This window comes from Malus domestica, chromosome 16 (genome assembly GCF_042453785.1).
Source record: "Malus domestica chromosome 16, GDT2T_hap1".
In the NCBI taxonomy this organism is placed as follows: Eukaryota; Viridiplantae; Streptophyta; class Magnoliopsida; order Rosales; family Rosaceae; genus Malus; species Malus domestica.
Window position 1 is genome coordinate 1,469,104 of NC_091676.1, and position 72,089 is coordinate 1,541,192.

At 38.3% G+C, this 72,089-nt stretch overlaps 6 protein-coding genes, 1 long non-coding RNA gene and 2 pseudogenes across 7 annotated transcripts in view; 8 read left to right on the forward strand and 1 right to left on the reverse strand.

Moving 5' to 3' along the window:
• Positions 1-1,208: 1,208 nt before the first annotated feature.
• LOC139192744 (uncharacterized) lies at positions 1,209-8,220 on the forward strand. The gene is made up of 10 exons (XM_070815394.1): positions 1,209-1,295; positions 1,847-1,913; positions 2,738-2,807; positions 3,129-4,567; positions 4,754-4,815; positions 4,909-5,146; positions 5,378-5,628; positions 5,926-7,261; positions 7,391-7,452; positions 8,179-8,220. Exons 4-10 carry the CDS (start codon positions 3,133-3,135, stop codon positions 8,218-8,220), a joined length of 3,426 nt encoding a protein of 1,141 aa, XP_070671495.1. The 5' UTR covers positions 1,209-1,295; positions 1,847-1,913; positions 2,738-2,807; positions 3,129-3,132.
• Positions 8,221-9,063: 843 nt separating this feature from the next.
• LOC139192670 (uncharacterized) lies at positions 9,064-10,276 on the forward strand. Its single transcript, XR_011576921.1, has 2 exons — positions 9,064-9,224; positions 10,049-10,276. It is a non-coding gene; the product is annotated as an uncharacterized lncRNA (long non-coding RNA).
• A 1,199-nt stretch (positions 10,277-11,475) lies between these two features.
• LOC139192745 (pectinesterase 2-like) lies at positions 11,476-12,334 on the forward strand (annotated as a pseudogene).
• Positions 12,335-14,055: 1,721 nt separating this feature from the next.
• Positions 14,056-18,958, forward strand: LOC139192746 (pectinesterase 2-like; annotated as a pseudogene).
• Positions 18,959-26,226: 7,268 nt separating this feature from the next.
• On the forward strand, positions 26,227-28,838 carry LOC103430691 (pectinesterase-like). Its single transcript, XM_029096453.2, has 2 exons — positions 26,227-27,297; positions 27,876-28,838. Exons 1-2 carry the CDS (start codon positions 26,376-26,378, stop codon positions 28,565-28,567), a joined length of 1,614 nt encoding a protein of 537 aa, XP_028952286.1. The 5' UTR covers positions 26,227-26,375; the 3' UTR covers positions 28,568-28,838.
• Positions 28,839-51,918: 23,080 nt separating this feature from the next.
• LOC114822222 (pectinesterase-like) lies at positions 51,919-54,342 on the forward strand. Its single transcript, XM_029096521.2, has 2 exons — positions 51,919-52,853; positions 53,439-54,342. Exons 1-2 carry the CDS (start codon positions 51,932-51,934, stop codon positions 54,128-54,130), a joined length of 1,614 nt encoding a protein of 537 aa, XP_028952354.2. The 5' UTR covers positions 51,919-51,931; the 3' UTR covers positions 54,131-54,342.
• A 2,806-nt stretch (positions 54,343-57,148) lies between these two features.
• On the forward strand, positions 57,149-57,630 carry LOC139192747 (uncharacterized). Its single transcript, XM_070815395.1, has 2 exons — positions 57,149-57,235; positions 57,379-57,630. The coding sequence occupies exons 1-2, from the start codon at positions 57,149-57,151 to the stop codon at positions 57,628-57,630; spliced, it is 339 nt and encodes a 112-aa protein (XP_070671496.1).
• Positions 57,631-65,465: 7,835 nt separating this feature from the next.
• LOC103452244 (pectinesterase) lies at positions 65,466-68,999 on the forward strand. Its single transcript, XM_008391760.4, has 2 exons — positions 65,466-66,727; positions 68,057-68,999. Exons 1-2 carry the CDS (start codon positions 65,806-65,808, stop codon positions 68,728-68,730), a joined length of 1,596 nt encoding a protein of 531 aa, XP_008389982.2. The 5' UTR covers positions 65,466-65,805; the 3' UTR covers positions 68,731-68,999.
• Positions 69,000-70,242: 1,243 nt separating this feature from the next.
• The window catches only part of LOC103430692 (phosphoglucomutase, cytoplasmic), a 5,877-nt gene continuing 4,030 nt past the window's right edge, over positions 70,243-72,089 (reverse strand). Inside the window, exons 12-18 of the mRNA XM_029095379.2 lie at positions 72,077-72,089; positions 71,913-71,994; positions 71,634-71,809; positions 71,473-71,549; positions 70,787-70,919; positions 70,558-70,674; positions 70,243-70,468 (exon numbers count right to left, since the gene is read on the reverse strand). The exon at positions 72,077-72,089 is cut by the window's right edge and continues 51 nt beyond it. Coding sequence (XP_028951212.1) covers positions 70,397-70,468; positions 70,558-70,674; positions 70,787-70,919; positions 71,473-71,549; positions 71,634-71,809; positions 71,913-71,994; positions 72,077-72,089 — 670 coding nt within the window. The 3' untranslated portion in view covers positions 70,243-70,396. The remainder of the gene's footprint in view (positions 70,469-70,557; positions 70,675-70,786; positions 70,920-71,472; positions 71,550-71,633; positions 71,810-71,912; positions 71,995-72,076) is intronic.

Below are 72,089 nucleotides of genomic sequence, written 5' to 3' on the forward strand. Positions count from 1 at the left end.
TTTATTTATGTGAAATCCCCCAGTTTCTGAGATACTCAAGGGAGATATGCAGTTGATATGGGATAACTTCTTGAGCTGTGAACATGAAATTGCATCTTGAGCTGTTATAATATTTCTAGCAATTCTGTTTGTATCTGGCATTGTCGATAGTAAATGAATTTTTGCGATTTTCATAAGAATAAACCATTAGGTAAGTTATTTTTGTAAAATTGACTAATAAATACATTATTTTCTAGAATTAAACAATAGTTTTTTTTTATAAAAGTTAAACATTTGTAAGTTATCTTCATAAAACTAACCAGTAGGTAAAAAAAATTCGTACGGAGTTTTTTTATAATAAAATTGTATTAGTTTCGTAAATTTCCATATTAGTTTTTTGGGGTTTTTAGATATAAACCCTTACAACTCTTATTTCCTAGATAAAAACCCACATAGTTATAAATATCCAAATAAAACCCAAATTTAAAAATGACTGCCAAGTATAGAAGTAATTGACCTATAATTACAAAATATTTACAATTTGTACCACAATATTAAAATAAAAATAAATAAATGTTATTACTCACCTTAATTACAATGAAAATATAATTATTGCACATATTATTATCCCAAACACACACATATATACGTTCCAATGTATATATTACTACCATAAGCTCAATATATATATATATATATAAATGTACACATATATATAGTTTATGTCACAGCCCGTCCCAGAATTACTAAATACCGAGGACGTGAAATTACAAAAACGCCCTTAAACGGGATTAAGGTGCGTAAATTTGGTATTTGTTTTACACTAAGATCTTAAACTAGGGTTTAGATTTACATTTGTTTGGTCTAATAATTTTGTATTGGACTTAGGTGGGATCCCCACCTCCTGAAATCCTTCCCCAAAACCCGTAGGTTGTCTCTCTCCCTCTTTCTTCCTCATCTCTCCCTCAGAAACACTCTCTCTCTCTTACTCTCGAACTCTCTCAAGCTCTCGGACAAACACCAAGAACAACCACAAACGTGCACCAACGTCCAATCTAAGATCATCTTCGTGATCTTGGGAACTTCACGAGCACGGGGGTATAAGTTTCAGGTAAGTTTCATTTCTGAAATCCTAGTTTCAAAACACCCCGTGAATTGACACTGTTCACGAACTTAAAATTGGTTGTGTTTTAGGCTAAAGCAAGATCACCACGAGTCTTAGGAAGTCTTAAGGAGGCTCGGAGTGCCTCGTTTGAACAAAATGGACGTCGGGATCGTCGGGTTCGAGTTTGGCCGAAATTGAGGAATTTTGGAAGGTATGATCTAGTTGTTTTTAGGCCCTAAAACCCTTCCAACGTGATAGTACATGTTAAATGCTTCATTTTGGTATAAAATGCGAAGAAATTGGTTGAAAAACGAAGGAGAATAGTGGATTTGAAATTTTTCCAGAAACCGGCGAACAGTCGCCGGCGACCGGCGACTCGCCGGAGAAGACAGGGAATCTTCCGTCAAGTTTGACGGAATATTCCGACGCCGTTAGTTAACTTTAACGGAAACCGTTAGTTTTTAACGGAATATACTAGGATTTGACGGAATATTCTCTAACGCCGTTCACTGTAGTCGTCAGTGTGCATGCCACGTGGCCGCGCGTGGGCCGCGCGTAGGTCCGTGCCACGTCAGGCGCGTGGGGGCGCGTGAGGACTCCAAAAATTATTTTAAAAATATGGGGATGATCCTGAGGTTGTGTAGGTCACTTTGGTATATTCATATACCCAATTTGAGCATCGTATGAAGAATTAATTACCTAGTTTGGTTTAGGTGCGTTAAATGTGCGTTAAATGATTGTTTTAAGTTATTTCACTTCTAGGTGGAACTTTTAACGAGGACGAGCACATCCAGGGGCGTCAAGGGGGTTACGACCCGGCGACATACCAGTGAGTGGGCATTTGTTTTTATATATACCTATATACTCGATTTCCCCAGAAATCAAATTTAAATGAAAAGTATATTGAAATGAAATGAAATATGATGTGATTGCCATGCATAGAATATTATGGATATTATGAACTGTCGTATGATGCATATATGTATGATGGTGCTGTGGAAGCACAGGTAAGTATTTAATTAATATTATGATGATGATGATGATATATTGAGCTCATATCCTGCACCATGGTTTAGTGCTTATAGTATTCACCGCATCGCACGCTCGCCTTGGATCCAAGTAGATGCTGGTCGTACAGTCCACGCGGAGTGGGTACGACGGGCCAGTCGTAGAGTGTTAGTGAGATTATGACTGGTGGGTGACCTTAGGTTATTGTATACAGATGATTGATGAGAGAAGCACTAGAGCGAATATTACCATGAGTCGTTCAGACTACATTAGGTGGTTCCGACTTATGTGCAGAAGGCCGGACAGGTCACACGGAGTGACTCCGGCAGAGAGTGAGATTGATAGATGTTGAGCTCTAGGTTCAATCGTTCAGGGCTATTAGAGGGCCTCCGATTGATTATTTCTTTTACCTGATTATATTATGTTAATGCATTCATACTAAACTGTTGAAATTGGCATGGTACATTCTTTATTGAATCTGTTATAAGATTGATGATTGAGACAGTTGAGATATATATGCTATATACTATTTTTCTGGGAAAGTATACAGGTTTTCCAAAAAGGGGTTATAATTGTGGATTTATGAAATGATTTGGAAAAGCTTGATTTTCGCCCACTCACGTTTTCTGTTTTTCGCCCCTCCAGGTTCTAGTTGATAGTTGAGGCGTTGGTGGCCTACGAGGACTGCTTCGGCGTTCTGACAGACTAAATAAATGTAGGATTCACCCGAGGGTGTTGTAAAATAGTTATGTTCCTACTTGACTGCACCTAGATGCTTATGCTCTGTTTATGTGTGTTTAGTACACTCTTATGCACATAGAATGTTAGGTTGTAAATAACTGAAATTAGTGGTTTTCGTTGACTCGTATTTTATTATTAAATCGTTTCCGCTTGCGTTATGGTTACGTCACACTTACGTGACGGCCAGCACGTCCTAGTCTTCGGGTTAGGGTGTGTCAGTTTGGTATCAGAGCATAGGTTGCAGTCCTGTATAACTAATGAGTTCTTCTATTGATTTTGTTATGTTTTCTGTCAGAATTATGCCGCCTCGTAGAGATCCTCGCCGTGCTGCTGAGCCTAATTTCCCCGATATAACTCAGTTAGGGGCAGCAATGGCTCAAGCTTTTCAGGCTAATATCCGTCCTCCTCAGAGAACGCCCGTAGAGACGATGTATAATCTGAAATTGGAAACTTTTGAGGGAAATGAAGGTTATGAAGGGGCAGAAAAGTGGTTGGATCGAATTGAGCAGACCTTTCAAGTGATGCAAAGTCAGGGAAACCTGCCAGCTAATAGATGGGTGGAGACTACCACCTGGTTTTTGGGCCGTGAGCCAGCTGCGTGGTGGATAAATCAGTCGAGGCACATGGCACCTGAAAGGACAGCCGAATGGGAGGTATTTAAGGAAAATTTTATGAAGAGATTTGTTCCTCCGGAATATATAGATCGCAAGAAACAGGAATTCACCAGTCTGAAGCAGAGAAATATGTCTGCACATGAGTACTACAGGAAGTTTACTGATTTATCCCGTTATGATTCTGATTTAGCGGGTAATCAAGCAGAAATGCTTCGTCGTTTCAAGCTAGGATCTAAGAAGAAGTACAGAACGTTTGCCAATGCACTTCCCTGTGCCGATTATCATGAGTATTTTGAGATTCTGGTCCGGATGGAAGACTCTGATAATCTTCCGGACAGTGAGGATGAAGAGGATAAGGGTAATGGTCAGAAGAAAAATGAGAAAGGTAAAGGTGTTTCCATTCCAGGACCTCGTCAGATGCAGAATTTCAAGAAAAGTGGAATGAGTTCGAGTTCTTCCAGTGGTGGATTTAGTGCCACAGGTCCGAGGAGAGGAGGTGGTAGGTTTGGTAATGGACCTAGATTTTCTGGTCAGAGAGGCTTTAGTGGTGCTGGTAATTCGGGTCCTCCGTTATGTCGCCGTTGTAATTTCCGACATCATGGGGAATGTAGGAGAAGCAGTGGTGCATGCTTTACATGTGGTCAGACAGGACATAGAGCTATGTATTGTCCCCAGAATCAGCAGAGGCCCCAGCAGCCTGTTATGCCAACATCAGCACCGACTCAACAGAACTTTAATTCAGGCAGTTATGGCCAGGGTGGTCGTGGTGGTGCTTATCACTATCAGGGTGATGCTGCTCCTTATGCTCCGGGACAGTATCACTATTCCCAGGATCCTTATTTTCAGAGTGGATATTCTCAGGATCAAGGAGGTTATACTTCATATCCGTCTATGCCAGCTAGCGGATCTCAGTGGTATCATGGGGGTCAGCCCCAACAGAGCGGAGTTGCTGCTAGTAGTGCAGGGTCGTTTAGGCCGCCTGCCCAGACAGGTCAAGGACGTATTCCTCAGGGACGAGGTAACCAGAGTGGCAGAGGTCGTGGAGGACGACAGCCAGCTCAGGGACGTGTTAACCACATCTCGCTGCAAGATGCTCAGAACCATCCAGACTTGATTATGGGTACGTTGAATGTTCTTGGTCATTTTGCTAGAGTCTTGATTGATTGTGGTGCTACACACTCTGTGATTTCTCATACATTTGCTCAAATAACGCAACCTCATCCTTCACCTCTAGGGTTTGATTTAGAGTTTGCTATGCCTAGAGGGGATAAATGTTATGTTGATAGTTTTTACTCTGGGTGTCCAGTGATGGTAGATAATGTCATTATGCCTGCTAATCTTGTCCCGTTAGACATCGTGGATTTTGATGTGATTTTAGGGGCGGATTGGTTGCATTATAATCGCGCCCATATAGATTGTTACGGGAAATCAGTTACTTTTCTTCGTCCTGGACTACCCGAGGTTACATTTGTGGGTGAAAGAAGTGGGGTGAGGCATGGTGTTATTTCAGCCATAAGGGCAAAGAAATTGTTATCCAAGGGTTGTCAGGGATACTTGGCACATGTGGTGTTAAATGATGTTGATTCCGGTAGTGTGGAGGAAGTCGGAGTAGTCAGACACTATCCTGATGTATTTCCAGATGATTTACCTGGGTTGCCTCCAGATAGAGATGTGGAATTTTCGATTGATTTGCTTCCAGGTACGAACCCTATCTCTTTGACTCCTTATAGAATGGCACCAGCGGAATTAAGAGAGTTGAAAATTCAATTGCAAGAGTTAATTGATAAAGGTTTCATTCAGCCTAGTTCTTCACCTTGGGGAGCTCCAGTGTTGTTTGTAAGAAAGAAAGATGGAACTTTGAGATTGTGCATTGATTACAGGCAATTGAATCGGGTGACGATTAAAAACCGTTATCCCTTGCCTCGTATAGATGATTTGTTTGATCAGCTCAAGGGTGCCTGTGTGTTTTCTAAGATCGATTTGAGGTCTGGGTATTATCAATTAAAGATTAAAGATGAGGATGTTCATAAAACAGCTTTCAGGACTCGTTATGGGCATTATGAGTTTTTGGTGATGCCATTTGGATTAACGAACGCTCCTGCAGCTTTCATGAGATTGATGAATGAAGTATTCCAGGAATATCTTGACAAGTTTGTTATTGTTTTTATTGATGATATCCTGGTATATTCTAAGTCGAAATCAGACCATATTCGACATCTTAACTTGGTGTTAAGGAAATTGAGGGAACACCGGTTATATGCCAAATTTAGTAAATGTCAATTTTGGCTGGATCAAGTGGCATTTTTGGGACATGTGGTATCAGCTCAAGGAATTCAAGTGGATCCTCAAAAGATAGCAGCAGTGGAAAATTGGGAACAACCTCGAACGGTTACTGAGGTGCGGAGTTTTCTTGGTTTGGCAGGTTATTATAGACGGTTTGTTCAAGACTTTTCTATGATTGCCTTGCCATTAACGAAGTTAACCAGGAAGGATGTTAAGTTTGAATGGGATGAAAGTTGTGAGCAAAGTTTCCAGCAGTTGAAGTATTGCCTTACTCATGCACCTGTGTTAGTACTTCCTGATGATAACGGTAACTTCGAGATCTATAGTGATGCTTCTTTGAATGGTTTGGGTTGTGTTTTGATGCAGCATAGTAGAGTGATTGCCTATGCTTCTAGGCAGTTGAAGACTCATGAAAGAAACTATCCGACTCACGATCTTGAGTTGGCAGCTATTGTGTTTGCTTTGAAGATTTGGAGACATTATCTCTATGGCGAGAAATGTAAGATCTTTACCGATCATAAAAGCCTTCAGTACCTTTTCACTCAGCATGATCTTAATCTTCGTCAGAGAAGATGGTTGGAATTGTTAAGTGATTATGATTGCACGATTGAGTACCATCCGGGTCGTGCAAATGTGGTAGCTGATGCTCTGAGTAGAAAACCTCAAGGGCGACTTAATGCTTTGTATGCCAGTCGTGTTTCTCTTCTGGCAGAGTTGAGATCTACTGGAGTAGAGTTAGAATTGGAAGAGCAAAGTGAAGCTTTTCTTGCCAGTTTTCAAGTCAAGCCAGTTTTAATTGATCGGGTGCTTGCAGCTCAATCGTGGGATGAAGAAATTCAAGAATTGATCAATTTAAGAAATGAAGGGAAGAAGAAAGATCTCAAGATCCGAGGATCAGATGGTATGCTTATGCAAGAGAACAGGATGTATGTGCCTAATAATGAGGAACTGAAGAAAGAAATCTTGGATGAAGCACATTGTTCGGCTTATGCTATGCACCCAGGAGGAACTAAAATGTATCATACCACTCGACCATTCTATTATTGGCCGGGTATGAAGAGGGAGATTGCGGAGTATGTGAGTAGGTGTATTGTCTGCCAGCAGGTTAAGGCTGAAAGAAAGAGGCCGTTTGGAAGATTGCAACCACTTCCCGTTCCCCAGTGGAAATGGGAGAATATAACGATGGATTTTGTGTATAAGCTGCCACGTACACAAAATGGTTTTGATGGCATTTGGGTGGTTGTAGATCGACTTACCAAATCAGCACATTTTATTCCAGTAAGGGAGAAATACTCTTTAAATAAGTTGGCTCAGTTATTCCTATCGAAGATTGTAAAGTATCATGGTGTCCCAGTGAATATTATTTCTGATCGAGATCCAAGATTTACTTCTAAGTTTTGGATAGCTTTTCAAGAAGCTTTGGGTACTAGATTGCTTTACAGTACAACTTATCATCCACAGACAGATGGTCAGTCAGAGAGAACTATTCAGACACTCGAGGATATGTTGAGATCCTCTGTGATGCAATTTGGTGATTCTTGGCATGATCGTTTGGATTTGATGGAGTTTGCCTACAATAATAGTTTTCATTCGAGTATTGGAATGTCTCCATTTGAAGCACTTTATGGTAAAGCTTGTCGTACGCCATTATGTTGGTCAGAGGTTGGTGAAAGAATACTTGAGGGCCCAGAGATTGTGGATGAGACTACTCAGAATATTCAGGTAATTAAGTCTAACCTGAAAGTGGCCCAGGATAGACAAAAGAGCCTAGCGGATCGACATACCACGGACAGAATGTATAATGTGGGCGACTATGTTTTTCTGAAATTATCGCCTTGGAGAGGTGTGGTTCGCTTTGGAAAGAAAGGAAAGCTAAGTCCCAGGTACATTGGACCTTATGAGATCACTGAGAGGATTGGTGAAGTTGCTTACAGGTTGGAGCTACCTCCAGAGTTGTCTAAGGTACATAATGTGTTCCATGTCTCGATGCTTCGGCATTATGTTTCAGATCCTTCACATGTGATTCCTCCTCAACCATTGGAAATTAATCCGGATTTGACATATGATGAGGAACCAGTGACTATACTGGATTGGAAAGATAAGACTTTGAGGAATAAGACCGTGAGCTTGGTAAAAGTATTGTGGAGGAACCATTCAGCGGAAGAAGCTACATGGGAAACAGAAGAACGAATGAGAGTTATGTATCCGAGGTTATTCTATGAGTTTTGATGTTCTGGTTGGTGACTGGAATTTCGGGGACGAAATTCTATAAGGAGGGGAGATTGTCACAACCCGTCCCAGAATTACTAAATACCGAGGACGTGAAATTACAAAAACGCCCTTAAACGGGATTAAGGTGCGTAAATTTGGTATTTGTTTTACACTAAGATCTTAAACTAGGGTTTAGATTTACATTTGTTTGGTCTAATAATTTTGTATTGGACTTAGGTGGGATCCCCACCTCCTGAAATCCTTCCCCAAAACCCGTAGGTTGTCTCTCTCCCTCTTTCTTCCTCATCTCTCCCTCAGAAACACTCTCTCTCTCTTACTCTCGAACTCTCTCAAGCTCTCGGACAAACACCAAGAACAACCACAAACGTGCACCAACGTCCAATCTAAGATCATCTTCGTGATCTTGGGAACTTCACGAGCACGGGGGTATAAGTTTCAGGTAAGTTTCATTTCTGAAATCCTAGTTTCAAAACACCCCGTGAATTGACACTGTTCACGAACTTAAAATTGGTTGTGTTTTAGGCTAAAGCAAGATCACCACGAGTCTTAGGAAGTCTTAAGGAGGCTCGGAGTGCCTCGTTTGAACAAAATGGACGTCGGGATCGTCGGGTTCGAGTTTGGCCGAAATTGAGGAATTTTGGAAGGTATGATCTAGTTGTTTTTAGGCCCTAAAACCCTTCCAACGTGATAGTACATGTTAAATGCTTCATTTTGGTATAAAATGCGAAGAAATTGGTTGAAAAACGAAGGAGAATAGTGGATTTGAAATTTTTCCAGAAACCGGCGAACAGTCGCCGGCGACCGGCGACTCGCCGGAGAAGACAGGGAATCTTCCGTCAAGTTTGACGGAATATTCCGACGCCGTTAGTTAACTTTAACGGAAACCGTTAGTTTTTAACGGAATATACTAGGATTTGACGGAATATTCTCTAACGCCGTTCACTGTAGTCGTCAGTGTGCATGCCACGTGGCCGCGCGTGGGCCGCGCGTAGGTCCGTGCCACGTCAGGCGCGTGGGGGCGCGTGAGGACTCCAAAAATTATTTTAAAAATATGGGGATGATCCTGAGGTTGTGTAGGTCACTTTGGTATATTCATATACCCAATTTGAGCATCGTATGAAGAATTAATTACCTAGTTTGGTTTAGGTGCGTTAAATGTGCGTTAAATGATTGTTTTAAGTTATTTCACTTCTAGGTGGAACTTTTAACGAGGACGAGCACATCCAGGGGCGTCAAGGGGGTTACGACCCGGCGACATACCAGTGAGTGGGCATTTGTTTTTATATATACCTATATACTCGATTTCCCCAGAAATCAAATTTAAATGAAAAGTATATTGAAATGAAATGAAATATGATGTGATTGCCATGCATAGAATATTATGGATATTATGAACTGTCGTATGATGCATATATGTATGATGGTGCTGTGGAAGCACAGGTAAGTATTTAATTAATATTATGATGATGATGATGATATATTGAGCTCATATCCTGCACCATGGTTTAGTGCTTATAGTATTCACCGCATCGCACGCTCGCCTTGGATCCAAGTAGATGCTGGTCGTACAGTCCACGCGGAGTGGGTACGACGGGCCAGTCGTAGAGTGTTAGTGAGATTATGACTGGTGGGTGACCTTAGGTTATTGTATACAGATGATTGATGAGAGAAGCACTAGAGCGAATATTACCATGAGTCGTTCAGACTACATTAGGTGGTTCCGACTTATGTGCAGAAGGCCGGACAGGTCACGCGGAGTGACTCCGGCAGAGAGTGAGATTGATATATGTTGAGCTCTAGGTTCAATCGTTCAGGGCTATTAGAGGGCCTCCGATTGATTATTTCTTTTACCTGATTATATTATGTTAATGCATTCATACTAAACTGTTGAAATTGGCATGGTACATTCTTTATTGAATCTGTTATAAGATTGATGATTGAGACAGTTGAGATATATATGCTATATACTATTTTTCTGGGAAAGTATACAGGTTTTCCAAAAAGGGGTTATAATTGTGGATTTATGAAATGATTTGGAAAAGCTTGATTTTCGCCCACTCACGTTTTCTGTTTTTCGCCCCTCCAGGTTCTAGTTGATAGTTGAGGCGTTGGTGGCCTACGAGGACTGCTTCGGCGTTCTGACAGACTAAATAAATGTAGGATTCACCCGAGGGTGTTGTAAAATAGTTATGTTCCTACTTGACTGCACCTAGATGCTTATGCTCTGTTTATGTGTGTTTAGTACACTCTTATGCACATAGAATGTTAGGTTGTAAATAACTGAAATTAGTGGTTTTCGTTGACTCGTATTTTATTATTAAATCGTTTCCGCTTGCGTTATGGTTACGTCACACTTACGTGACGGCCAGCACGTCCTAGTCTTCGGGTTAGGGTGTGTCAGTTTACCTATGTATATAATATTACTATACGTTCACATACACACACACACACATATACATATACATGCACAGTACTACATATATGATCAAACATATTAAACTAATTAATCTACCTATATTTAAATTTATGATGAGCAAATAACATATATTTTGTAGGTAAATTAATATTGAATCAAATAACATTCTTTTATTTCGTAGGTAATTTATTTTCCATGTATTATTACATATATTTGGCACATTTTATTATTATAAGATATATGTCCAAATAATAGATAAATTAATCTTCAATAAAAAAATAATTTCTTTATTTTGTAAGTAAATTAATTTTGAATCAAATAACATTTCTTCATTATGTAGGTATTTTATTTTGTATGTATCATTATATATATTGGCCACATTTTATTATATGAACAAATAATAGGTAAACTAGTATTGAATAAAATAATAACATTTTGTATGTAGGTATATTATTTTGCATATATTTGGGTTTGCTTTATCATGTAGGTAAATTACTTTGAATAAATTTTATGTATGTCAAGCATGTTTTTGTTGTTGTTATATGTGTCTATATACATACATATATATATGTGTGTGTGTGTGAAATAATTTACCTACATTTATGTGTAAAATATAATTTTATTGACTTAACTAAGCATGTATTAATACATTTATTAGGCATGTTTTATTGTTATTATATATTATGCAATGAATTTATTATTTTTGTAAAATCATTCATTTTCCCTTACAATTTGTATGGAATTAATTGTTCAAATAGGGGTGTTTTGGGCATCAAAATTTTTTAAATGTGTAAAGTCAAATATAATTAAGGAATTTGTTGATGTGGAATCTAGTCAATGGGTTTTATTCCAATAAAAAACTTATGTCGGGTTTTATATGGAGAAACTTAAGTTTCAAGGACTAAAGTCATATTTTCAGTAGTTTTTATATTGCATACTGCAACTAACACATTGGATCCTAATAATCTCTGAATTTTGTTTGGATAAAATGATATGATTGGTATCTGATAGGTTAGCGGGGATACAAGTTTTCATTTACCTAACCCTAAATTTCAACACGTGACATTTTATATTCTGCAATTTTTTTTCTTCCTAATATGCCTAGTCACTCGTAAAATAATTACTTTTTCATTCGTAAAAAAAAAAACAGGGGTTGGAGGGGACCGGTTTATGGCTCAAGATATGACTTTTGAAAACACAGCCAGACCCCACTAAGCCGTCGAGATGCGTTGTGGGGCCAATCAATAAGTTTTTTACCGATGTAGTTTCGAAGGTTATCAAGACACCTTATATGTGAATGCCAAATCACAGTTCTATCGTGATTGTGATATATACGGCACAATAGATTTTATTTTTTGAAACGCTATAGTCGTGTTCCAAAACTGCAACATATACGTGAGAAGACCAATGAAAGTTCAAGTAAATGTGGTGACGGCGCAATCCTGGAAGCAGCCTGATGAGCCAACTGGTATTGTTATCCACAATTGCCGTGTCACGGCCGTTGAAGATTTAAGACCTGTGCAACGCTCATTCCGAACATATGTGGGCTAGTCGTGGCGGGTGTACTCGAGGACAGTGATCCTAAAGAGTACTCTGGAAGAATTGGTGGATCCTGCTGGTTGGATGCTGTGGAATGGAAGTGTTGGCTTGTCCAAACTTTACTACGGGGAGTACATGAACTCTGGAGTTGGTGCCGATACTAGTAGGAGGGTCACGTGGCCTGGTTATTACATAATAACGAGTGCAGCAGATGTGGAAAAGGTTAATGTTAGGAACTTCATAAGCGGATATTCATGGATTTCGAGAGTTAGAGTACCTTATTTAAGCTCTAAAATCTATAATCCCCTAATAAAAATGTTATTTATCATATATTATATATATATATTTCTTATGTGTAAATTTCTCCATACTTCTATATATGCATATTACATACATATGTATGTTTGGATACTATAATTACTTATCGATACATTTATACCAACACATTTGTATCAATACATTCATACTGAAAGTTATGTACTTATACATTTGTACTGAAACTTACATACCGATACTTCTATATCTATGAGTAAAATAAGGTACCGAAAGTTTTGTATAAATTATTTTTGTTTTGTTGTTGAATTTTTTTAATAATAAGAATTTGTTTTTTATTAAATTTTTATATATTAATATGATTGGAGCACAAAAAATACATTTATTAATGTACCGATACTTTCGTACCTATGAATAAAATAAGGTACCGAAAGTTATGTATAAATTATTTTTGTTTTGTTGAAGCTCTAAAAACAATCTTATTGAAACTCTAAAATATATAATCCCCTAATAAAAAAGTTATTGATCATATATTATAATATATATTTTTATTGTGTGTAAATTTCTCCATACTTCTATATATGCATATTACATACATATGTATGTTTAGATACTATAATTACTTATTGATACATTTGTACCAACACATTTGTATCGATACATTCGTACTGAAAGTTATGTACTTATACATTTGTACCGAACTTACATACTGATACTTCTATTGTAACATTCCACATCGCCTAGGGGAGTGATCCTTAAATGTATATTCTCATCCCTACCTAGTATGAGGCCTTTTGGGAGCTTACTGGCTTCGGGTTTCGTAAGAACTCCGAAGTTAAGCGAGAAGAAGGCTATAGCACTCCCAGGATGGGTGACCCACTGAGAAGTTGCTCGTGAGTTCCCAAAAACAAAACCGTGAGGGAATTGTAAGCCCAAAGCGGACAATATCGTGCTATAGTGGTGGAGCGGGCCCGGGAAGTGGTCCGCCCTAGGCCGAGATGTGACAAATGGTATTAGAGCCAATCCCTGGCGGAAAGTGTGCCGACGAGGACGTCGGGCCCAGGGGAGTGATCCTTAAATGTATATTCTCATCCCTACCTAGCACGAGGCTTTTTGGGAGCTCACTGGCTTCGGGTTCCGTAAGAACTCCAAAGTTAAGCGAGAAGGAGGCTAGAGCACTCCCAGGATGGGTGACCCACTGGGAAGTTGCTCGTGAGTTCCCAAAAACAAAACTGTGAGAGAATGGTAAGCCCAAAACAGACAATATCGTGCTACGGTGGTGGAGCGGGCTCGGGAAATGGTCCGCCCCGGGCCGGGATGTGACATCTATACCTATAAGTAAAATAAGGTATCTAAAGTTATGTATTGATACATTCGTACCAAAACTTATGTACCGATACTTTCGTACTTATGAATAAAATAAGGTACCAAAAGTTATGTATAAATTATTTTTGTTTTGTTGTTGAATTTTTTTAATACTAAGAAATTTTTTTAATAAATTTTTTTATCTATTAATATGATTGGAGCACAAAAAATACATTTATTATGGATGGGTAAAGAATTTCGAATGGTAACAAAAATAACAAATGTGTGATAATTGCTTATATGGTAAGTTTTAAAAATAAGGACTTATATTAGAATTTGAAAACTATTCAGGTTAAAATCTAAAAATAATCTTGTTGAAGCCCTCAAATCTAAAATCTCCTATAACTAATTATATCAATCAATTAATTTATAAATCATTAAAGATCAGAGCCCAATACTACCGAACATACACCACTCACATAAGCCCTGCAAAAGGTAAGTTCTGGTCTAAAAAACAGTCCTCATTGGCCTTCTGAAAATCATAGCTCGAAGATCAAGCCATGGAGTTCAATGCCTATTTTCTCGTCTTCTTTGCTCTTCGATTTATGATGCGGTATACTTCCTGTGGAATCACTGCACCGTGCAACCAAACTCCCAACCCTCAACCCCAATTGTGCCACCATATGTCAACCCATCATAAAAAAAAGGTTTCCATTTCATGACCCCGCTGTTAATCGGAAACTTCTACAGTCGAGACCAAAAGTCGATGTAGAAGTAGAACAAGATGGGTCCAGAGATTATAAGTCAATTTCGAGGCTCTGGTTGCGGTGTCTGATCTACGTCATAAGATGACTGGAAGATTTATTATCCATGTCAAAGCCGGAGTTTACAAAGAGTACATCGAGTTAAGACGACAATGTACTATTAACTACATTGCTAAATATGGAGAATTGGTACAGAGGAGGGAAAGAATTGATAGAGAGAAACAAAAGAGATTGTATTGATTGATTAGAGAAAATGTATACAAATGAACTTAATGAAATGATAGCTATACAATCCTAAAAATAACCATATAACCTAATTACAATAATACCCCTATAACTATATTTCTGTTATATCAGTTATTACTCCCCCCTCAAACTAAACTTGGAGTATCCAAGTGAAGTTTGAACTAGCCAGGTATTTGAGACTGATCTGCAATTACTGGTCTCCAACTGTCTGCCTAGTTCCGTGGCTGCTCCCAGTGCCTGTAACATCACCAAAATCATCTAAAGTCTCGCTCTTAAGATGTAAAATGTCATCCTTGCGCACTGCAACCATCCTGGACAACAAAGCAGTGAACTTGCTTAGTAGAGTCCAAATTAGCATTAAATCCATTAGAATTGTCGTTTCTTTAAGCAGAACCCAATACAAGCTCCCCAATAGGTAGATCAACGAGCGTAGCAATACAATCAAATTTGGTCTTGGTCTGAACGTACCCAACAAGTTGTCGACTGTGAACTGAGAAGTCATAGTAACACACTCACTGTATATGCAAATTATCCCTCCTAAATCTTGACAGAAACTGGCACCAAATCAACTATGGAGAATGACACTCCAAGAAACTAAATCTACCAAGGAGAATGACACTCCAAGAAACTAAATTTACCAAGGAGAATGACACTCCAAGATCTTCCGAACACCAAAATTAACCAAATCAACTAAGGAGAATGACACTCCAGGAAACTAAATCTACCAAGGAGAATGACACTCCTGAAATCTTCCGAACACCAAAATTAACCAAGGAGAATGACACTCCATATCAACTGAATGACTCCACATATCAACAATTTGCATAGGCAAGAAACATATATGGCTTTGTATCTCAACAATATTCCAAACACTTCAACACTTTTCAACAACTACAGAGACTGGAAATGACCTGATTTCACGATTGTTTGATGTGGTTGCTGAAAGGTTGGGCAGCGATGAGTGCACACCACAATCGACAACATCTGGGCTATTCATGTATTCTGTTAACCTTGCATCGAGCGAGGGCGTATTGGTTCATGGAGTCAAAGTTAACCAGCAAAGAGGAAAGAATCTCTAGCACCGACAAACACCACCATCTCGAATCTTCAAGAATTACAGTATCAAACCAAAAAAAAAAAAAACAACTCCTTCTTCAATTACCAAACCCCCCATATCACAGATATAGAATTGCAAAAATTCACAGCTCCACCAGATCATCAAAGTAATAGAATAGAGAACAGAACATGGATCAAATAACACCAGAGAAGCACAGAGAGCTGATATGCAAACTACACCAAGAATGTAGAGCAGATATCACCTGAGAAGATCCCATATCACAAGGCAGACACAACAGAGAATCAAGAAACTGACAACATCCCAAATCTGCAAGAGCTTTCCACACCAGAGAAGGGAACACGAAACAATGACAAATATAGAACTTAGAAAGCTAATCTACGAACACTACTAAGAAGAAAGAAATAAACCAATAATCTTGAAATCACTCTTTGACATTTCGTCAAACAAATAATGTGCAAGAATGCACTTGCCAATTGAGGATGACATTTGAAGAATCGGTGATGTCGAATTTGAGGAGGACATAACTTCACATGAAAATTCTAAGCTGGGCAATATGTCAAACACCTGGACTGCAGCGAACAAGAAGCATACGATTTTGGGAAACACCAAGAAGTCGAGAATCCGACCCATACAACTTTAGCTCCGACTAAATCCTTGTTGTCACCGACCAAAACCCACCTGACTGGTACACCGTTCTTCAAATATCCCGACCCAGATCCGCAAACCCAACTGTCATCCGGACCCAGTTGAAATCGACGAGGTCAGTAACGATGTTTTTCAGGGTGGTGATCATATAGTCGCCTGGAACACGTTGGTGGCACCAAGGATCTCCAAAAGAACGCTCATTCTCAGTCGATTCCCATCCACAAAAACTGAGTAAGAAATTGATTCTGCTTCTTTCTCCGATTCAGGGATCAGAGAGAAGAATGAAACACCAAAGAACTTAGACGAAAAATTCAAGAAAATCTGAAGAGAAAATAAAACTCGAAAACAAAATCGAAAAAAAAAAAAATACGGAACCACTAGAATCAATGGCTTAAGCCTGGTGGCTCTGATACCATATTAACTACATTGCTAAAGATGGAGAATTGGTACAGAGGAGGGAAAAAATTGATAGAGAGAAACAAAAGAGATTGTATTGATTGATTAGAGAAAATGTATACAAATGAACTTAATGAAATGATAGCTATACAATTCCTTATATAACCATATAACCTAATTACAATAATACCCCTCTAACTATATTTATGTTATATCAGTTGTTGTACAACATCACGTTCATTGGTGATGGCATTGATAAAACCATTGTGACTGGGAATAGAAATAAGGACGATGGTTGGGACACTTTTCGAACGGCAACATTCGGTACGATTATTTATATCTTTCTAGAGTAACCAATAATATTATTTGTTTAAAAAAAGTAACCAATAATATCAAAGCAAACAAATTGTGTTCATTAATTTGGTAGGCTTAATGCGTGAAGGATGATTTATAGGCTAGCAAGTTTTGAACTCAGTAACAATGTCTTTGCTATAATTTGTTTTGTTGGCCGAAGACATTTAATTTGTTTGAGTTATTTTTATTTATGTGAAATTCCCCAGTTCCTGAGATACTCAAGGGAGATATGCAGTTGATATGGGATAACTTCTTGAGCTGTGAACATGAAATTGCATCTTGTAAATTAGTGTCTATGTGAATAGTGCATCTGTCTAATCCTAATTTTTATGTTCAACTTTCGGCATCGTTTGATGAATAAATCGGTAACTGTTCTAATATTTCTAGCAATTCTGTTTGTATCTGGCATTGTCGATGGTAAATAAATTTTTGCGATTTTCAAACGAATAAACCATTAGGTAAGTTATTTTTGTAAAATTAACTAATAAGTACATTATTTTCTATAATTAAACAGTAGTTTTTTTATTTTATTTTATTTTATAAAAGTTAAACATTTGTAAGTTATCTTCATAAAACTAACCAGTAGGTAAAAAAAAATTCGTATATTTAAACAGTAGGTAGTTTTTTTTTATTTTTTATTTTTTATAGTAATATTGTATCGTAGGTAAATTAGTTTCGTAAATTTTCATATTAGTTTTTATATTAATGTACATATACTGCATACTGCAACTAAAACATTGGATCTTAATAATCTCTGACACTAGTAGAAAAACATGTTTGCGCGACGAAACCTTGCGCGACGTAGAGTATTTCGTCACGCAAAGTATGTTTGCGCGACGACAAAACACAGGACGTCGCGCAAGTGGTCTTTGCGCGACGGTACTTTGCGTGACGTAGTAATGCGTCGCGCAAAACTGTTTTGCGCGACGAATGTACAACTACGTCGCGCAAAGTACCGTCGCACAAAGACCACTTGCGCGACGTCCTGTGCGTCGCGCAAGAGTTTGGCGCCAAACCAAGCTTGTTTTACCGCTTTTTTCGAACTTTGCGCGACGTAGTGAACCTGCTTCGCGCATAGTCAACACGAAAATATACCTTTTTGTCTTTCTTTCCAGTGTTCTAACACTAGTCAAAAAGCTAACTGCCTTCCCCTCTTCCTCACCTACAGACCTCCATAGCTGCTGATCACACTCAGGTGATTTAAAAACCTCATGAGTTTTGTTTGGATAAAATGATATGATTGGTATCTGATAGGTTAGCGGGGATACAAGTTTTCATTCACCTAACCCTAAAGTTCAACGCGTGACATTTTATATTCTGCAATTTTTTTCTTCCTAATATGTCTAGTCACTCGTAAAATAATTACTTTTTCATTCGTAAAAAAAAACAGGGGTTGGAGGGGACGGGTTTATGGCTCAAGATATGACTTTTGAAAACACAGCCGGACCCGAGAAACACCAAGCCGTCGCGATGCGTTGTAGCACCAATCAATTGGTTTGTTACCGATGTAGTTTCAAAGGTTATCAAGACACCTTATATGTGAATGCCAAATCACAGTTCTATCGTGACTGTGATATATACGGCACGATATATTTTATTTTTGGCAACGCTATAGTCGTGTTCCAAAACTGCAACATATACGTGAGAAGACCAATGAAAGATCAAGTAAACGTGGCGATAGCGCAATCTAGGAAGCAGCCTGATGAGTCAACTGGTATTGTTATCCACAATTGCCATGTCACGACCGCTGAAGATTTAAGACCTGTGCAACGCTCATTCCGAACATATTTGGGCCAGCCGTGGTGGGTGTACGTACTCGAGGATAGTGATCCTAAAGAGTAGTCTGGAAGAATTGGTGGATCCTGCTGGTTGGAGCCGTGGAATAGAAGTGTTGGCTTTTCTAAACTTGACTACGGGGAGTACATGAACTCCGGAGTTCGTGCCGATACTAGTAGGAGATGCAGAAAAGTTTACCGTTAGGAACGTCATAAGCGGAGATTCATGGATTTCGAGAGTTAGAGTACCTTATTGAAGCTTTAAAATCTATAAACCCTAATAAAAATGTTATTTATCATATATTATAATATATTTTTTTCTTGTGTGTAAATTTCTCCATACTTCTATATATGCATATTACATACATATATGTATGTTTAGATACTATAATTACTTATCGATACATTTGTACCAACACATTTGTATCAATACATTCGTACTGAAAGTTATGTAATTATACATTTGTACCAAAACTTACGTACCGATACTTCTATACCTATGAGTAAAATAAGGTACCGAAAGTTTTGTATAAATTATTTTTGTTTTGTTGTTGAATTTTTTTTAATAATAAGAATTTGTTTTTTATTAAATTTTTATATATTAATATGATTGGAGCACAAAAAAATACATTTATTAATGTACCGATACTTTCGTACCTATGAATAAAATAAGGTACCGAAAGTTATGTATAAATTATTTTTGTTTTGTTGAAGCTCTAAAATCTATAATCCCCTAATAAAAATGTTATTGATCATATATTATAATATGTATTTTTATTGTGTGTAAATTTCTCCGTACTTCTATATATGCGTATTACATACATATGTATGTTTAGATACTATAATTACTTATCGATACATTTGTACCAACACATTTGTATCGATACATTCATACTGAAAGTTATGTACTTATACATTTGTACCGAAACTTACGTACCGATACTTCTATACATATGAGTAAAATAAGGTACCGAAAGTTTTGTATCAATTATTTTTGTTTTGTTGTTGAATTTTTTTAATAATAAGAATTTGTTTTTTATTAAATTTTTATCTATTAATATGATTGGAGCACAAAAAAATACATTTATTAATGTACCGATACTTTCGTACCTATGAATAAAATAAGGTACCGAAAGTTAAGCAACACAACATGTTAGATATCTCTTGCTTCCCTACCCAGATGATCCATCAACATCGACGGGAATGAAGAATCTTGGCCCAACATAATGGGCTTTCTAAGAGGTTAACAAGAATCCAAAGAATAAATGGGCCCTATTAAAATTATAAAGAATGTGCCCCTCCAGAATGGGCTTTCTAAGAGGTCCACAATACTCCAAAGAACAAATGGGCATTTTTAAAATAGTGAAGAATCTTACCCCACCAGAATGGGCTTTCTTAGAGGTTCACAATAATGCATAGATAAGTGGGCCCTAATATAGGTGAACTAATCGTGGATCAAATAACATGTATCATCATTTGTACAAATTAATTACCAATATATAATTTTCTTTTAACGATTAGCACGTTATTTTTGTAGGTGGATTATTTTGAATGTATTATAATTTTATTCGCAAATAAGTGACCTATATTTTTATGAAAAATAAGGTAAACTAACTTTGAATCAACTTTCGAATCAAATAACATTTCTTATTTTGTAGGTAAATTATTTTACATTTATTTTACATATATTAGACATTTTTATTATTATTATATATACAAATATGTGTGTGTAAAACAATTAACCTACATTTATTTGAAAAACATATATTTCCGTACATTAATTAAACATGTATTATTACATATATTAGGGATTTGAACCTACATTATCATGTAAGGGCTCAACATCTTTCCACTACTATGGTAAGGGTCACATGCTAAGTTTTTATTTATTTATTATTATTTTTTTTTTAATTTTATGATTAGCACATTATTTTTGGGCTAAATCGCCAAAATGGTCCCTGAGATTTGCATAACTTATAACTTTGTTCCCTGAGATTCCAAATCGATAAAAGTGGTCCCGGAGATTGTCCACCATCCATCATTTTGGTCATTCCATTAAAAACTTCGTTAAGTGTCTTGGAGCTCCTGGCTGGAAGTTTGGGCAATTTTCAAAACTTCGTAACTCAATCGTTTTTTAACCAAATTTGACACATAATATATCAAAATGAAGATAGGAAAGTGTAGAATAAGATTATACCTATTTCGAAGTCCAATGGTTACCGGAGATGGCCAGAAAATAGCCTCAAAGTTGACTGGTCCGAGTGAAAACTGGAAAACTCGCCAGAAATTGGGTAACCTTTAAACGTTCATAATTTCTTCAATACTCAACGAAATCAAGTGATTCAAAAACAAAAATCATAATTCGAGATGAGATGAAGAGAATGGTACCTTTTTCAATGGCCAAATCACCGTGGTTTGGCCAGAAAACGGCTTGAAAGTGGCTGTTTTGGTCTCCAGTTAGTCACTTTCGAGTCATTTTCTGGCCAAACCACGATGATCTAGTAGTCGAAAAATGTACCATTCTCTTTTTCTTGTCGAGAAGTATGATTTTCGTTTTTGAATCACTTGATTTCGTTGAGTATTGAAGAAGTTATGAACGTTTAAAGTTTACCCAGTTTCCGGCGAGTTTTCTAGTTTTCGTTTGGACCAGTCAACTTTGAGGCTATTTTCCAACCATCTCCAACAACCATTGGGCTTAGAAATAGGTATAATCTTATTCTACACTTTCCTATCTTCATTTTGATATATTATGGGTCGAATTTGTTTAAGAAACGATTGAGTTACAAAGCTTTGAAAATTGCCCAAACTTCTGACCAATAGCTCCGGGAACACTTAACGAAGTTTTTAACGGAATGACCAAAATGATGGATGGTGGACAATCTTAGGGACCACTTTTATCGATTTGGAATCTCAAGGACCAAAGTGATGAGTTATGCAAATCTTAGGGACCATTTTGACGATTTACCCTTATTTTTGTAGGTAGATTATTTTTGCATATATTATAATTTTATTTGCAAATAATTGGCATATATTTTTATAAAATTTTAATTATAATAATAAATTGATTAAGACAATTTAAATATTGTAAAGAGAGTAAGGACCACCATAGGGTAGAGGGCGGAACCCTTGATGGAGGGCATAAACTAATGCTCTACTGTACCACTAAAAACATGTAATGGTACCATTTAGTTGTTTAAAACAGTGTGTCTCTTTTTATATTTTATTCAGATTTTCTTTTTTTTATAGTACTTAAATAGATAATTATATAATGGATGGTTAAAGTGTATGATTGGGGTACACTAATAACAATGTCGTATATAAAATGTGAAGAACAAATGAATCAATATTATATTACTTGAAAATTGTAAGTCTTCTAGAACCAATAATATTATATATGCTTCTTAAAACAAAAGTGTGAATAACAATTGATATTAATCGTACGCAAGTTTGTTTGTGTTTAAATTAGGAGTTTTGCTCGACCATGTCCGCAAAATTTTATATTTTATACCATTTTTTTTGTCTGTTGATTTATTTTCAAAAGCACGCTTTCAGAGGCGAAAGGCCATGGGGGAGATACCGTCTGTGATTCATGGATCTCCGATCGAGAAACCGTATCCAAGCTCCATGACTAGTTTGCGTTCAGGCAGAACCGTTGTGGTCGGCTCTTTGAAAGGCTGAAGGACGAAGTACATAATGAGGAGATCTTTCAGGAGTTGGTGTATGTTTTATGGCGAATATGGAAGTACAGAAATGAGTGTGTGTTCAAAGGGTCTTTTATTACTCCTCATCATGCTCTTCTACTGGTGCGGAATCAAATTTGTGAGTTTAGGTTAGCCCAGCCAACCATTGTGGTGGTGGAATCAAGGGAGGTCCTTCCAGTGATGGGGTCTTCTGTTGGGCAACAGGTTCGCTGGCCCCGGCCTGAGTTTGGGGTGCTTAAGGTTAATTGTGCGGGGGGAGGTTTTTTCCTTCATGCAGCGATGGCGGAGGCAGCTAGTGTGCGTGCGGCGCCACAACTGTGTAAGGAGAGGGGATGGTCGAAGGGGTCGAGGCCGAGATTGATGATCTTTCTTTGGTGCAGATGCTCAACTGCATGAAATCTGAAGATGCTACTCTGGAGTGCTATCTTCATGATATTAGGTTGTTAGCTGATCAAATTGGCGTAGTTAAGTTTCTTTTTGTTCGTCGTTCAGGGAATATGGCAGCTCACAAGGTTGCTGCATTTACTGCTCTGCACGGAGGCTTTTTTTCTGGGATGCTTTTGGTCCATATTTCTTGTTTAATACCCTTGCAGAGGATGTAAGCGTTACTATTCATCTTTAATAAATTCTGCTCTTTTGACAAAAAAATAAAAATAAATAAATAATCACTTCGTGAATGACAAATAATTATGGCATGCTAATAAAAGTTACCTATTGGATGGCTTAGTCTTCATTCGCTTAGGGCACGCGTTAAAAAGGTTGACGTTGTGATTGAGAAATTTTTAGCTTTCTCCTAAGCGCGCTCAAGTGAAATTTGTTTGATTTTTCAAGACCTTCATTTAATTATTCCCTCTACCTCACCATGAAACTCAAACAACCATCCATCTAAAACTCCTCTCCTCTCAGATCGTCCCTTTCTCAGCAGCCCTCAGTCTCCTTCGATCTGCTGCTCTCTCAGTTCAAGCCCTTAGGATGCGATGGCTGGCCATAGAGTTTGCCTTCAAGCCCTTCCTCAACAAGGCCTGCGCAGCTGCGTCACCAAGGACAACTCGACCCGGCTCGCGATCCTGACGAAGACCCGAGAACATGAAGATTGATGGTGGTCTCGCAACCAGGAAAGATATTGAACAAGTTATTGGGTGCCTGGGGAATTTTAGAAAGGGTGGATCGACAGCAGATAAAGATGGGGAGAGAGGGAGAGAGATAGAAAAGGACGTAACTTTGTTTTTGGTTTACTTTATGTTGGTACTTCTATATTTTTTTAGAATTATGGAGTTCACATGCACCATGTCATCAAACTAACAAAAGTTGTTGACGAAATTTGGAAGGAAGGACCAATGAAAGAATAGAAGTTTTACTTAAAAAAATATTATTTACTAAGAATATGTAGCATATAAAATAGACTATTTAAATAAGGATATTTTTAGTACTCACATTAGTTTTCATATCGATACATGGGAATTCGTAAAAAGTTTATATGATCAATGTCACTTCCACTCAATAGTTTTAGTAAACAACTTCAACATGAATCTGATTCTTATTCCACCTCATTCAAACTCTTCCTCAAATATATTACTCTTAATATAATTACGGATAAGTAAACTAGTCATAGATTTTTTGCTTCCACTACTCTTTAGACAGCTTGAATGAATTTTATTTACTTTTACAATTTTAAATATTTGCCATTTCTACAATAACAGAATAGAAGTTTATATGATCAATGTCATTTATATTCACCAATTTTAAATATTTTCTTTTGCTTTTGTTTTTGTCATGCTGAGATTCAGTGCCAAATAGAAATTTAGATATGCTCACATATTTGCAATAATGTCTCTTACAAATGCTCTAGGAATCTCTCAACAGAAGTGATTGAGAAATATGAAAATAAGTAGAGGTTTAAATCACATGTTATTGGATGCGTTTTAATATTTTAGTGGATAAAGTGTTGAATTTTTATCTATGATTTCTTTTATCAATAATTAATCGTATTCCTATAAAGGTTAATAGAAAAATTATCAGCAAAAAGAAAAAAAAACGTTGACTTTACTTAACCACACTCAAGTTTTTCCCCTAGTACATGAACCCTAACCCCTATATATATGCGCCACAAGAAGCAGAATTCTCATTCATTCATGGGCAAGCGAATAACGACCCAGTACCAGCTCTCCTTCCCCGTCTTCGAGAAATTTTTAGTTGTGACAAGAATATACTACGTGTTTTTATATAAGTGATGAAATTTTTTAATTTTTAAGTTATTAACCTTTTAACACACATAACCCACCATTTATATAGGAACACGTTGTGTACCACCTTGTATGACAGTCACACTAAAAAATCTCTCCTCATCTTCCTCCTTTTCTTTCTCTTCCACCCAATCCCAACCGTTGGATCCCCATCCCAACGCAATTGACTTCATCCGTACAAGTTGTGGCACCAAACTCCTTTAATTGGTCAGTCCAGATTCGGCGTACAGAAAAAAAACCCTTAATACTTCACAATAAAAACTCAATGAAGTTCTTTTCTACTATATAATTAATTATAAACCCCCTCACCCAAGGAAAAGAAAAAAACCTTGATCTCCTTGATATGGTGAAAAACATCGTTGTTGAGAGTATATTAATAAAATCAAATACATATATATAATTTGAATAGAATGGTAAATAACTAAGTTACAAGCACACCAAAAAATCTTTATAGTGTACACCAAGCCTTTTGAGTTGAGGTCAATGACAAGCTGCGTGTACCAAAATTTTAGCAAAGGGTTTTACAAAGTAGAAACTACGTGGTATATCAAAAGGTGGTCTAGAGTCTACTTCATGAGAATTTTTTCAGTGCTGAAAACACTGCTCGATACACCAAGTGTCATAATACAAATGGTTGAAATTTTTTCTTTTCAAGTATCTAGCCACTTTTATTATAATATTTGTTGTACCGAACCGTATTTTTGGCACACTAAAAAATCTCTCTTACTTCACCTATGGGGTACACCTAATAAACTTCTAAAAGATGAGAATCCATCCAATCGAAATCAAGGGCCAAAGCTTGACAGAGTCTCTTGGTGCATTTGCGAGTGGTCCTCTTTGAAAATTGGACAAGGGTTTTGACACTCTTCCTAACTAAGTATCCGACACAACGTTTACATCTCCATTATTTGGCCCTCCTTTGTACGTGTTCAACTTTCGAATATACTGACACAAATTACTAAAGTTGTTTTGGATTGATTAGTGATTTAACGGCACAAGAGTACTACAAAGTACGTACGAGTGAGGGAATGTCCAAAAGATCAATCTGATCACTAAAAACTCATGAGAGAGTTTGAACACGAAATACTGTTAGTTGTAAAAAACAGCTTTATCCACCAAATCAATTCACTATTACAATTTCTATGGCCAAAGTGGTGAAACATTCGTCTTCCATCCCTGTCTTTATAGGAACCGGATCCTCTCCGGATCCATCAAAACTGAGCCACTTAATCAATTAATCCGGGCCTTGAAATTTGATCAAACGGCTACAAACAAGAGATCCTTTAAAAGTTATAATAATTGTGGCCGTTGTATCAAATGTCAATGGTCCGGATTAATTGATTAGGTGGCTCAATTTTAATGGATCGGAGGGGATCCGGTTCCTTCTTTATATGCAGCTGATCATACAAGGACAAACTACAAAGAATCATGACTCCAAGTCAATTGTCTGCATTTATGTTTTAGTCTTCCACCATCTTATGTTGTGGCCTACAAAGGTCGCTCCCAACTGGCATGTATAGAGACAACCAACATGCATAAAGTCTACAGAACCCCATTATCCCCGAAAGAAAAACCTTAACTTCAAGTACACCACTCACGTAAGCCCTACAAAGGCAAGTTGTGGTCTATAAAAAAGTCCCCATTGGCCCTCTGAAGATCACAGATCAAAGTTCAAACCATGGAGTTCAATGCATATTTTCTTGTGTTCTTTTCTCTTCTATTCATGCTGCAGTTTAGTTCTTGTAGAATCACTGCACCATGCAGTCAAACCCCATACCCTCAAATGTGTCGCCATTACATTAATACTAACCTCTTATCAACCCTAGATCGTCACCAAAGGTTTGCATTTCGTGACTTGGTACTTAAAGTGTCCATGGACCAAGCCATTGAAGCTCATCAACTTGTCTTGTCCTTGAACTTGAACTCATTGGACGCTGACCATAATCGAGCCAAGGGGGCCTGGAATGACTGCTTGGAGCTCTACGAGGACACCGTTGACAAGCTCAACCGTTCGATCGGCTCCACCAATGCCCTTGATGTCAATACATGGTTGAGTGCATCGCTTACTAATCAACAGACATGCCAAAATGGTTTCAAAAACCTCAACATTCCTAGCTCTCATTTGCAGTCTTTCCCAAACTACGTCACGCTCTCAACCAACTTGTCCAAGATGCTTAGCAACTCACTATCAATACACAAGGTCTCAACTTCTTCATCAGCTCTACATTTTAGCAAACAAGTTCGTGGAAGACGACGGCGTTTGCTTTCGGATGCTGGGTTCCCAGAATGGGTTTCAGCCGCTGATCGAATGTTACTCCAATCGATAAGTAGCGGACCAAACGCTGATATGGTAGTAGCACAAGACGGGTCCGGGAATTACAAGTCAATTTCTGAAGCTGTGGATGCTGCGTACAAGCTACAGGGTGGGGCGACTAAAAGGTTTGTCATACACGTGAAGGCAGGAGTTTACAGAGAAAATATCGAGATTAAGAGGACAATGAAGAACATCATGTTCATTGGAGATGGTATTGATGCAACGATTGTCACAGGGAATGAAAATGTCCAAGATGGTTCAACTACATATCGCTCTGCCACATTTGGTATGTTTGAGTTGAAGCAATAATAAACTTTGAATCAGTTTAAGGGATATTTGGACTCAACAAACCCCATCATCTTGAGTTAATTTTGAAACTTTAGGTGGCGTCACACTTAGATACTAATTGATTCAACACCAATTTAATTAACTACTGCATGATCAATTTCAAAGTCCTAGAGAGACCAACTATTTAGACTCAATTTTTCTTTAACTACATGATGTGGTTATTGATGATGAAATTATTATTTAAGTGTTTTTTAAAGTGCTTAGTAACACGTCAGATTGTTTGTAAATTAGTCTATCATATTATTCTTCACTTAAACCATGTTTTGTAAATCATATAACATGATTATTGATATTTAAATTATTAAGTGTTGATTAACGTATTTAATTTCTATCATTACTCTTACTCAAATTATAAAGCTATTTACCAGATCCTGCTTTTCCTTTTTTTCCTTTTCTCGACAAGATTTAAATACTGATAACCTAGCTAATTACATGCCACGTGAATAGTTACAAGTTTTTCTCCTAGTATACATCTAATGGTTCACAAAATTAATAAACTGTTAACTTAAAATTCAGGGGCTAGCGGCGATGGCTTTATTGCTCAAGACATGACATTCGAAAACACAGCCGGACCACAGAAATACCAAGCCGTGGCACTCCGCTCCGGCTCCGACCATTCAGTCTTCTACCGTTGCAGCTTCAAGGGTTACCAAGACACGTTATACGTGTATTCCCAACGCCAATTCTACCGCGACTGCGACATATACGGCACAATCGACTTCATCTTCGGCGACGCCACGGTTGTGCTCCAAAATTGCAACATCTACGCGAGGAAACCAATGAACAACCAAGTAAACACCGTGACAGCGCAGTCTAGGACCGACCCGAATGAAAACACAGGCATTGTTATTCATAATTCACGAATCACGGCTGCACAAGATTTGAGACCTGTACAAGGTTCGTTTAAGACGTACTTGGGTAGGCCGTGGAAAAAGTACTCTAGGACGGTAATTATGAACAGTAATCTTGATGGGTTGATCAATCCTGATGGTTGGTTTCCGTGGAGTGGAAGCTTTGCTCTCTCCACACTTTATTACGGGGAGTACATGAACTCCGGCTCTGGAGCTGGTACTGGAGGGAGGGTCAACTGGCCCGGTTATCGTGTTATAACGAGTGCGGTGGAGGCCGGGAAGTTTACGGTTGGGAACTTTTTGGCCGGGGATTCGTGGATTCCGGGGACCGGAGTTCCATATACAGCTGGTCTATGATAATGCATGCATGTGGTTGTGGAGAGAAGTTGTTTGACTTGTTAAGGAGGGACTTGTCACACTTGTGTATTGTTGTGTGCGGATAGTGACCTAAAGTGAAAATCGTCACATAGCTTGTTTTTAGCTTCCTTTTGGTAATTATATCCCGTTTATCCCTCCTGTAATGCAGTAAATATTTTCAAACTATTACTTAATGTTATTACGTGGTGTTATTAATAGATAACTCGTTTAAAAGTGCTTATAAAATAAGTAAAAGTACTTTTGATGCAAATATTTTTGGAACTAATCCTTGATAAATATGTAGGTGAATCCTGAAAAGGCAATTCAAGTGCTTTTAAAACTCAAAAATATTTTTTCTAAAACGTTTTCAATCATTTTAAAAACAGTTACAAACATACCATGATACGTTATCACATAATGGTATTAACAATATTGGGTCAACAATGCCCTTCCTTTCATCAAAAGATTTGGGAGGCCAGCATCCAGTTGAGCGCTGGGCATACTGACGCCCGAGCTTGTCAAGAAAACTTTGAGTTCGTGAACGATGGGCCTATCAAGACCGAAGTGTCTAATCGAGTGAAAATTTTTATTAAGCTTGCGGGCATTGCGCTTGAGCTCCTTGTTAAAGTTGAAAAAGGGACAGTGCTCTGATCATAATGCACTTACGGTCGTTGGAAAGGTTGAAATTGTCAATTAGTGAGAGAATTAATAAAAATAAATTGAGGTCTAAATACTTCAAATGGATACTTTGGATGCGATCCCTAACTTTAACATTTTTTTATTAAAACCTTCATAATATTCAAAGTTTGATCAAAGTCCCTTGACTTTGTACACCTCATTATATTACTATTAATATTTATATTTTCATAGTTTTGATATTAATTGTTTGATATTTTATAAGATTTATAATCCTATAAATTTAAAACCCCTCATTATAATACTATTAAAAACGGTTACAACAAAAAAATTCAAACATTTTGATTTAATAAATAGATAAAAACTATGTAAAAATAAGAAATAAGAAATGGCAAAAGAATGTATCCATAGTGTTAAAAAAATTGGTACATTTTACAAAAAAAAAAGGTACATTTCACATATAACAAAGTGGTACATTAATAAAGAATAATGGATACATTATAAAACTAAAAAGAAAATGCTACAAATGAATTTTTAGGGTACAGATAAAAGATTAAAAAATTATGAGTACAAATGATATTTTTTTTAAATATAGGTGCTAAAAGAAATTAATACATGGGTACAAAATAAAACTAAAAACAAAATACTACAAATTTAAAAAAAAATGTTGCAAATTAAAAGTGGGTACAAACTAAAAATATAAATGTATGATACAAAGTTTAGGCATAAAACATAAATATACCATATGCAATTTTTCTATCATTGGTTAAATATATAATGTCACGTGACGGTATACACATGGGTACAAACACAAATAAAACTTTAAAAAATTGGGCACAAAAAGAAACTAATATATGGGTACAAATTAAAAATGAAAAGAAAATTGGTACAAATTAAAAAATATTTGCAAATTAAAAAAAGGTACAAACTAAAAATAAAAATATATGATAAAAAATTTAGCCATAAATATAAATATACTGATTGTAACATTTTTAACACTAAATGAATATATTTAAAAATAAAAATATTTTATTATTCAAATAATTAATGATGTTATTAATACCCAAGGATCTTGATCAAAAATTGAAAATGAATAGGATTTTAATCAATGGAGTAACAAAAAGAAGGATGTGAATCTAATTTTCCCTACTTCAAATCTTAACGTCGGTTTGTATTTTTTTTCCTTGATTGTGTCGTCTTATAAAAAGATTATATAGTAGCAAGGAAGACAATTTAATCCTATATATAGGTTAATCCTGTATACAGGTTATAGTTTAAATCCTAGTTTATCATCAGTTTGTATTTTCTTGCTTGATCGTGATATCTTACGTAAAATAAAATAAAAATAAAAAGAAAAAAAGAAAACATATGTGTATTCTTATAATGAAAAATAAGATTACCTATAATTAATACATTAAAATGAAACTAAAGCATACGTATATTCTTAGAATGAAAAATAAGCATATGTATATCCTTCTATTTCAGAACAGTTTTGTTTGTACCATACTTGACCAATCCCGAAACTACTGAGCACCGGTCAACGTTATACCGTCAAGGACCCAGAAGAGTTTCCCTCCAACCAGGAGGCCAATCATAGCGCGACACGTGTTGACATCAGAAGCCAATCATAGCACGACACGTGTCAACATCAGAAGCCAATCATAACACGGCACGTGTCAATGTCAGAATGAAACTAGAAATTTTCTTCTATAAATAGAGATCATTCTCTCACAATATTTCCTAATGTCATTTGTACTAAATCATTCACTAGTACTCATTAAAGGAAAGCTTAAACCTATATGTACTTGTGTAAACCCTTCACAATTAATGAGAACTCCTCAACTCCGTGGACGTAGCCAATCTGGGTGAACCACGTACATCTTGTGTTTGCTTCCCTATCCCTATCCATTTACATACTTATCCACACTAGTGACCGGAGCAATCTAGCGAAGGTCATAAACTTAACACTTTTTGTTGTACCAAAGTCCTCACTGATTTTGTGCATTAACATTTGGCGCCGCCTGTGGGAACGACACTTATTCCCACTCTTTTCAGCTTTGCTAAGTTGGTTTCCACCATTCGTACACTCTCTTTTGACCAGGCATCCCTCTCCAACATGGGGAGCGAAGGAAGCCACAGCACACAGAATGACACCTCTCTTACTCCTAATGTGAAGCAACGAAAAAATGAAGGAAATAGGGTTGCTCTTCAAGCTAAAGTCGATGAGCTAGAAGCTCAGAACAACAAGATAACAATGAAGAATGAGGTCCTCCAGGAGCAATATGAGAAGCTCTTTGAGACGTTCCACGAAACTAGGCGTACTCAAACACGCGAGCTCGTTGCCCCTGTGGACATCAACCATCATCTGGGTGCCCCCCAACACGAAGGGTCACCTCCCTTCAACATGGGTATCCCTGATGAAGAATGAGCTAATCATCAAAACATTGATAAACATGAGACTTCTCTCAACCCAGATGCTTCGACCCGAAGTAGAAGAAGTGGAGGAAGACACCTCTTTGCAGAAGGGTTGGAAGGATCGAAAGCCATTTATTGTGACTGCCGAGACTTTCTAAAGTAACGTCGAGAGAATCCCCTCCATATATGCTCGAAGATCAATGACCCAAGGGTTTCTGAAAGACTCGGTCCCCTCCTACGACCCAGGCCAGCTGCTAATCTAGGGAAGGAACGACAGGTCCCAGAGGAACATGAAGGTACGGAGGACTCTGAGGTATTCCGACAGACTTACCCTAGAAGTCAGTACAGTGAGTCCAAGAAAAAACCACACGCCCTTACTCAAACTTTCCTACTTCCAAGAGGCGATGGAGACTTACCAAAGAAAATTCCAGTGGTACATGACTCCACTCAGGACCTCATTTTCCTACAGCTCATTGAGGAAGTAAACAAGTTGAAGGCCGAACGTCAGGCCGAGATACCTGACTGGAACCAACCCAAGCCTGGCCCTTTCACAAGAATGATTCTCGACACCCCCTTCAAGCGAAGACAAAACAAAAGCTTGGTTTACAACTCTATACTGGAAGGGATGACCCAATTGAACACCTTAACCTCTTTGAGTTCACCATGGCATATTGGATGCACACCGACGAAGAACAATGTCTTCTCTTCCCATCCACCCTCTTTGGCGGAGCTCTAAATTGGTATTGTCGTTTTCCACCTGAGACAGTAGACTCATTTAAAGAATTGATGAAACTGTTTGTCTCTCAACACATCTTCCAGACCAATCACTTACATTCTGCAGATGACTTGTACATTATTCGCCAGAAGCGGGACAAGTTATTACGAGAGTATGCCGGTCGCTTTAGCCATGAGTATTCTCGCTGCGCTGAGGCAGATGACAAGACTGCCCTCAAGGCTTTCACGGCAGGCCTACGTGATTGTTTCTTCAAGTACATGATCAATGCCAACACTTGGAAGACTTACTCTGAGGTGATGGCACAGGTTTACAACCACGTCTTCACTGAAGCAAGGACATACCAAGGGAACCCCTATCAACAAATGGGAAATGGAAGTCAAGTTCTACCAAGTGAGGAGATATTGGCAATTCAGACACCCATTGCATCATCTCCTGCCTCATTTAGCTACTCGTTAAGTCACCAAACGTATCTGTCTCTTGGTAAGAGGAATTATTTTTACTCTCAGCAAGCTTATTACAACAAGAGGGATAAAAGTTCGTATCAAGACAACCAGGGGTGAACGTACCGTCAACTATTATGACTATGGGGCCAAGCCTCACTCTTTCAAAGTGGAGGACTAGGTACTGAAGGAAATACTATTATAAGAAGGCATACACATTAAAAATGTTTTAACTCTCAACCGCTTCAGATCTTTTGTCACACAAGTCATTCGGCAAATATTTAAAGAAGAGGGAATTTAGACAACTTCTTCTGAGTCTTTTGCGTTCCTAGCACTGGAACACTTGGTCTACGCTGACCTACCCTTATACTTCAACTCAGAGCTTCAACATGCGTACTTTGACACAAAGTATGTGATACTAAATGTTACAACCAACATGGTTCACATATCAAAAGCATGGATCCCTTCATGCATAGCAAAACATTCATAAACAGAACTTATATCAATCAACATAAACATTATACATTCCAACACATTCATACATAAACATCATACATTCCAACACATTCATACATAAACACCATACATTCCAACGCATTCATACATAAGCCAACTGTGCTTCAAAAGGGTTCAACATACTTTGTGTCTTCGACACTTGCTACAATGTGCCTCGACACCTTGCCCTTATTCTTACCAACCAGGTGATGAAATGTGAATAAGGAACTCATCTTCATGCCACAAACTAAGTGATTAAATGTACAACCTGTACTCTCCTTCATGCCACAAACTAGGTGATGAATTGTACAACCCGTATTCTAATATCATTTGGCAACTTGCCACTCATGCCACCAACCAGGTGAAGAAGGAACTTATCTTCGTGCCACCAACCAGGTGATGAAATGTACAACCCGTACTCTCATTCATGCCACCAACTAGGTGATGAAATGTACAACCCGTACTCTAATATCATTTGGCAACTTGCCACTCATGCCACCAACCAGGTGAAGAATGAACTCATCTTCATGCCACAAACTAGGTGATGAAATGTACAACCCGTACTCTAATATCATTTGGCAACTTGCCACTCATGCCACCAACCAGGTGAAGAAGGAACTCATCTTCATGCCACAAACTAGGTGATGAAATGTACAACTCGTACTCTCATTCATGCCACCAACCAGGTGATGAAATGTACAACCCGTACTCTAATATCATTTGGCAACTTGCCACTCATGCCACCAACCAGGTGAAAAATGAACTCATCTTCGTGCCACCAACCAGGTGATGAAATGTACAACCCGTACTCTCATTCTTATCACCAACCAGGTAATGAAATGTACAACCCGTACTCTCCTTCATGCCACCAACCAGGTGATGAAATGTACAACCCGTACTCTAATATCATTTGGCAACTTGCCACTCATGCCACCAACCAGGTGAAGAATGAACTCATCTTCTTGCCACCAACCAGGTGATGAAATGTACAACCCGTACTCTCCTTCTTGTCACCAACCAGGTGATGAAATATACAACCCGTACTCTAATATCATTTGGCAACTTGCCACTCATGCCACCAACCAGGTGAAGAAGGAACTCATCTTTATGCCACAAACTAGGAAATGAAATGTACAACTCGTACTCTCATCCATGCCACCAACCAGGTGATGAAATATACAACCAGTACTCTAATATCATTTGGCAACTTACCACTCATGCCACCAACCAGGTGAAGAAGGAATTCATCTTCATGCCACCAACAAGGTGATGAAATGTACAACCCGTACTCTCCTTCTTGCCACTAACTAGGTGATGAAATGTGATGAAGGAACTCACATTCGTATGACTAACCAAGTGATGAAAGCAACTCACCATTCATTCCACCTACCAGAAGACAAGTGGTACAATTTGTACATGTGAACTTCTAGCATTCACAGATAATAAAAAATCCTCAAGCTTGACAACTCAACTAGGGGAGCACTTATGCCCAACAAGAGTTATAGTCATCAATAAAGTCTTATTGCAAGCCAACAACAACTTCAGTGCATGGCATACGAAGATCAAGCTATTCAGCCATCTTGCATCTGCTTCAGACATTTCCCCTCTGTAACAATGCAAACACTACAACTCGTAAAAAGCTTCACACATTCTTGATCAAGATAGTGTGAAGCAAAACCAATTTATGGTGCCAATAAGAGCTTTATCAATAGAGGGTAACCACAATTCTCAAAAGCTTCACACACTATTGATTAAGACAGTGTGAAGCAAAACAAATTATGATGCCAACAAGAGCTTCATCAATGGAGGGTAACTATAATTCTCAAAAGCTTCACACACTCTTGATCAAGACAGTGTGAGACAAAACAAATTTATGGTGCCAACAAGAGCTTCATCAATGGAGGGCAACCACAATTCTCAAAAGCTTCACACACTCTTGATCAAGACAGTGTGAAGCAAAACCAATTTATGGTGCCAACAAGAGCTTTATCAAATGAGGGCAACCACAAATTCTCAAAAGCTTCACACTATCTTGATCAAGATAGTGTGAAGCAAAATCAATTCGTGATACCCAACAAAGCTTCACCACAAAAGCTTCACACTATCTTGATCAAGATAGTGTGAAGCAAAATCAATTCATGGTACCCAACAAAAGCTTCAACTCCAAATCTTCACCAACAAAAGCTTCATCAATGGAAGACAACTACAAATGCTCAAAAGCCTCACACTATCTTAATCAAGATAGTGTGAAGCAAAATCAATTCATGGTACCCAACAAAAGCTTCAACTCCAAAGCTTCACCAACAAAAGCTTCATCAATGAAGGACAACTGCAAATTCTCAAAAGCTTCGCACTATCTTGATCAAGATAGTGTGAAGCAAAATCAATCCATGGTACCCAACAAAAGCTTCACCCATAAAAACTTCACCAACAAAAGCTTCAACACTAAAGCTTCACCAACAAAAGCTTCACCAACAAAAGCTTCATCAATGGAGGCCAACTACAAATTCTTAAAAGCTTCACACTATCTTGATCAAGATAGTGTGAAGCAAAATCAATTCATGGTACCCAACAAAAGCTTCACCTACAAAGCTTCAACTCTAAAGCTTCACCTACAAAAGATTCACCCACAATAACTTCACCTACAAAAGCTTTACCAACAAAAACTTCACCCACCACAAAAGCTTCACCCACCACAAAAGTTTCACCCATAAAAGCTTCACCAACAAAAGCTTCACCCACAAAATCTTCCCCCACCAAAAAAGCTTCACCCACAAAATCTTCCCCCACCACAAAAGCTTCACCCACAAAAGCTTCACCTACAAAAGCTTGACCCATAAAAGTTTGACCCACAAAAGCTTGACCGATAAAAGCTTGACCGATAAAAGCTTGACCCACAAAAGCTTGACCTACAAAAGCTTCACCCACAAAAGCTTCACCCACAAAAGCTTCACCCACAAAAGTTTCACCCACAAAAGCTTGACCCACAAAAGCTTCACCTACAAAAATTTGACCCACAAAAGCTTCACCTATAAAGTTTCAACACAAAAGCTTCACACTATCTTGATCAAGATAGTGTGAAGCAAAATCAATTCATGGTGCCCAACAAAGCTTCAACCTCAAAACTTCACCTACAAAGCTTCAACACTAAAACTTCACCTACAAAGGTTAAAATATATATATATATATATATATATATTCGAAAATTCAAAATTTTTAAAATTAGAAGAAAAAAAAATTCGAAAATTCGAAAATTCAAAAAAAAAAAAATTGCCTAGGCCTCTTCTTCTTTGGGCCTAACAACTTTCATAACAAATATATATGAATGAGGAGTTTTGGGCTACCACTTAGAAAGGAAATGCCTCATTCGTCAACTCCTTCTACCGGAGACTTAGGGGACTCCTACCATATACTACTGCATCTTGATACTCAGAAGTCTCACGACCACTCAGTGACTTGGATTTTTCAAGTCTCCAACCGAGAAGTTTTCCTCACTCGAGAAATTAAGGGAGCACTACCTCAACATATATGTTTCACTCTCAAAGCTTCAACAAAAGAAAAAATTCAAAGAACTTAGTGAAGAAGGCCTTGGTGTATTTAACACAATACGTTGAAATGAAGCAAAGCTTGTTTATTGATATCTCCGATAAGTTACAAATATGTACATATACATGAATCAAAATAAACAAACAAGAGGGAGCCTTCACAAAAATTGCTCATGAGAAGTCTCAGCAATCGACAAAGCCTCAGAAAGAGTAGGCACCAGAGGGTGATCATTCGGAGCCTCAGTACTGGGCAGAACCCCAGAATGAGGAGGCACCGAAGGTTGATCATTTGGAACTTCATTACGCGGTACAGCCTCAGAAGACGAATGCAATAAATGCCTTTGGAACAAACCCACAAACCTCTGATGATCAAGCAAAATCTGACCATCAGATTCCTGCAGCTGGTCAAGCTTCCTCTTCATGTTTGTAGCATAGTCATGTGCGAGCCTATGCAACTGTTTATTCTCATGCTTGAGCCCTCTGATCTCCTGTTTGAGACTTATCACTTCAGCTGCCAATGATTCTGTTTGTGGCAGGAATTTCCGTCAGGGATGTTCCCTGGCCGACAAGCATACAGCTCCCCGAGAGGTTAGCGCCGGTTGATGCTTTCTGTCAGGCTTCTACTTCACTGGTGGGCTTATCGGGCAAAACTTATCGGGCAAGGCTTGTCGGGCAAAGCTGAAAGAGAAGGACAAAGTTAACTTTGAAATGTGCCTTCGTGGGGCCTTAGGTGTAGGCCTTGAGGTTCACAATCAAGATTAACTTTTAAGTGCTCAGGCGTGCCACTACCATCTTCAGCATGACAGATGTAAAACAGATGTTGAGTTTTAGTTGTATATATATCCGATAGACTATGTTAGTTATGACATGTGCCTTTATGGGGCCTTAGGTGTAGGCCTTAAGGCTTCCAGTCAATAACTAGCTCAGTACTCGAACATATAATGTCCGCTTCATTGATTATATGAGTCTTATAACCATTATACTTCTGATGACCTGAGCCCGAAGAGCAGAAATGAATCCAAATAGGTGCCTTTGTAGGACCTTAGATATAGGCCTTGAGGCTTCCCATCAGAATTCCTTCTATACTTAAACGTTCTAGCCCGAGGAATAGAATGAATCCAAATAGGTGCCTTTGTAGGGCCTTAGATATAGGCTTTGAGGCTTCATGTCAGAATTCATTCCATACTCAAACGTTCTATGGTAATCATAATATAATAGAAATAAAACTAAGGAATAGGTCGATTACTTGCGCCCCAAGTAACTTCAGACTTCTTGTTATCAAAGCTTGTCGTGGATGGGTTAAGTCCATATAAGGTTCTTTTTTATGCCTTGAGGCCAAGGACTTTTAAGTGATCAAATCCTACATGCCCGAGGGCTTAGAACTTAGATCTGGTTTGAACTCTAAAGACATATTCAAATCGGATTCAAGCATTGAGAGAGTCTTTTAATAGCCATCTTACTAGAAATGACTTGAATACAACTTGAAGTATACAACATATTGCTAGGTTAATGAATGAAAAGACAGAAACAAAGAGGGTCGGGCAAGGCTGATCGTCTTGCAACTTCCTATCTTTGTGGTTTATCAAGGGGATTGAGAGCTTTAGAAGAGGGGTAGGGAGATGAGTTTATAGAAATAAATCGATACTACAGCAAGAGTTAAACAAGGTAGTAGAGCTATTACAAAGGCTTGAGTGAGGGCTTATCCCGAAAGGGATGAAGGCTTGGGCTGACTACAGCTTCGTTTGAAAACAAATATGGCTTTTAAGCAGAGTTTGTGCTTGTATTTGTTTGTTTGTTTGAGTGTCCCTAACTCTGATTTCTCTTTCTTCTTTTATAGACATTTTGGCTTGGCCTCCTGTAGCAGTAATCTTGCCCGAATGCGGTTTGAAGGATAATGACTCATCATCTATTTTACTTGTACTGCCACTGTAAAGTACTTTTTGGCTGATTAGTTGGCTGGTCTATACCACTTGGTCTTTGGGTAGGTAAGCAAGTGGTGCAAATGGTCTACACCTAGTCGGGAAAGCCTTTCTCTGCCTTCTGGGCTTGGGATGGACTTCGGGCCTCTCTCCTCTTTTTGGGCCAACTCCCTTTTCGTGGCTAAAGTTTAAGTTTTAACCCAAACAGATTTAACTTGGCGAGTTCGAGCAAATAGGCGTTGGGCCATATTAGACACAGAACTTGCACATTGAACACTGAGAGCCAAAGAATCTTTAACAGCCAACTCATCAGACCGTTTGGAAAGTAATCTGTTATCTTTAGGAGTGAGAAGGTTCCTGGCCACCATCGCAGCAATCATATCATTCTTCATCACAGAGTCCCCAACGGTAAGAGGACCAGTAGGGGATAAGAAGGATGTACGCCATATGTTGTCTTGAAAAGGCATGGCTGCCTCTTCACCAAAGTTCAAGTCAAAACGATGATCGGATGGGCCAGACATTCTCAGAAATGATGAAGGAGAAATGAGGTGCAATAAATCTCTTAAGTACAAAAATAAAGGGAAAATTCCTACAAGCAATAACTATCTGAATGTACTTATTGCACACAATTGGTGCCTTTATAAAAGAAAGGGTAACAGGGTCGTTGGTTCAAAAATTGAAGAGGCACCACTCTCCATACGCAACATCAGCTCCTCAGGTACCACAGATAACTTTGCCAAAGATCTTTGACAAAGTTTAGACAGACTCCCAATAGGATTACACGCTCAAAAATCGAAGAGGCATCACCCTCCGAATCTCAAGAGCCAGACTCCCAACAGGATTACTTTCTTAAAAATCGAAGAGATACTGTTCTCCGAATCTCAAGAGTCAAACTCCCAACAGGATTGCTTTCTCAAAAATCGAAGAGGCACCGCTCTCTTAATCTCGAGAGCCAGACTCCCAATAGGATTATGTGCTCAAAAATCGAAGAGGTACCGCCCTTCAAATCTCGAGAGCCAGACTCCCAACATGATTACTTTCTCAAAAATCGAAGAGATACTGCTCTCAGAATCTCAAGAGTCAGACTCCCAACATGATTGCTTTCTCAAAAATCGAAGAGGCACTGTTCTCTGAATCTCGAGAGTCAGATCCTCGACAGGATTGCTTGTTCGAAAACCGAAGAAGCACCGCTCTCCGGACTTCGAGAGCCAAATTTCCTTGGATAAAGCTTGTCTGCAATCTTCACACGCAACATCAGCTTTCCAGATACCACAGATCACTTTTTCAAAGTGCTCTGACAAAGTTAAAACACGTGAAGCTTGCAGCTCCCACTACATTATTATGACCAAGAAGGGTAAAGGAATAACACTACTACTTGTTGTTAGGGAGACTCCTGTATATGTCGACCTCCATCCTCCACAACCAGGCAGACCTGCAAATAAAAAAAATGCTCAACTTTTCTTCACATCCGAGAGAACACTCTCAACAGAGTCTCTCGAAATACTCAGCTTATTTTCCTCCCGATAATACCTCTGCAAATAAGCCACACCAAAGCAAGAGTATCTCATATCATCAGGGTTAAAAGTAAGAGTATCCCATATCATGCTTTTTCCCTGTCTTTTCATTTGGCCTTGTTTTTACCTGTAAGACAAGGAGAAAGAGAGCAATCAGTAAGCACTTGGAATCAAGCTTCTAGTCAGGAACTGACTGCCTGGAACCCCTTGCCTGATTACTTACCTAGCATTGCTCTCGAGTACTTATCTTCAACATCTTATGCTTTCAGAGAAGATACCACATCTACCTGAGGAACATATAGGGAAAGTGAGAATGATACAAAGAAGCATGTGGAGACAAGCGTAACAGAACATGTGTCGATACATCCACTACTTTTCCAACAGCAATTGTATCACATATCATCAAGGTCGAACGTACTCTAGATTTGATGGACTTGTTTTGACCCTCAAATTCTTGAGTCGGCCTTATACTCTAGAGGAAACCAGAAAACCCTCCAGCCCAGTTCAAGAATAAGCCTGTGGAAAGTTACTTCTTCAAAAGCAAAAGTATCTCATATCATCTCTTATCCATTTGCTTCTCCTTATCATTGTTGTTGTTTACGACATAAGGAGAAGGAGAACAATCAACCGCAAGCCGAAGTCAAACCTCCGATCCAGATTGCTTGCTTGGAAGTTTGATTGCTTACCTTGTCTGTTACCTCCTTCGGTAAATATCCTAGCTCGACGACTTGGGAGACTCCTACTATAGGGTTTGTATAGCACTTGACCAAGCCCGAAACTACAAGTAAGTTTCAAGTGAAATTGATACATTACCTTGTGCATCTTCATCGGTTAAAGATACCACCCCTAGATGGAGGAAAAGTATTTCCAGAAAAGATGTCACATCTACATATGAGACAGATAAGACCACACTTCAGTACTTAGAAGTTTCATGATTACTCAATGGCTTGGATCTTGCAAGTCCCCAACCGAGAAGCTTTCCTCACTCGGGAACTTAGAGGAGCACTGTTTGTACTATACTTGACCAATCCCGAAACTACTGAGCATCGGTCAACGTTATACCGTCAAGGAGATGTCACATCTACATATAAGATATATAAGACCACACTTCGGTACTTAGAAGTTTCATGATTACTCAATGGCTTGGATTTTGCAAGTCCCCAACCGAGAAGCTTCCCTCACTCGGGAACTTAGAGGAGCACTATTTGTACCATACTTGACCAATCCTGAAACTACTGAGCACCGGTTAACGTTATACCGTCAAGGACCCAGAAGAGTTTCTCTCCAACCAGGAGGCCAATCATAGCGCGACACGTGTTGACATCAGAAGCCAATCATAGCGTGACACATGTCAACATCAGAAGCCAATCACAACACGACACATGTCAATGTCAGAATGAAACTAGAAACTCTCTTCTATAAATAGAGATCATTCTCTCACAATATTTCCTAATGTCATTTGTATTAAATCATTCACTAGTACTCACTAAAGGAAAGCTTGAACCTATGTACTTGTGTAAACCCTTCACAATTAATGAGAACTCATCAACTCCGTGGACGTAGCAAATCTGGGTAAACCACGTACATCTTGTGTTTACTTTCTTGTCCCTATCTATTTACATACTTATCCACACTAGTGACCGAAGCAATCTAGCGAATGTCATAAACTTAACACTTTTTGTTGTACCAAAGTCTTCACTGATTTTGTGCATCAACAAGTTTCATAAACCATTTTTCCTCTCATTCTGATTACGAATTAGTAAACCGAGTCATTATAGTGGCTTGAAGTAAGGGAGTCAAACTCTCAATTAAATACTAATTGGATTTGACATGTATTAGTGAGGTATTTTTATTGAATTAGGCCAACAGATGCATAAGGTCTCTGTTAAGCAACACAGCACGTTAGATATTCTCTTGCTTCCCAACCCAGATAATCGGTCAACATCGACAAGATTGAAGAATCCTGCCCCAACATAATGGGCTTTCTAAGAGGTTAACAAGAATCCAAAGAATAAATGGGCCCTATTAAAGTTATGAAGAATTTGCCCCCTCCAGAATGGGCTTTCTAAGAGGTTCACACGAATCTAAAGAATAAATGGGCTTTACGAGGTCCACAATACTCCAAAGAACAAATGGACCTTTTTAAAATAATGAAGAATCTTACCCCCACCACAATGGGCTTTCTAAGAGGTCACAAGAATGCAAAGATAAGTGGACCCTAATATAGGTGAACTAATCTTGGATCAAATAACATGTCTCATCATTTGTACAAATTAATTACCGATATATAATTTTCTTTTACCGATTAGCACATTATTTTTGTAGGTGAATTATTTTGAATGTATTATAATTTTATTCTCAAATAATTGACCTATATTTTTATGAAAAATAAGGTAAACTAACTTTGAATCAAATTTCAAATCAAATAACATTTCTTGTTTTGTAGGTAAATTATTTTGCATTAATTTTACATATATTAGGCATTTTTATATAAATATGTGTGTGTAAAACAATTAACCTACATTTATTTGAAACACATATATTTCCGTGACATTAATTAAACATGTATTATTACATATATTAGGCATTTATTATTATTATTATTATTATTATTATTATTATTATTATTATGCCATAAATATATAACATTAATGTTTTTTCCTTTTATAAAATCATTAGTTCCTCCAGTACATGTACAATCAGACATCGATCCCCCGGCACCCCGTCATTCCGTGACCAGATTTGGAAGACAAATGTCCCGTTGACCGCCGCATGTACCAATGCGCAAACTTGTCAAGAAAGCTTTGATATTGTGAAGGACGGGCCTCTCAAGACCGAAGTGTCCAATCGAGTGGATGATTTGAGTAAGCTTGCGGGCAATGCACTTTCGCTCCTTGTTAAAATTGGATAGAGGGCTGCGCCCTGATCACAATGCGCTTTCACTCCTCATTCCATACAATTATTGTCGTAATTTTGAACTCCTTTGCATCCCCTCAATAACAATATTTAAAAAATAAAAAATAAATCATATTTTACAGTATGTTAAGGATTACAATTTTACCTATATGGAGAAGATTTGAATATGAAAATTTGTAGATACGAATACAGAGAAACCGAAAATTCCAACTAGATTTTGGATACCCTTATGGGACATGGTTTTTAATGTCGGACAAGGCTTTCTATAGTTAAGTGAAATGTACAAACTACAGTTAAGGTATCCACAAAAAAATGAGGGAAAGGACGTTAACGCACCGTTGCCGCCCTTCACGACCGCGTCATATTGTTCAACGAAGCCATTGACTCCTTCCGCGATGCGCTCGTGTTTATGGACCAGCTGGGCACCCCGTCCTTTCATGAAAAGATTAGGGATACGAATCTCCAGATGAATTGTGAAGAAGACTTAGAGCCCGTGGCGGAATGGCCTCTCAAGACGAAGTGTCCAATCGGGTGGAGGGTGTGACCAAGGTTACGGGCATTTGTGGTGAGACCGCCACCTTTACACACTTGGGTTTGGCCACTAAGGAGGCCTGAAAATGAGCAATTATTATGGGTTGAGCATGCCCATATAAAGAAGAGAGGCAACCCAATAGACTAGAGGGGTTGAATTTTGGATCATTTCCTTTTCTCCTTAAATTGGTTAGGAGCCCTTGAGCACTCATGGTTGAATGTATTGTAACCCAACATATATATATATATATATATATTACAAATTTTCAATTGAAGCGGTCCATTTCTGGGTAAACCACTTAAAATTTATTTCGTTAAAATGTTATGCATATTATTGTCCACAATAATTGATTATTCAAATCTTTTGGTTAGTCTCATCAACTTTCAGCGTTAACATGACCCATACCAAAATTCACGTTTTCATAACTCATAAGAGATTCCTTTTCACGTGTGAACTATATTTTTGTATATAAATTTGGGTACTTTTGAAATGCAACATCTATCAATGTTGTTATACGAGAGGTAAAATGCCTCTATTAGTTGATCTTACTAAAACCCTAATTAGTGACTGGTGGCCTCATTTCAGTGATTAAAGCCATACTGGGTTGGAAATAGGAATATTTTGATGGACGCAACCACGGGTGTTCAAATTCCAATCAACTTTGATCAAAGAAAATAAATTAATACAACTGTAGGCCAATTAGTGGTCAATAAAATAGTGATACACTTACCATTTATTTATACTATCTCTCAAATAGAGATAGAGTTCACCAACACATATGGGTCTCATATTCATTAGAGAGATGATACAAGTAGATAGTAAGAATAATATTTTTATAATCAATACTGTTAGACGTATCAAGATTTATAAATTTCAAGGAAAAGAAGAGGGACCTCAAGACCATGCTCAACTTGGCATTTTACATTCCATCCTCGAAATAATTTATGGCGTGTTTACTAATTTGTAATCAGATTGAAGGGAATTGAATTGAGAAGGAATCGGATTGAGAAGAAATTAGATTGAGGAGGAAACAGAATTAGATTCATGTTAATGTTGTTTACTATACTAGCTGGAATCGGAGTAAAAATGATATTGATTTCATATAACTTGTTTACTAGTTCACCTGAATCGGAATTAAAACTAGCTTGATTACTAAACTACCCTTGTGTAACATAATTTTTTTCATGCTAGTTAATGAAATTTAATTTTATATCATATTAATAAATTTCATCACGTAAGGTTTTGTGTTAATAAAAAGTATAGTTATTTAATAAAAATTAAAAATATTATACCATCCTTATCCCCCATTTTGCCCAGATGCATCCTCATCCATTCCCACCCCTTTGTTATTTGATAAGAAACTCTTTCTTCTTCCCGATCTTCATCATCCTCATTCCACCCTTTGCCCAGATGCATCCTTAACTTTTTCTTTCCCAACTATCCTCTCACTTGTTTCAGATGCATAGACCACACGCCTTCCCCTTTCATTATGATCACTTCTCTTTCTCATCTTTACTTTTCCAACAGCCCTCCCGCTTGCCCAGATGCATAAACCTTCACGACGCCTCCTATCATCCTCAATCAATTATCGTTGTCGTCAATAGGTTCTGCAAGCAACCAAGAGAACTGGGTCCGTTGGCTTGAGCCCTAAGCCTGAGTCCTCCAATGGAAATTGGTGGGATTGGAGAAGATGGATTTAGTGTCTGCCTGCTGGTGGTGAAGTTGTTGATTATTTTGTAATAAGCAAAATTATAGGAGGGCAATCTAGGAAGAAAAGTTGTATTCCGGATGGCCTCCAATATCCGGAACTCAAATACTAGCTTAATCTAGAGAATCCCACTCCGCCAATTTCAAGAGTCCAATTCTGGAATTGGTGCGGGTCCCACACGGAACCTGATTCCTGCCCAACTAGTAAACACATGAATCCATCGAAGAGCATGCAATTCCATTACCGTCCCCTCCATTCCTCTTTAGTAAACACGCCATTAGTGTAATCTCACATCCACCCATCCATCTTTCATCATTTGGTTATTCGTTCAAAGTCTTATCCCTAAGAAACAGAAAGAACCTAGATCGAGAACAAGTTCCTTGCTCACTCACACATCGTTTGATTAAAATCAAATACAAGAGCACAACACAATAGCTTTCACAATATTTCTATGTCAGCTAATGTAGGCCAATGACAAGCCCAGTGTACCAAACTTTTTGCTAAGAGTTTTATAAAGTAGAAATTATGTGGTATATCAAAAGGTGGTCTAGAGTCTACTTCCCGAGAAAGTTTTCAATGTTGAAAACACGGTTCGATACACCAAGTGTCATAATACAATTGATTGAAATTTTTTATTTTCAAATATTCAACCACATATATTATGATACTTGGTATATCCAACCGTATTCTCAGCACACTAAAAAATTTCTCTTACTTCACATATGGTGTACACCTAATAAACTTCTAAACGATGAGAATCCATCCAATCGAAATCAAAGGCCAAAGCTTCACAGAGTCTCTTGGTGCATTTGCGTGTGGTCCTCCTTGAAAATTGGACTCTTCCTAATTAAATATCCGGCACAACGTTTACATCTCCATTATTTGGCCCTCCTTGGTACGTGTTCAACTTTCGAATCATTACTGACACAAATTACTAAGTTGCTTTGGATCGATTAGTTATTTAACGGCACAAGAGTAATACAAAGTACGTACAAGTGAGGGAATGTCCAAAAGATCAATCTTATACTTTTTAAAATGAAATCGAGGAAATTAAACTGCTTTAAGTCAGAAATTATGCTGATTGGTCTTAATTTATAACAAAATCTCAACAGTAATTTGCCGTAAGATTTTGATTTAAGCGATATTATTGCTTTAAGCTCACTAAAAACTCATGAAAGAGTTTGAACACGAAACACTGTTAGTTATAGAAAACAGCCTTATCCACCAAATCAATTCAGTAGTATAATTTCTATGGCCAAAGTGGTAAAACATTCGTCTTCCATCCCTTTCTTTATATTCAGCTGATCATACAAGGACAAACTACAAAGAATCATGACTCCGAGTCAATTGTCTGCATTTTTAGTCTTCCACCATCTTATGTTGTAGCCTCAAATGGTCGCTCCCAACTGGCATATAGAGACACCACCATGCATAAAGTCTACAGAACACCTTTATCCCCGAAAGAACCGCACGTACATCACGTTTGCAGTCCTACATGGTAGGGGAAGTCAACAAGAGGAACTTTAAATATGATTACGCTACTACTTTAATTAATAGCAAAGTTTTTTTTGTAGTAAAACTTCACATCTGACGGATTGGGCAGATGGTAAAGTTGAAAACATTATGACCTCGTTTAGCAGCTCGGACTGTACTAACTATTTCAGTCGGATAAGATAATTTGTCATCGGATAGTACTGACTATTTAATTGGGCGTTTGGTGCAGTACCGGATAAAAAACTCAATTCATCAAAGATTATCATGTTTATTTACTTCCTCAAAAGGAGATTGAATAACATTTATGGCACTGAGTTTCACAATTTAAAACTAGCAAGAGAGATGGAAAAAGAGCCAGCTTGATTTTGTTTTCAGCGACCCGACTAATTAATACCGACGATTTTGAGTGTATAAGTTATCCGGCGTACGTCGTATAAAATAGGTTGGACCGTATAAATAATCCGGTGCTAATTTAATACCGAATGGCACCAAACACCGGATAGTATTTGTTTATACCATACTTAGGGCCTCCGTATTTAGATCTCGTACAAATACTCATGGGACTTAAATGTAATTATGTAATAAAGGAAGGGGCAAATATATAATAAGTGAGGAGCCATTATTCTATAAAAGAACTCCTCACCCTTACAATTAGGGGGGCCATTTCCTAAGCCTCTCCTATCTAGAACAAAGCTCTCACACTCTCTCCCTCACAAATACTCTCAGAGAAATACAATCAGTGTGGACGTAGCCCAAACCTTGGGGTGAACCACGATACCTCTTGTGTTATTTACATTTCATGTAGATTCACGGTCGGATTTATGTTGTTCCAAGACCTCCGGTTTTGTGCATCAACATTTGGCGCCGTCTGTGGGAATTGACACAAAAAACTATGTCGGTTCTTTTTCATTTTTTCACCTCCACCGTGAATCTGCAAAAAACCCAAGATCCAAAGCCAAACCTAGAACCTCCCTTCTTGGGGCTTTTACCAGAAAACCACAGTTTATTCTCTCTCTATCTCTCCTTTTCTTTTGCCGCAAAGGAAGAAAGATTCGTCCTGGAGGAATGGCTACTATCAGAAACACAAGATGCATCCTTATTAAACCTATCAACCAAGGTTCCTTCCAGTCGATGGCGTGGAAAAAGCCCAAGAAAGTGTGGACAGCAGGCGCCCCTCCACTGCCATTTGATCCAGGCGCTCCTCCACTGCCGACCGAACCTGCTCTATCTCTCTTTCTCTCTTTCTCTCTCTTTTTCTCTCTCTAAAATCTCAGAACACCTCCCACAAAGTCATCATCCTCGCCTCAAAAGCCCATGGCCCTGAGACCAAACATAACAGGCCTGACCCGCAACGGCTCTGCCTCAGGATCCCTCATAAACTCAGCCGTGGACTCCGTCATGGGAGCCGCCGCTGACCGTAAATTCTCATCCCTTCAACTGCAGCACCTACGAGGCCACTACTTCTCCGGAGACAGTAGCGGCGACTCTCCCTCCTTCACCAGCTCCGAGTCCAGCTTCGAAGTCAACTCATCCAACGGCAGCCACAGGTACACCAACAAGCCATTGCTGCAATTTATAAAGGACATCATTAATATTGGCAGTGGCTGGTCGTGATCTGCAGGGAGGGCAGATGATTCCATTTGACGGCGACGTTTCTGCCTTTCTCTGGCCTTGTGATTTTGGAACCAAGCCATTGCTACAAACCTGCATCAAACCCGCTCTGGCAAGAAATCTCAAACCCCCTCTTCAAACCCACATCACCGTCATCACTGCCACCATTGGAAGAGCAAAGGTAGAGCAAAACATTGTAATGGTGTAGACTAAGCGGGACCCCATTGCTCCTGGCCTCGTCGTAAAGGCTCAGAGCTTGGAGCAGCTGGCTGTGCCTGGAGCACATGTCTAGCTTATGCCTAAGGACCCTTTCCGGCAATCCCGCCGTGGTTTCTTCTTGGCTTTGTTGGAGACTGCCGGAGACAATGGCAACGGCGAGTTATTGGAGAAAGCCAGAGTCTTTTGTCCATGGAGAAACTGCCGGTGGAATTCAGGGTCGGTTTAGGTTTCGGGTAGATTAAGACCGCCTTGTTGGAAATACCGTTGACAAGGCGGACAACCATACTAGTGACTGTCAGATCTCCACATCGATGCTGCCACACTCTCTCTCTCCATCCTTTGAGCTGTTCTTTCTCTCTTATTAGACACCCTTCTGGAAAAGTCTTGGGTTTTCAGCTTTCCAACTGAAAAATGAAGAAGCATGAATGGAAATGTCCTTCAATCCGAAAGTGAAAGGAGAAAAGAAAAGGCAAAAGCAGAGACAGAGATAGAGAGAGAGGCGCAGTGCAAAGAGAAAATGAAAGCAAAAGCAAGGAGTAGGGAGATCAAGAAAAGCTTACTATTATTAATTCTATAACGATTCATTTTGTTTGCCAGGTGAAAAGACTGATAGAGTGGTGGAAAAGAAAAAGCAAAACAGAAAACAAAAGCAAAAGCAAAAGCAACGCACCAACGATCTGCAACTGTCGAAGCTTTTGTGTCGAAACCTTTGTTTTTGTATGATATAATTTATTTTTCTTATCTTTCGGAGACATCTGTATAAATCTCGTCAGAGGGTAATAACAATAATAATAATAATAATAATAATAAAATAAAAAACGACAAAGCCCAAAATAACTCCAACCAGGCGATAAAAAAAGTACGCGCAGTACTTCACAATTATTTGACAACCTGCCGCTATTACCACCAACCAGGTGATCAAAAGTACGCCCAGTACTCCAAAATTATTCGGCAACCTGCCGCTATTACCACCAACCAGGTGATCAAAAGTACGCCCAATACTCCAAATTTATTCAGCAGCATGCTGTCAATCAGGTGATCAAAAGTACGCCCAGTACGTCAAAGTTATACATGAGCACTACTCATGTCAATCATACATAGACATACATGAGCATTACTCATGTCAATCATACATAAACATTCATGAACATCACTCATATCAATCATATATAAACATTCATGAGCATCACTCATGTTAATAGCTTCAAAAGCTTCATTTACAAAAGCTTTATTTACAGAGCTCTAGCTTCAAAAACTTCATTTACAAAAGCTCTAGCTTCAAAAGCTCCTTTTACAGAGCTCTAGCTTCAAAAGCTTCATTTACAAAAACTCTAGTTTCAAAAGCTTCATCTACAGAGCTCTAGCTTCAAAAGCTTCATTTACAGAGCTCCAGCTTTAAAGCTTCACTTGCAAAGCTTCACTTGCAAAGCTTCATCTACAAAGCTTCAATGTAGGGTATACAAATACCGCCTCAGAACAACCGCCACTTCGGCCCATACATGGATTCAATTTGAAGTCTCCAGCCAACATACTCTATTGACCGAAGACTTGGGGGACTACATTATACACCATATGTTGGGCCTCAACTGGGCCTCATGAAAAATACTTAGGGGACTCTAGCTCATTGTTCATGTATTGAGGAGCGAGCCCATATTTTATAAAAGAGCCTCCCTCACTATCATCAGAGCAGCATCTCTCTAGCCCATTATTCATGTATTGAGGAGCGAGCCCTTATTCTATAAAAGGGACTCCCTCACCATCATTAGAAAGCATCGCCGCCCATTGAGCAACCGCCTTGCCGCGAACATCAACTCTAGCCCATTATTCATGTATTGAGGAGCGAGCCCTTATTCTATAAAATGGACTCTCACCATCATTAGAGAGCATCACCGCCTACTGAGCAACCGTCTCGCCGCAAACATCAACTCTAGCCCATCATTCATGTATTGAGGAGCAAGTCCTTATTCTATAAAAGGGACTCCCTCACCTTCAACGCCACAAGCCGAACCAACCAAGGCAACATAAGCCACAAACCAAGCAGCCTCGCAACGTGTACTACTTCTAGTTGAGCATCATTTCAGATTAAGCACCGCCTCATACCGAGCATCAGTTCAAGACAACATCTAGTTACTTCGGCCCACACATGGACTGAATTTCAAGTCTCCAACCAAAAGACTCTCTTGACTAAAGACTTAGGGGACTACTATTTATACCATACTTAGGGTCTCCGTATTTAGATCTCGTACAAATACTCGGAGGACTTATATGTAATTATGTAATAAAGGAAGGGGCAAATATGTAATAAGTGAGGAGCCATTATTCTATAAAAGGACTCCTCACCCTCACAATTAGGGGAGGCCATTTCCTAAGCCTCTCCTATCTAGAGCAAAGCTCTCACACTCTCTCCCTCACAAATTCTATCAGAGAAATACAATCAGTGTGGACGTAGCCCAAACCTTGGGGTGAACCACGATACCTCTTGTATTATTTACATTTCATGCAGATTCACGGTCGGATTTACGTTGTTCTAAGACCTCCGGTTTTGTGCATCAACAATATTAAATAGTACTATCCGGTGTGTTATCCAGCATGCCAAACACGCCCTATAGGTGTCATTAGAGTGAGGTCCCACGATCAAAAAATCCAACATGGTATTAGAGTTCACAGTTACGGGCCCATGCAAGCTAAAGGCTTGTCACCAGGAAGTGTGGGCTTGGAAACAAGTTTGGACTTTTAACATATAGCTGGCCTCTGAATTCTTAAGAGACACTTATTGAAAAGACTGATCTGGATTCCATTGGAGCCGACCTCTGAGTTTCAATTGCCGATGTGTGGATCTCCATGTGTCGAAATGGGATTACACGTGAGGGGCCGTGTAGTGGTTTACACGTGAGGGGGCATGTTGGCAGTCCCACACCGGTGGGGGAAGTCAACAAGGCTGGCTTTAAATATGATTGTCCAACTCTAACTAATACAAATGCCTTTTGTGGAAAAACCCCACACATGATGGATTAGGCAGGTGGTAAAATTGGAGACAGTATCGATGTAATTAGAGAGAGACCTATCGGGCCCGTCGATCTAAAAATTTTCACCGCACCACTCACGTAAGCCCTACTAAGGCAAGTTGTGGTCTATAAAAAAGTCCCCATTGGTCCTCTGAAGATCACAGAACAAGGTTCAAACCATGAAGTTCAATGCATATTTTCTTGTGTTCTTTTCTCTTCTATTCATGCTGCAGTATAGTTCCTGTAGAATCACTGCACCATGCAGTCAAACCCCATACCCTCAAGTGTGTCGCCATTACATTAACACTAACCTCTTATCAAACCTAGATCGTCACCAAAGGTTTGCATTTCGTGACTTGGTACTTAAAGTTTCCATGGACCAAGCCATCGAAGCTCATCAACTTGTCTTGTCCTTGAACTTGAACTCATTGGACGCTGACCATACTCGAGCCAAGGGGGCCTGGAATGACTGCTTGGAGCTCTACGAGGACACCGTTGACAAGCTCAACCGTTCCATCGGCTCCACCAATGCCCTTGATGTCAATACATGGTTGAGTGCATCGCTTACTAATCAACAGACATGCCAAAATGGTTTCAAAAACCTCAACATTCCTAGTTCTCATTTGCAATCTTTCCCAAACTACGTCACGCTCTCAACCAACTTGTCCAAGCTGCTTAGCAACTCACTATCAATACACAAGGTCTCAACTTCTTCATCAGCTCTACATTTTAGCAAACAAGTTCGTGGAAGACGACGGCGTTTGCTTTCGGATGATGGGTTCCCAGAATGGGTTTCAGCCGCTGATCGAAAGCTGCTCCAATCGATAAGTAGCGGACCAAACGCTGATATGGTAGTAGCACAAGACGGGTCCGGGAATTACAAGTCAATTTCTGAAGCTGTGGATGCTGCGTACAAGCTACAGGGTGGGGCGACTAAAAGGTTTGTCATACACGTGAAGGCAGGAGTTTACAGAGAAAATATCGAGATTAAGAAGACAATGAAGAACATCATGTTCATTGGAGATGGTATTGATGCAACGATTGTCACAGGGAATGAAAATGTCCAAGATGGTTCAACTACATATCGCTCTGCCACATTTGGTAAGTTTGAGTTGAAGCAATAATAAACTTTGAATCAGTTTAAGGGATATTTGGACTCAACAAACCCCATCATCTTGAGTTAATTTTGAAACTTTAGGTGGCGTCACACTTAGATACTAATTGATTGAAGACCAATTTAATTAACTAAGTCATGATCAATTTGAAAGTCCTAGAGAGACCAACTATTTAAACTACATGATGCGGTTATTGATGATGAAATTATTATTTAAGTGTTTTTTAAAATGCTTATTGTTTACTAGTAACACGTCATATTGTTTGTAAATTAGTCTATCATGTTATTCTTCACTTAAATCATGTTTTGTAAACCATATACATGATTATTAATAATTGAATTATTAAGTGTTGATTAACTTACTTAATTTCTATCATTACTCTTACTCAAATTATAAAGCTATTTACCAGATCCTGCGTTTCCTTTTACTTTCTTTTTTTTTTGCCTTTTCTCGACAAGATTTAAATACTGATAACCTAGCTAATTACATGCCACGTGAATAGTTACAAGTTTTTGTCCTAGTATACATCTAATGGTTCACAAAATTAATAAACTGTTCACTTAAAATTCAGGGGCTACCGGCGATGGCTTTATTGCTCAAGACATGACATTCGAAAACACAGCCGGACCACAGAAATACCAAGCCGTGGCACTCCGCTCCGGCTCCGACCATTCAGTCTTCTATCGTTGCAGCTTCAAGGGTTACCAAGACACGTTATACGTGTATTCCCAACGCCAATTCTACCGCGAGTGCGACATATACGGCACGATCGACTTCATCTGCGGCGACGCCACGGTTGTGCTCCAAAATTGCAACATCTATGCGAGGAAACCAATGAGCAACCAAGTAAACACCGTGACAGCGCAGTCTAGGACCGACCCGAATGAAAACACAGGCATTGTTATTCATAATTCGCGAATCACGGCTGCACAAGATTTGAGACCTGTACAAGGTTCGTTTAAGACGTACTTGGGTAGGCCGTGGAAAAAGTACTCTAGGACGGTAATTATGAAGAGTAATCTTGATGGGTTGATCAATCCTGCTGGTTGGTTTCCGTGGATTGGAAGCTTTGCCCCCTCCACACTTTATTACGGGGAGTACATGAACTCCGGCGCTGGAGCTGGTACTGGAGGGAGGGTCAACTGGCCCGGTTATCATGTTATAAGTAGTGCGGGGGAGGCCGGGAAGCTCACGGTTGGGAACTTTTTGGCCGGAGGTTCGTGGATTCCGAGGACCGGAGTTCCATATACTGCTGGTCTATGATAATGCATGCATGTGGTTGTGGAGAGAAGTTGTTTGACTTGTTAAGGAGGGACTTGTCACACTTGTATATTGTTGTGTGCGGATAGTGACCTAAAGTGAAAATCGTCACATAGCTTGTTTTTAGCTTCCTTTTGCCATTTATCCCTCCTGTAATGCAGTAAATATTTTGAAACTATTACTTAATGTTATTACATGGTGTTATTAATAGATAACTCGTTTGAAATTGCTTATAAAATAAGTAAAAGTACTTTTGATGAAAATATTTTTAGACCTAATCCTTGATAAATATGTTGGTGAATCCTGAAAATGCAATTCAAATGCTTTTGGAACTCAAAAATATTTTTTCTAAAAACGTTTTCAATCATTTTAAAAACAACTACAAACATGCCATGATATATTGTCACATAATGGTATTAACAATATTGGGTCAACAATGCCCTTCCTTTCATCAAAAGATTTGGAAGGCCAGCATCCAGTTGAGCGCTGGGCATACCGACGCCCGAGTTTGTCAAGAAAGCTTTGAGTTCGTGAACGATGGGCCTATCAAAACCGAAGTGTCTAATCGAGTGGAAGATTTGATTAAGCTTGCGGGCATTGGGCTTGAGCTCCTTGATAAAGTTGAAAAAGGGATAGTGCTCTGATTATAATGCGCTTACGGTCGTTGGAAAAGTTGAAATTGTCAATTAGTGAGATAATTAATAAAAATAAATTAAGGTCTAAATACTTCAAATCTTAACGTCGGTTTGTATTTTCTTCCTTGATTGTGTCGTCTTATAAAAAGATTATATAGTAGTAAGGAAGACAATTTAATCCTACATATCGGTTAATCCTATATACAGGTGTTTGGGCCCAAAATGTTGGTTTGGGCCGAGTTTTATTCTCGGCCCGGAAGGTCTTACGAAAAGGTTATTGTGGATCGCCTAGTTCATGGGCTTCCTAGCCTAGGTCGGCCAAGTCTTGTTGCGAGACGAGTAATTGAATCTTGGTACAATAAGGAGTCTCGGCAAGATAAAGATATTGATAATCCGGAAGTGAATGCAGTTTGATAAAGGATTGGGTTCAAAGTCATAATAAAAATAGGACTAGTCGAGATAGTGTTTGATTAGAATAAGAAGTCCTAATCCGAGTAGGGTTTTAACTCAGTCTAGAGCGGACCTGATGCTATAAATAGAGGAAGATGTGCATCATTCATCTGGTCCTCCAATTCAACACACAACTGCCCTGCGCAAATTCTCTTAACAACCTTAAGATTTTTTCTTTTCTTTTTCCGCCGACACACCTTCAGTTTGGATAAACAGCACTGTAAAGGCAACTGGTGATATCTTCAGTTAGCATAAAAATCACTGTCGTCGTAGAATCAGCCGATCTCGCCGCATCTTCAGTTGGCATAAACAACACTGCGTTGAGGGCGGCTGGTTATCAATCCAAGGCTTGGTCGAAAAGGATTTCCGAATCCTTATTGGTCGAGATCATCTTATTAGCCTTCTCGGCAAAGTGAGGTGTTACAGTTTATTGGGCTCGGCACATTGCACGCCGAGTTATTTTATGATTGGATACTCTCAAGTGGGATTTAGAGTTCGGCACTTCGACTGCCGAACCACATTTACTGTTAAGACTTATATTCGCTTTGAGTATTTGTGCCCTTACACTTTGGTGTCGATTTGGCGTGAGTTTACTCTGACGAATACCATCACTTGGACCGAATCCAACGACGACGATTTGTGAACTTCGTAAGAATAGTAGCCTTGTCTTCAGGTTTGAGAACCCAAGAGGCCGAGACGTGTTCCTTCCTCGGTCGCGATCGCAAGACACATAAGTCAGCCGCGCACCCAACGCAACATCAACACATTTTACTCCTCGTCCGAACTCGGCCAACGAGTTGGCACGCCCCGCATTCAACCGAAAGACGTAGTTAGCTCATAGATTACTTGGCCTGCGCGCCACGTAGGCTTGGTAGTTTTTAGGGTCAACAACAGGTTATAGTTTAAATCCTAGTTTATCGTCGGTTTGTATTTTCTTGCTTGATCGTGTTATCTTACGTCAAAAAAAATAATCATATGTATATTCTTATAATGAAAAATAAGATTACTAATACATTAAAATGAAACTAAAGCTTACGTATATTCTTAGAATAAAAAATAAGCATATTATATCCTTCGATTTCAGAACAGTTTCATGAACTATTTTTCCTTTCATTCTGATTACGAATTAGTAAATGAGTCATTATAGTGGCTTGAAGTAGGGGAGTTAAACTCTCGATTAAATACTAATTGGATTTTACATATATTAGTGAGGTATTATTATTGAATTGGGCCAACAGAAGCACAAGGCTTCTGTTAAGCAACACGACTCGTTAGATATTCTTTTGCTTCCCAACCCAGATGATCGGTCAACATCAACAAGAATGAAGAATCCTGCCCCAACACAATGAACTTTCTAAGAGGTTAACAAGAATCCAAAGAATAAATGGGCCCTATTAAAGTTATGAAGAATTTGCTTTTATAACATTAATGTTTTTTCCTTTTATAAAATCATTAGTTCCTTCTTGTAATACCACTGAATGAATTGTGTACCTTAAATATTCAAAAAAGAATATTTTAGGCATCCCAAAAATCTTAAATATTCAAAAAAGAATATTTTAGGCATCCCAAAAATGAGGAAAATGAGGTTAACTCACATTCACAAAGATACTTGGACCAATACTGAGTAAATCATGCTCGAAATCAATTAATTAATTAATACTACACGAACGTAAACAAAAAAACTTTGTAATAAACTAGAATTAAATAAACGAAAATGCATCATATGCTTATTCTAAATTAACTATATATGGAAACAACTTTAATTGGCTAGTCCAGATTCGGTGTACAAAAAATCCTAATGTTTGTCCAAAAAATCATGATGAAGTTCTTTCTTACTATATAAACCCCCTCCCCACACCACGACCAGCACAACTCCAGTACATGTACAAGTACAACCAGACATCGATCCCTGGTAATCATGAACACCACCCAATGAATGACGACCCAGTTTCTCCTCTCCCTCCCCTTCCTCTTATTCCTCTCCCGCCCAATCCCCACTGCCGGATCCCCATTCACTGAAAAGGTACAACGCACCAAGGACGCTGTCAACATCGGCCTAACCCATGCCCAGGGCGATCATTCGTTTCCAGCATACCCCCCCCCCCCCCCCTCCAATCCGACGTCCGCACTGCTAGGGCCCTTAATTCTTGCGTTGAATTGTTCCAGTATGCTGTTGACTGCTTTCACAATGCTCTTGCGTTTATGGACCAGCTCGGTACCCCCGGTACCCCGTCATTCCATGACCAGATTTGGAAGACAAATGTCCAGTTGACCGCCGCAGGTACCAATGCGCAAACTTGTCAAGAAAGCTTTGATATTGTGAAGGACGGGCCTCTCAAGACCGAAGTGTCCAATCGAGTGGATGATTTGAGTAAGCTTGCGGGCAATGCACTTTCGCTCCTTGTTAAAATTGGATAGAGGGCTGCGCCCTGATCACAATGCGCTTTCATCTTCATTCCATAAAATTATTGTGGTAATTTTGAACTCTTCTGCATCTCCTTAATAACAATTTTTTTTTTTAAAAAAAATCACCTTTTACAGTATGTTAAAGATTACAATTTTACCTAAATAAAGAATATTTGAATATAAAAATTTATAGATACGAATACATGGAAACCGAAAATTCCAACTAGATTTTGGATACCCTTATGGGCGCTAACGGAGCCAAGGTGGGGGCAATGGTATTCCTTGACCCCAATAACCTTGTGGCCAAATTGAAAGGCCTAGTATTAAATTTGAGATTGAAAAATGTTGTGCATAGTGTTGCAAATGGAAGCAGCTATTATATACATATACATACAGCACGCATGCAATAATCAAATATAAAACAAAAGGCATCATTGTTGCCCATGATGCAGCTGCCACGCCTATGATGTGCATTTGCCACGTGCAAACCCTTGCTGACTAGGATGTGGTATCCACATGCAACTGTCCAAACTGTCCAGAATGTGCATCCACATGCTACATTCCTGCTGTCCACTTTGTGCAAACACCTAGAGCCTTTTCGGTGCAGCTTGAGTGATTTCTTTTCCTTTAACACCTAGAGCCTTTTCGGTGCCAACAGCCCCAAACAAGAAGAAGAAGGAGGAGCTGCTGCTCCATTTGTTAGTCATCACTCCATCATCGCCTCTTCTTCCCCTGCTAAATCTTCCCACCACCGTGACTAGTAGTCTACTGCTACTCTTATTCACTTTTCCCACATTTTTCCTATTTTAATTTTAGCCTATAAAAAAACATCTAATCTTAACCGATTCACATTTCAGCATTTTCTCAGCGATTTCCCAAATTAGACTTTTGTTTTTGGGTGCTTCATTTGTTTCCAATTCAATCTGTCAAAGGTACTTGTTGTTTCCCTTTCGGCCATTATTTTCTTTGTTTCAGGGGGCTTCATTTGTATCCAATGCTCATTCTTTTATTTAGGCTTAATTCACATAAATAATACCGAAATGAAGTGTGATCTATTACTCAAAGAAGGTGACATTCTTGGTGTGGCCAGAAGGATACTACCTGTTGTAAATCTTGCCCTATCAAAGACGAGAGCGCTTTTCTCAGGAGAGACATCCATGACCCTCAAGGTAACGACAAACAAAACATTAAGGCAGTGTTTGAATTCAGAATTGCTTGCTTTGCGTGATTAGTAATGGAAGCTCAACTTTTGACATCGTTGTCTTAAATTCCTAGCTCCGCCACTACTTATGGGACATGGTTTTTAAAGTCAGACAAGGCCTTCTATAGTTAAGTGAAATGTACAAATTATAGTTAAGGCATCCGAAAAAAAAAAAGAGGGAAAGGAGGTTAACGCACAGTTGCCGCCCTTCACGACTGCGTCATATTGTTCAACGATGCCATGGACTCCTTCCGCGATGCGCTCGTGTTTATGGACCAGCTGGACACCCCGTCCTTTCATGAAAAGATTAGGGATACGAATCTCCAGATGACTTGTGAAGAAGACTTGGAGCCCGTGGCGGAAGGGCCTCCTCTCAAGACAAAGTGTCCAATCGAGTGGAGGGTGTCACCAAGGTTACGGGCATTTGTGGTGAGACCGCTACCTTTACACACTTGGGTTTGGCCACTAAGGAGGCCTGAAAATGAGCAATTATTATGGGTTGAGCATGCCTATATAAAGAAGAGAGGCAACCCAATAGACTAGAGGGGTTGAGTTTTGGATCATTTCCTTTTCTCCTTAAATTGGTTAGGAGCCCTTGAGCACTCATGGTTGAATGTATTGTACATATATATATATAGGAATTGCTTAAGGGGAGGGATCCCCATTTTTTCAAAAAAATGGGGACACGCTCCCCACCGTTGGATTTGACTTAAATGAAATCCTGTGGTTGAGATTCTATAGCCTGTGTTTTAATCTCAACCACACAATTTCATTAAAGTCAATCTAACGGTGGGGAGCGTGTCCCCATTTTTTTTGAAAAAATGGGGATCCCTCCCCTTAAGCTCCCTGTATATATATATATATTACAGATTTTCAATTGATGCAGTCCATTTCTGGGTAAACCACTTTAAATTTATTTCGTTAAAATATCATGCATATCATTGTCCATCATAATTGACTATTCAAATCTTTTGGTTAGCCTCATCAACTTTCAACGTTAACATGACCCATGCCAAAATTCATGTTTTCATAACTCATAAGAGATTCCTTTTCACGTGTGAACTTTATTTTTGTATATAAATTTGGGTACTTTTCAAATGCAACATCTATCAATGTTGTTATACGAGAGGTAAAATGCCTCTGTTAGTTGATCTGACTAAAACCCTACCTAATTAATGGCTGATGGCCTCATTTCAGTGATTAAACCCATACCGGGTTGGAAATATTTTGATGGACGCAACCACGGGTGTTCAAATTCCAATTAACTTTGATTGAAGAAAATAAATTAATACAACTGTAGGCCAGTTAATGGTTAATAAAATAGTGTTACATTTATTTGTATCATCTTTCAGATAGAAGTAGAGTCCATAAACACATATGGGTCTCATATTCATTAGAAAAATGATACAAGTAAATAGTAAAAGTAATATTTTTATGATCAATACTGTTGAGACGTATCAAGTTTTATAAATTTCAAGGAAAAGAAGAGGGACCTCAACACCATGCACAACTTGGCATTTTACATTCCATCCTAGAAATAATTGAGTGTAATCTCACATTCCACCCATCCATCTTTCATCATTTGATTATTCGTTCAATGTCTTGTCCCCATGAAAAAGAAAGAGCATAGGTCGAGAACAGGTTCCTTGCTCACTCGCACATCGTTTGATTAAAATCAAATACAAGAGCACAACACAAAAGCTTTCACGAATATTTCTATGTCGGCTAATGTAGGCCACATGATGGCACTCCGCCACTCCCGCACTCTTAGCTAAAGAAGAATCAAAAGTCCTCAACGGCTTCTTGAGATGAAAAAAAGGGAGTCCACCGAAAACACTTGTCACATCATGGATCATTTACATATTATAATATGGTGAAAAACATGATTAATATCCCGTTGTTGAGAGTATATTAATAAAACCAAATATATTATAATTTGAATAGAATAATAAATCATTAAGTTACAAGCACACCAAATTTTTTTTTTATTGTGTATACCAAGTTTTTTGAGTCGAGGGGCCAATGACAAGCCGCGTGTACCAAAATGTTTGCTAAGGGTTTTATAAAGTAGAAATTACGTGGTATGTCAAAAGGTGGTCTAGAGTCTACTTCCTAAGAAATTTTTCAATGATAGAAACACGGTTAGATACACTGGGTGTCACAATATAAGTTGTTGAAATTTTTTTTTTTCAAATATTCAACCACATATATTATGATACTTGGTGTACCTAACAGTATTTTTGGCACACTGAAAATTCTCTTTTACTTCACATATGGTGTACACCTAATAAACTCTTAGGCCTCGTTTGGCACGCCGTATAAGAGCACCGGATAGTATTAATAGTACGAAACAGATGTTTGGTGAGCTTCGTATTAAATAAGCACCGGATTATTTAATACGGGCCCACTCATTTTATACACCTCCCACCCGCTTATTTATCTCAACCAAAACCTCTGTATAATTTAGTCGGGTAGAGTGTCCATCTCTCTCGCTCACTTCGTCCCCCTCTCTCTCGCTCACTTCGTCCCCCCATTGCTCCGCCACTCCTTCCTTCCCCAATAACACCGACCCCCGAACCTCCACATCTCCTCCGCCGCTCCCAGCAACCCAACTCCTTCTTTCTGCAAAATTCTTAGAACTCGAGCTGCAAAACGCTAACTTTTCGAATTGGGTTTCTCTAGGAATTGCAGAGAATTATAGGACTGGAGATGTTTTATGAGTTTTTAGCTTAATTGCTCCCTGATTTTGTTGATGGATTTAGGCGATTTGGGGGTGGGACGGAGAGATTTGGGACAACTTTGTGGCTGCTGGGTTCTTCCTGCATTTGACAACTTTGTTTTTTTTCTATTCTTTTTCTTTTCCAGTAATCATCAAACTGGGTTTGGGGGGTGCAGAGAGATCTGCGAAAGAGAGAGAGGGATGGAGTTTGGGGGGTGCAGAGAGATCTGCGAAAAAAAAAGATGATTTCACTTTTTTTTTTAATTTTATTTTAAGTTTGATTTCTCTTATCCGGTATAATACCAAACATAGTATAAATAATACGATTATTAATCCAATACTGCACCAAACGTCCGATTAATTTAGTCAGTACTATCCGATGACTATTTATCCTATCCAATAGAAATAGTCAGTACAGTCCGAGCTGCCAAACGAGGTCTAAAAGATGAGAATCCATCCAATCGAAATCAAGGGCCAAAGCTCCACAGGGTCTCTTGGTGCATTTGCTTGTGGTCCTCCTTGAAAATTGGACTAGGGTTTTGACAAAGTCTTCCTATCTAAATATCCGACACAACGTTTACATCTCCATTATTTGGCCCTCCTTGGTACGTGTTCAACTTTCGAATAATGACACAAATTACTATCTAAATATCCGACACAACGTTTACATCTCCATTATTTGGCCCTCCTTGGTACGTGTTCAACTTTCGAATAATGACACAAATTACTAAAGTTCCTTTGGATTGATTGGTTATGTAACGGCACAAGAGTACTACAAAGTACAAAGTACGTACGAGTGAGGAAATGTCCAAAAGATGAATAATTTACATATTACAATATGGTGAAAAACATGATTAATATCCCGTTGTTGAGGGTATATTAATAAAATTAAATACATATATTATAATTTTAATAAAATAGTAAATCACTAAGTTACAAGTACGCTAAAAAATATTTCGTTGTGTCTACCAAGCCTTTTGAGTCAAGGGGCCAATGAGAAGCTGCGTTACCAAAAATTTTGCTAAGGGTTTTATAAAGTAGAAATTACATGGTATATCAAAAGGTGGTCTAGAGTCTACTTCCCGAGAAAATTTTCAGTGTCGGAAACAAGACTCAATACACCAAGTGTCATAATACAAGTGGTTGTATTTTTAACCACATATATTGAGCAATACTAGGTAGGCCAAATTTTTTAAACCAAAATTACAAACTAAATGTTGTGGTTGTAGATGGTTAGATTATTAATTAAGTGTCGATTAGCGTGTTTGTTTCTTATTGGTGACAAGTCATTTGATTTGCACTTTGGTATAAAAAATTTGATCTTCCTAGCACTACTCCACATATATTATGGCACCACGCAGTACCAGGACAAGGAGAAATTTTTAGTTGTGACAGGAACACAAATGGTACACCACGTGTTTTAATATGAGTGGTAAGAAATTTTATTTTTTAAGTTATTAACTTTTTAGCGCACATATCTCACTATTTGTATAGTGACACGTGATGTACCACCCTGTGTACCGATCACACTGAAAAATCTCTCAAGGACCATGACCTTTGCTTCCTTATTTTCCTCTTTTTCTTTCTCTTCCACCCAATCCCAACCGTTGGATCCTTAACCCAACGCAATTGACTTCATCCGTACAAGTTGTAGAACCACGCAATACAATGACCTTAGGCCATCTCCAACCGAAGGGTCCAGAAGGCCGAAAATAGCCCTAAAATCGTCTCCAACCGAGGGCTAGGCCAGAAGGCTCGGGAATCTGGGAGGGCCGCACGGAATTTCAAAGGGCCAAAGGGCCAAAGGGCTGGCTGCTTTCGACCAGCCAGCCCCGGGCTGGCTATTTTTTTTTTATAGTTTTGTTATTCCTGTCGGTTATAACCGACAGGAATACATGCTATTATTTAATATACTAAATAATGGTGTATTCCTGTCGGTTATAACCGACAGGATTTTAAAAAAAAATTCAAATGAAACGGCTACTAGCCGTTGCATTTGATTTGATTTTTTTTTACATTATTATTATTATTATTTATTTACAAAAAATTTCATATAACTTCTATTTTTTCCTATAACTTCTATTTCACAAAATTTGGTTCATATTTTTTTTAAATTCCATTTTTTTCCTATAACTTCTATTTCACAAAATTGTTTCATATTTTTTTTTCCTATAACTTCTATTTCACAAAATTTATTTCATATTTTTTTTAAATTCCATTTTTTTCCTATAACTTCTATTTCACAAAATTTATTTCATATTGTTTTTTAAATTCCATTTTTTTTCTATAACTTCTATTTCACAAAATTTGTTTCATATTTTTATTTTGAATTCCATTTTTTTCCTATAACTTCTATTTGACAAAATTTGTTTCATGTTTTTTTTTTAAATTCCATTTTTTTCCTATAACTTCTATTTGACAAAATTTGTTTCATATTTTTTTTAAATTCTATTTTTTTTTCCTATAACTTCCTAAGCCATTATACAACATTAAATTAAATTAAGTAACATGAAACAACGTTAAACAATATGAAACAACATTAAATAACATTAACCAACATAAAAATTATACAACATGAAACTTAAACAACATTTTAGTTGTAGTTTTTAAATAATAAATTATGTTTGGCCCTCGGTTGGAGACGGAGGCAAATATGGTCATGTACTGTTCATTAAAATATTAATATCTTGGGGAATCTTGGAGGGCCAGAGGGCTAAAACGAGCCCTCTGGCCAGCCCTCGGTTAGAGATGGCCTTAGCTATGCCTCCCTTTCCTGCTGATTCTAAATCAACTATGAAAACTCCTTTCATTGGCTAGTCCAGATTCAGCGTACAGAAAAAAAAAAAAGCCTTAATACTTCACAATAAAAACCTAATGAAGTTCTTTTCTACTATATAAACCCCCTGTCCCAAGGAAAAGAAAAAAACCTTGATCTCCTTGATATGGTGAAAAACATGATTAATATGCCAGTTGCTGAGAGTATATTAATAAAATCAAATACATATATATAATTTGAATAAAATAGTAAATCACTAAGTTACAAGCTGCGTGTACGAAAATTTTAGCCAAATGTTTTACAAAGTAGAAACTATGTGGTATATCAAAAGGTGGTCTAGAGTCTACTTCACGAGAATTTTTTCAGTGCTGGAAACATGGCTCGATACACCAAGTGTCATAATACAAGTGATTGTAATTTTTTCTTTTCAAGTATCAAACCATTTATATTATGATATTTGTTGTACCGAACTGTGTTCTTAGCACACTGGAAAATCTCTCTTACTTCACCTATGGTGTACACCTAATAAACTTCTAAAAGATGAGAATCCATCCAATCGAAATCAAGGGCCAAAGCTTGACAGAGTCTCTTGGTGCATTTGCGAGTGGTCCTCTTTGAAAATTGGACAAGGGTTTTGACACTCTTCCTAACTAAATATTCGACGCAACGTTTACATCTCCATTAATTATTTGGCCCTCCTTTGTACGTGTTCAGCTTTCGAATATACTGACACAAATTACTAAAGTTGCTTTGGATTTATTAGTTATTTAACGGACACAAGAGTACTGCAAAGTACGTACGAGTGAGGGAATGTCCAAAAGATCAATCTGATACTTTTTTGAAAGAAATCGAGGAAATTAAACTGCTGTAAGTTAGACTTTTAAGGAATGATACTGATTGGTCTTAATTTATAACAAAATCTCAACAGTAATTTGTCGAAAGATTTTGATTTAAGCGATATTATTGCTTTAAGCTCACTAAAAACTCATGAGAGAGTTTGAACACGAAACACTATTAGTTGTAGAAAACAGCCTTATCCACCAAATCAATTCAGTATTACAATTTCTATGGCCAAAGTGGTAAAACTTTCGTCTTCCATCCCTGTCTTTATATACAGCTGATCATACAAGGACGAACTACAAAGAATCATGACTCCGAGTCAATTGTCCGCATTTATGTTTTAGTCTTCCACCGTCTTATGTTGTGGCCTAAAAGGTCGATCGCTCCCAACTGGCATATAGGGACTGATGAAAATTTTGAGTAGAAATTTTATTGTCTCGCATTGGTCACTATCAAAAGATTCCCTCAATTTATAAGGCTTGGTTCCTTATAAAAAGTGATTGGAGTGATAAAGTCTACATAACCTATTTATCCCCGAAAGAAAAACCTTTACCGCACGTACACCAATCACGTAAGCCCTACAAAGGCAAGTTGTGGTCTATAAAAAAGTCCCCGTTGGCCCTCTGAAGATCACAGATCAAAGTTCAAACCATGGAGTTCAATGCATATTTTCTTGTGTTCTTTTCTCTTCTATTCGTGCTGCAGTATAGTTCTTGTAGAATCACTGCACCATGCAGTCAAACCCCATACCCTCAAGTGTGTCGCCATTACATTAACACTAACCTCTTATCAACCCTAGATCGTCACCAAAGGTTTGCAGTTCGTGACTTGGCACTTAAAGTGTCCATGGACCAAGCCCTTAAAGCTCATCAACTTGTCTCGTCCTTGAACTTGAACTCATTGGACGGTGACCATACTCGAGCCAAGGGGGCCTGGAATGACTGCTTGGAGCTCTACGAGGATACCGTTGACAAGCTCAACCGTTCCATCGGCTCCACCAATGCCCTTGATGTCAATACATGGTTGAGTGCATCGCTTACTAATCAACAGACATGCCAAAATGGTTTCAAAAACCTCAACATTCCTAGTTCTCATTTGCAATCTTTCCCAAACTACGTCACGCTCTCAACCAACTTGTCCAAGATGCTTAGCAACTCACTATCAATACACAAGGTCTCAACTTCTTCATCAGCTCTACATTTTAGCAAACAAGTTCGTGGAAGACGACGGCGTTTGCTTTCGGATGATGGGTTCCCAGAATGGGTTTCAGCCGCTGATCGAAAGCTGCTACAATCGATAGGTAGCGGACCAAACGCTGATATGGTAGTAGCACAAGACGGGTCCGGGAATTACAAGTCAATTTCTGAAGCTGTGGATGCTGCGTACAAGCTACAGGGTGGGGCGACTAAAAGGTTTGTCATACACGTGAAGGCAGGAGTTTACAGAGAAAATATCGAGATTAAGAGGACAATGAAGAACATCATGTTCATTGGAGATGGTATCGATGCAACGATTGTCACAGGGAATAAAAATGCCCAAGATGGTTCAACTACATATCGCTCTGCCACATTTGGTAAGTATGAGTTGAAACAATAATGAACTTTGAATCAGTTTAAGGGGTATTTGGACTCAACAAACCCCATCACCTTAAGTTAATTTTGAAACTTTAGGTGGCGTCACAGTTAGATACTAATTGATTGAAGACCAAATTAATTAAGGGTCATTTTGGTTCTGGTCACTAATCAATCTAGTTGTTAGAATGAAATCTTATTTGTTTAAATAGTTTGATCAAGGTCCCTAGCATCATTTAAGGGATTTAGCTCATGCATTTATGCACTCAATATCCCACAAATTATGAAATTTAAAAAAATCCAAATAATATTGTTACAAATATAACAATGACTTAAAAATCAATAATAAAGTAATTTGTTCTTTACATAGTTCTAGCAAAAAAAAAAATGTACCCACGTAATTATTAATATAGTGCAAGAAATAACTATTTGATATATTTTAAAACATAAAAGAAACATATAATATGATTAGCATGGGTACGTTCATAAAAAAAAACTATTGGTATATTAAATTAAAAGTATGGGTACATATTAAAATTCAAAACTATGGGTGCAAATTTAATTGAAAATAGAGGTACATATTAAAATTCAAAATTATGGATATAAATTAAAACTAAAAGGAATATTGGTATAATTTTTTTAAAAAATAGGACACAAATTATAGATAGAAATATATGAAAAAAATACTAAAAATATTATATTTGAAAATATTAATACTTTTTTTAAATTGACATAGAAGGACTTGTAAATAATTTAATATTCAATTAATGGCATGAAGAAAAGTCAAGGGATCTTGATCAAAAACAAAAAAAGAATAAGGTTTCAATTATTAAGAAGGATAAATGAGGGATGACCGAATTTATCCTTTAATTAATTAAGTCATGATCGATTTGAAAGTGCTAGAGAGACCAACTATTTAGATTAAAATTTGTAAACTATATGACGCGGTTGTTGATGATGAAATTATTACCTAAGTGTTAATTAACGTGTTTATTTCTTACTAGTGACACATCACATGGTTTGTAAATTAGTCTATCATATTATTCTTCACTTAAAGCATGTTTTGTAAATCAAATAACATTATTATTGATAATTGAATTATTAAATATGAATTAACGTACTTAATTTGTATCATTACTCCTACTCAAATTATAAAGCTATTTACCAGATCCTGCTTTTCCTTTTACTTTAATTTTTTTTGTTCCTTTTCTTGACAAGATTTAAATACTGATAACCTAGCTAATTACATGCCACGTGAATAGTTACAAGTGTTTCTCCTAGTATACATCTAATAGTTCACAAAATTAATAAACTGTTCACTTAAAATTCAGGGGCTACCGGAGATGGCTTTATTGCTCAAGACATGACATTCGAAAACACTGCCGGACCACAGAAACACCAAGCCGTGGCACTCCGCTCCGGCTCCGATCATTCAGTCTTCTACCGTTGCAGCTTCAAGGGTTACCAAGACACCTTATACGTGTATTCCCAACGCCAATTCTACCGCGACTGCAACATATACGGCACGGTCGACTTCATCTGCGGCGACGCTACGGTTGTGCTCCAAAATTGCAACATCTACGCGAGGAAACCAATGAGCAACCAAGTAAACACCGTGACAGCGCAGTCTAGGACCGACCCGAATGAAAACACAGGCATTGTTATTCATAATTCGCGAATCACGGCTGCAGAACAAGGTTCGTTTAAGACGTACTTGGGTAGGCCGTGGAAAGAGTACTCTAGGACGGTAATTATGAAGAGTAATCTTGATGGGATCAATCCTGCTGGTTGGTTTCCGTGGAGTGGAAGCTTTGCCCTCTCCACACTTTATTACGGGGAGTACATGAACTCCGGCGCTGGAGCTGGTACTGGAGGGAGGGTCAACTGGCCCGGTTATCGTGTTATAACGAGTGCAGTGGAGGCCGGAAAGTTTACGGTTGGGAACTTTTTGGCCGGAGATTCGTGGATTCCGGGGACCAGAGTTCCATTTACAGCTGGTCTATGATAATGCATGCATATGGTTGTGGAGAGAAGTTGTTTGAATGGTTAGGGAGGGACTTGTCACAATTGTGTATTGTTGTGTGCGGATAGTGACCTAAAGTAAAAATCGTCACATAGCTTGTTTTTAGCTTCCTTCTGGTAATTATATCCCGTTCATCCCTCCTGTAATGCAGTAAATATTTTCAAACTCTTACCTCATGTTATTATGGTGTTATTAATTGAGAACTTGTTTGAAAGTGCTTATAAAATAAATAAAAGTGTTGTTGGTGAAAATATTTTTAGAACTAATTCTTGATAAATATGTAGGTGAATCCTGAAAAGACAATTTAAGTGCTTTTAGAACTCAAAAATATTTTTTTTTAAATGTTTTCAATCATTTTAAAAACAAAGGGATCTGCAAAGGCAATTTCCGTCATTTGCTTTCGCTACCCGCTGTAGCTTTTGAATTCTGTCTTCTTTATGGTCTAAAAGAGGGAAAAAAGGGATCTGCAATGGCTCCTCTCCATCTTTAAATATTCAATTCTCTATAGCATGTTTTCAAAATTTCCCAATTCATGAAAGGCCGTGGATTGAGGGAGATACATGGCGGTCTGGTAGTGATTGTTCAAGAATGAGTTTTTCTCTTTAATTTCTCCGATTACAGTTTTGCCGATTTTCTTTCGATCTCCCTTTCTTGTCTATGCTGTTTTCTTGTCCCTTGTGATTATATAAAAGCATCATTCAGATCCACACAAAAAATCCTGATTTGAATTTGGGATGTTCTTGGCTAAAACTTGATGGATTTAAGAATTAATTAGTTTTCAATCTTAAATTAAACTAGTAACAATTGTTCTCACAGTACTTCATTGATGTCTCCTTAGGAGTTTGGATGGTCTAGAACGCCATTGGAGCGAAAGACAAGAACCAGAGACGACAACGGAAGCTAACATTTGAAGGAGAATTTTTTTTGTCGCCCACCGCTTTAGAATTTTGAATAGTAAAATTTAATTACACAACAGAGTAGTCACGTGTTTTATTTTTATTGGCCGAGATCCTTGATCCTTTTCCTGGGGATTTCGAGAATTCCGTAATCGTGACCGTTCATCGTATATCGTGCAATCGGTTTTCGTTAGGAAATATTTATATTTAATTGTAAATTTTAAATAATTTTTTATCGCACGATATACAATGAACGGTCACGATCACGGAATCGCCGGTTTCCGACTTCCGGGACCCTGGAAAAAATTCTCCCGCTTACAAGTTACATTAGCCGTTGATTGTGGCTACTACTGTGCCACGTGTAGCAAAAAGGAAGCCAATTTCTCACGCATTTCAGCATCTCGAACAGAGAATTGAACGGATTTTAACCGTGGGATAAAGTAAGACACGAAGACTTGATTAGATGAAAAGTTAAGTCAAAATGAAAATGATTTTCGAGGGGCAAAGCGACATTCACAAACGCTTTCGGGGACCAGATACGCACTTGCAAAAAGCAAATTATACATTGGTTCAAAGCACACCAGATTTGGACAAGAGATTGCAAAACGTAGTTCGCATTATTTTGGACGAACAAAAATTGTTGGCATCGGAGTCCGACAGACCCATCAAAGTTACAAAAAAGGTTCTCTTATTACCAATACCTTTGATGAAAACAAGCCGGTCCTTGTTCATGGGATTTTAGAGATGTGGATCTATGTGATGACGGTCGGGGCAGATCGTCCGGTGAACTCTTGCATCTTCGAAAGCTTAAGGGCAACCTCCACCTATATACACAGTCAGCGAATCAGAGCCAGCCCGAAAAACTTGGCCACAAAGTTTTAATAATAAGACTGAGATTAATGATTAAACTCACAAGAGGACTAAGTGCTTCTGAGGATTCTCTGCTGATTTTCGATGGATCCTTCTCATACTGCTCAATGTAGAGTCGGATTGTGGCACCTTCTGAGCCGGTTCCTGAGAGGCGGAAAACCTGCAATCGTGTTCAAGGATGGGGAAGATTGACCAGCTCAAGTTAGCTCCATAAAGAGTATCCTTCAGAAATATATTTCAAAACAGATAAAACAAAAAGCATGTCAACTAACCAATCGTGATCCGTCCTCAAACAAGTACCGGATCCCCTGGTGTTTTGAGATGGAACCGTCAACAGGATCCTTGTACTCAAATTCATCGGCGTTGACAACATTGGAAACATCAGAGTGTAAGCCCTTCACAATCCTGTATAAATGAGCAGCACCAGTATGTCAATAAAAATAAAAGATCTCTTAAGAGTTAATTTAAGATGGCTTTCAGCTTTCACATTGTTTAAAGGAAGACAGGCTCAACTAAACTAAAGCATGTCAAATTTCAAACCATAATTGGACCTATCGGGGTGTTGTTTCTTCGAAACCTAACGGAAAATACCAAGAAGGTTCTCTCCAGACAGATAACATGTACATAACAACAACCCCAAATAGGCAAATATCCAACAACTAAACAAGGTGTCGCACAACAACGCAATTGAGAAAATTATCAAGAGAGACCGCCCTCACATAGACCAATTCTAATCTCAAATGAAGTATCCACAGACAATTATTGAATTAACAAAATTAACGAAACCGGGAACCCATGGACAAGAATTTCAACTCAGAACAAGTCTATGACTGTTGAACTTCCTTTTCACCCATTTTATATTCTTCAAGACAGGGGGCAAAAGCATGAATTTCCTGTTATGCATAAGTTTCCAACAAGTTTCAGTTAATAGTCTGAGAAACGACAAGAGTAAACATACTTGTTGACTTCAGAAAGATCAGATTGCAATTTCACCAAAGAAGCCATCAGTTCCTTTGCTTTACCTGCATCCACATTCTTCAAGAAAAAATACAATAATTAAAAGCAATAAAAGATTCTCAAGTTGAACATTCGGAAGAACACCTCAAAATGTTACCAAACCTCATAGTCGTATCGTGTATAATAATGGCGACCAAAGGTAGCCCAATGCTTACGAACTATGTCCTCAACACTGACAAGCTTCTCCCCGCCAAGATTTTCCTTATTTTTATAAGCAAGTATGGATAACCAAGCTAAAACTGCCCAGATACCATCTTTCTCACGGATATGGTCGGAACCTGTCCAAGGACACAACCAATGACAACGCACCGAGATTGTATAAGTTTCTAACAATTCCAATGTTGATTTAACTACTTTAGAGTGTACTTCCTGAAAACTGACCTGTTCCAAAACTTTCTTCCCCACAAACTGAGCATAAACCAGCATCCATTAAGTTACCGAAAAATTTCCAGCCAGTAGGTACCTGGGGTTTATAGCAAATACAACTAAAGTTAAAATTTTATTATGCCAGCAGCATAGGGACTTGAGAGAGAAAGGGAGGGTACCTCAAAAAACTTC

Bases quoted from the DNA above. Each gene is read 5' to 3' on its own strand.
- LOC139192744 (XM_070815394.1), top strand. From the start codon at position 3,133: ATGCCGCCTCGTAGAGATCCTCGCCGTGCTGCTGAGCCTAATTTCCCC. The intron at 7,262-7,390 runs GTGATTCTTGGC...TATGTTGGTCAG, and splicing joins ATCCTCTGTGATGCAATTTG to AGGTTGGTGAAAGAATACTT. The intron at 7,453-8,178 runs GTAATTAAGTCT...TATTGGACTTAG, and splicing joins AGACTACTCAGAATATTCAG to GTGGGATCCCCACCTCCTGA.
- LOC103430691 (XM_029096453.2), top strand. From the start codon at position 26,376: ATGGAGTTCAATGCATATTTTCTTGTGTTCTTTTCTCTTCTATTCATG. The intron at 27,298-27,875 runs GTATGTTTGAGT...CTTAAAATTCAG, and splicing joins ATATCGCTCTGCCACATTTG to GGGCTAGCGGCGATGGCTTT.
- LOC114822222 (XM_029096521.2), top strand. From the start codon at position 51,932: ATGAAGTTCAATGCATATTTTCTTGTGTTCTTTTCTCTTCTATTCATG. The intron at 52,854-53,438 runs GTAAGTTTGAGT...CTTAAAATTCAG, and splicing joins ATATCGCTCTGCCACATTTG to GGGCTACCGGCGATGGCTTT.
- LOC139192747 (XM_070815395.1), top strand. From the start codon at position 57,149: ATGACGACCCAGTTTCTCCTCTCCCTCCCCTTCCTCTTATTCCTCTCC. The intron at 57,236-57,378 runs GTACAACGCACC...GAATTGTTCCAG, and splicing joins GATCCCCATTCACTGAAAAG to TATGCTGTTGACTGCTTTCA.
- LOC103452244 (XM_008391760.4), top strand. From the start codon at position 65,806: ATGGAGTTCAATGCATATTTTCTTGTGTTCTTTTCTCTTCTATTCGTG. The intron at 66,728-68,056 runs GTAAGTATGAGT...CTTAAAATTCAG, and splicing joins ATATCGCTCTGCCACATTTG to GGGCTACCGGAGATGGCTTT.